Raw genomic sequence first — 72,089 nt, forward strand, 5'->3', positions numbered from 1 at the left:
TCAGCGTAGTTGAAGGCTAAATCTGCTCCATGCTGGGAGCCTCCTCCCATCATATGGCCCAATTAATCAGTAGTTCCCTGGTACAGAAAGGTCTGCCTGCATAGATAAGATCGCAAATGCATACTTGGTATTTTGTGTATATCAGTCAGAAAATGTAGGAACAGCATCGTGAATTTCAACCTCTCCAAACAACAAATGATCAAAATAACTTATTTTCCAGATAAATATGAGATTTTTTTATATTTTTTTTTTCCAAAGGGCCTGGTTTTACAGTCCTATGATTTGCTTTCCCAGCTGGAGACATCTGAAAGAGGCCCAATTTTCAATAAATGGTAAGAACCTACCCTTCTTTTTAAAATGTTGCTACCATTAGCCTCCCATACTACAACGCAGCATTCCAGTTGTGATTCATGAAACTGTCCATTGTCAGGATGGACTATGCTTAAATCCACTGAAATAATGATGTGCTTAATATTTTCCTGGTGGGACTTCCTGACTAGTGAGATTCAGAGCACCTGGAATAAGCCAAAATTATTTGCTCCATTTTTTTTTTTAATATGAGCAAATTTGATTTGTTCAGGGTGACAAAACATCCTGACTCTTATGCCTGGCTCTTAGTCATAGTTTCTTCTTTCTTTCATTTAATTATCTAATACATGAAATAGGATCTATAACCAGCAATAAAAAACTGGGTTTGTTTTTTTTTCTTTAAACCAAGCATCTCATAATGAACTGATGCACCCATTGGCAAGCATCTCTCTTCCTCTCCAAATACAGATACATACTTGTCTGTCTATTTGTACTTAGCCATTTCTCATATACACATAAATATTTGTACTCTTTATGAATATGTATCAATTTCTGCATGCATTATTCAGAAGGATAACATACAACCCCTAGTATATTGAGGTTGTCATTCTACAATATCTTTAAATTTGTAATGGAAAAAGTCAGATCCAAAGGGAAATCTAAGAGGTTGATTAATACCAGAAAAGGAATAAATAAGATTGGAAACAGAGTAGATGCCTGAAAATCTTACTTGTTTCTACCTAAGGTCACTAATTTAATTTTCTCCTACCGTCCATGTGGTTTTTGTTTTTTAATTTCCAGGAATTCCTGACTGTTTATTCTATAGCAAACCAATGGGATTTTGAGGCCACAGTATGTTGTGGGAAATGTCTCAGTAGTATGTGTTCTTTGTTAAAAGTTGCTGTGGAGCTGCCTTGGTGTAATTGAATAAACACTAACTATCCCACTTTTAAAAGGCAGTGTAATCGCTACATCAATTAAAGCCAAATGTCTGCTTAATGGTTAAGACAGAGCTATGTGTCATCCTCCCAATATTCAGCAAAGAAGTATTCCATAAGTGCCTTGTAATCAAATTGCCAGCTTAAAAAAAAAAAAAAAAGAAAAGAAAAAAAACACTTCAAATAGATGTGTGAAAGCAGATGGCTTGTTTATACGCGATTTTAATAGAAACAATGTTTTTCTAATAAAATCTTGTGTGATTCATCCAACATGTACAGCACAACAAAGGAAAACAAGGAGCAGGCTATACACACACACACATACCAGGCTCTGATTATGCTAAGTGCTCCAACTCCTGCCCCATGCCCGGCCAGAAATGCTCTCCCTCCCACCAGCCCAATGCCCCAGCTGTCTGGGTCAGGGTGCTGAGCTGGGGTTCAGCCTCGCACTGATGACTGGGACCCTCCTCGGTTTTGCCCTGACCACATCGCTCCCCACCTCAAAGAAACCCTTAATTATAAATGCAGATGAAAGACATAACAGAGGTGCTGCCATTGACACTTTGTAAATATCTGTCCCTGATCTAGGTCCAACTTCATTTGTCCCTCCTCACCTCCTCCCATTGCTGATACTCTTCCTAGTGCTTCACAGATGTTTTCTTATCATGCTACTGAGTGGTTATTTTTCAAGTGGCTTCTTATAGCAGATGTTCTACAGGCACGTGCTCTTTAGCCTTCTGTTGACATTATTTCTCTTACAAAAGAAGCACAGTGCTGTGCTACTTTTAAAAGGAGGAAAAATAAAACCCAGAACTTCAAATAAACAAACAAATCATTGGGGATTTTAAATACCTACTGGTAATATTATGACATCCCTAATCAGTTTGGATGTTATTATTATTGCATACTTTACAAAGCAGCTCTTTCAAAATGTCTCTTGCTCAAAGGCTGTAGTCATCATATCTAGTTGCAAGACAATTCTTTTAACACTTAGCAATAAAAGCTACATGATAAATAAAATATGCCATGCATACATTTACTCTTTAAACACACTGTTTCACTACCATATTTTGACTAGTTGCTTTATCAAAAGAAGTATGAAAATGAAACAATCTATGCTTGCTTTATTGCTAGCATGTGAATTAATGCACACTTCATATACTGGGGCTTGTTCTATTACTTATTTGATCTGAGCATCTTTCTAGTATTTCATTTTGGTTGCTAAAGCAGATAAACTTGTGAGGAACAATTCATTGCAGAGAAATACCATTGGAGGCTGGATTTCAAAGAGAAATGTGCAGCAAAGTAGTCATGTGGAAATAAAGCTGGGTTGGAGGCACTACCTGGGTGGAGAAAATAAACAAATATCATACAAGTTTGGGAGCTACAGCCAGTGGTCTGGTTTCCTGGCGGGTATAACCTGGAATTGCTCCATGAATTAAAACTTGGCTTCACAGGAGCTCTGCCAGTTAAAACCAGCTGAAGAGTTAGCCCACAGCCCACAGCTTTTGGCTTTGACGAAATTGCACAACCCAGTACATGCCCTTGATGTGGAAGCATGGCCTTGAAGAATGAGCACAAGAGTAGAAAATCTTGACTCAAGCCACCTCATGCCTCTGCTCCAGTTGGCCTTTCTATACAACCAGTTTATTAAACAATGCTTAAAGTGCCTGATTCATCCTCTTTTATGCCAGTGAAATTGTTGGACCCAAACCAACGTAAAACTGGAGCCACACACGGCTCAATTAAGCCCAAGGATTTTGAAAGGGTTGAATTAGCTAATGTTTTTTCAGTTTTTGTTCATTTAAAGCAGAAAATTCATCTCCCTCTCAGAGACTTTGACTTCAGGAAACTTGGACTGTGGGGCTGACAGGGAGCTGTGGTGTGACAATGACAAGGGAACAAGGCAGCCCATCCACCAGGTAGCTTTCTGTAACTCTGAGACTTCTGCTCTGAGGCTCAGTTTTAGCCCTGAACTCATCAGTTTAGGGAAAATGAATCCAACTTTTTCTGTTCACAGTCTCTCTGTCCTCAGCCTAACATCACTCCTTTCTCACTGTCCTACGTACCACCAAAACATCTGGGCTGGAGACCTGTGCCAGAACTCACACCACGATGTCCAATCAGTCAGATGTCCCCAAGGACAGGACATATGCCTCCTATCTGACTACTCTCTATCCCACTACTAGTTTTGCTACACAAGGAAAATCTCAGTGCAGTGGTTGGAGGAAAGAGTAGGATGTAAGCAAAAAAAAATACAGTTCTGTGTGTGCATGCACATGTATGTTTACACACACTCATATATATAAGTTTGCCTCAAAATATAGAAGATGGATGAGAAATTTCAAGGGTGAGCACAAAATATTACCAGAAAGCATAAGAGAAATAAAGTAGCTGACTTTGAATAAGTGGAAAGTACTTTTGATTGGATTTCTACTAACTGTGGGAAAGCTACTAGGGGAAAAGTGGGAAATGTTTAAGCAACTGTTGGAAAGAGTGCAGTTGAAATTCTTCCCACTTCAATCTAAACAGGGAAAAGTGCAACATAGGCCATTGTGGTTAGGTAAGGAATGAAATGCAAAGAGTTTTACAAGCAGAGAGCTGAAAGCTTTTAAAAAAGATAAACAAATCTGGTGCAGAGGATTTGGAGGCACTGTATGTAAAAATAAGCAGAAGTAAGTTAAAGGATCAAATTAAAGGAGCAAATGGAATTACTGAATGCTAAACTACATAAATATTTCAACTGACAACAATGAGCTCTTTAGACATACTCACATTAAAGAAAAAGGAAAATATAATAATGGTCTCCTAAAAATGCACCAGAAAAAAATGAGAAACAGGGACAAAGGAAATGGTCTAATAATAGTATAGAGAAGCAAGGGAAAAAACAAGGATTATATTACTGTTCCTGATTTCGAGCCCAGTCCTACAGGAATTGAAATGCATCTCTTTACTCCTTTAGGGACAGACCTTCAACTGTGCCAGGTGGAGGCGAAAACAGAAAAGGCAGGAAAAAGTGGACATTTTGTCCACCTTTTCCCCCCATTCCCCCACCTTGGGGTGACTAGGAGGGTAGTTCAGGTTGTAGGGGATGGAGGGGAGGCATGAAATTCTTTCACATTTCACCTCGCTGCAGTGATCCTGGAGACACCTTTCCAATATTTGTGAGTCACCGTGATCAGCTGTTTCCTAATCACTTACTAAATAAAGCCCTAAGCTGTTGCCAGAGAGCAGGGTGATATAAAGCCATTACGCTTTAGCACACTCTTCTTTAGAGAAATCCCAAGGTAGCCCAGTAACACTTAGATTAACCTCCTACCTATTTTGTTTATACCTTGTGCCTATGAAATGGAAAATTATTATTTCAAGACAATATAAAATCTCAGTATAATGGAACAGATTGTGAAATGCTATGAATGCCGATGAGATGGTCAGTGGCCTGGGATTTTTGGACCTCAAAGACTTGCTTTTCTTTGCTCTCAGTCCCATGGACATTCAAAGCAAGGCAGTCATGCAGAAGAGAGGCAGTGGACTAAGAAGACTATACCCCCCTTGGCATTACTGCATGCTCATGCTGTTTGATGGAGAGAGCCCTCTGCGCTGCACTGCAGTGGATATACTAGTATTTTTCGTTCAAGTTTTCTCTCCCCATCTGGCTCCACACCTGGTATGTGTTAGACTTATTTTCAATGATGATGAAAAACATTTAGGATGACCTAATGGATGTGTACAAAATAATGAAGGAAGTGATAATGATGCACATGGCAAAACATCCTCCCATCCAAGAGGCTCAACAGCCATGAAATGTGGCAGAAGCACTCTAAACATAAACATGAATAAAACCCAGTAAGAGCCTTTTTCACTAAGAGATATAAACACCTGGAATAAGTGGTCACCCTGGGCAATAAAAACAAATTGCAACAGTGATTTAAGTATTTTCATGCTGCTGCAAACAAAAATATGAAACACTGGAAAGCAGGAATGAGATAAAGAGAATGAAAATAGAAAGAAGACACTTGGACACATCCATATACAGGCTGCAGATGAAATAAAAGTGACTGTAAAAGAGCAACTGTTTATTATTATTAGTTATTATTTGTTTGTATGAAGCCAAATGTATACGAAACCAAAGCCAGATACTTACAGTAGAATTGTAAGTATGTATTTACTTACCAGCCTCACAAGAACAAATTCTATTTTCTTACTTTGAGCTATCACTGTTGAGGATGTTGACACTGATATATTATGCCTGACCACTCATGAAAAATGACAACCTTTCAGAGGTTATGACCATTGTTACCAAGAGTATGTGCTTTGGAAAACACCCTCCCAGCCTCTCAAACTTATTTGCTCCATTTCAAGCTAAGTTTGAATCCAAAATCCAAACCTAAAACCTCAAAGGTGTAGTTTTTCCCCTAAATCTGAAATTTGGACCCTTCCCTGGTCCTCCTTCTCAATAGCTTTACTAGTGCCACAACAATTTACACTTGCTGAGTGTGTAGTTGTGTTCATTTCCTAAAGACTGAGGTGAAAAAAATACATCATATACCCTATGCCTATATATGTTTTGGCACAGCTTTTGAAGTAGTGTTAAATCAGTAATAATATTAAAAATATGGAAGTAAATTCAATTTATTCTTCAACAGCTCTACTCTCTCTCAGTTCTACTAATTTTTGCCCTGAGGTGGAATGCTCACATGCCCAGATAATACTACCCAAACACGTTGGATGACAACCCTCTGTTTATACACAGGACAACGCTCGGTCCAAGTTTCTCAGTCCTCACAAGCTGCTTTTTGTGTTGTTCTTGACAGATGGTGCCTCGGGGCCAGAAGCAACATGGTTTCGTTACTATGTTGCTTGGATGACTGCTAATTACTGCTCGCTCTGGATGTAGGCTTTTGTGATGTCTCAGCCTCAGTATGTTGCAGCTCCCGCCCCACATCCCACAGCCAGAGCAGCAGAAGATGGAGAAGGCTGTCACTCCTCATGGCCCTCTGCTGCCTTGAGAGCCAGCCACTGAGAAGCTGCATCTCATTACTGCCTCTGGACAGTGCCGAGCCACATTCATGGATGATGATTAATTCAATGAATTTGGCATGCAGAAATGTATTGAAATTGCATTATTCCAGTGAAAACACCTGGATGCCCTTAGGAAACAAATATAACAACACTAGTATTGAGAGAAAAAAGAATTACTAGGAATTTCAAAAGGGGGAAATAATTCGAAGCCATAGCTTTTTTATATCAGAACCAGCTTGGTAAGCCAGAACCTTTTGTAATGTTAGCAAATGCTGACACATGGATGACATGCAGAGTACATGTTTCCTTTTCTGCTAAGATATTAGGGCAGAACTTCCTTTGTTAAACCAACAAGTTCTACTTCAAAATTAAGTTTTGGCAGATGTTTTCTACATCATCACAAAACAAACAACAAAAAATATCAAAAGGAGTTATACTTGTAAGCCCCTTAAATTAGATCAAAATCTACAATTCTGACTCACTCCTTCATCCTCCTGCTTTTTGTTAAGACAAGGCACTGGACAATTTGTGTGTCACTCAGTTTTCTTGCTTCTCCCTTAATAAAATAGAGTAATATTGGAAGATGCAATAGATTTATGAACCCCATCCTCATCTAGCAGAAGTGAAAGGTCCTGGTAAAACTCAGAAGGCAAGGTGTCTAAGCCCGTAATTCTTCTACATTATCACTACAAAGGCTCTACTATTAAATCACCTCAGATAAGTCAAAAGTCTCATGGTGGCTCAGATTTATGGAGCTTTTCTAAAGCTGAGATTCAGAATTACAAATGGTCATACAATGCAAAGAATCAGCAAAAAAAAAAAAAAAAAAGCTTTACCTGAACAACCCCATTTAGTATTTCAAACAGGCCATATGGAATGGCAGTCAACAGGTCAGACAGGGGTAGGAAAGAATTTCACCCCAAAATATCTGTTCTATAGGATTTTATTTGTTGTTTTAATTAGAAAGAATAAAACTATGTATTCCTAAGCATTGGCACCAGATACAGAACAATTTCATGTACTTTGAGATTCCAGTCATGTATCTTTCAGTAATCCATTTCAGGACAATACAATCTTATTCCAGTACTCTGAACTAATCAAATGAAGGCCGGCACTTTTTTTCAGATATCTCTCATGGTCGATTCTATTAGCAAAAATGTGAGATTCCTTTTAAATCTACAATTTCTGCATTCAGTCAGCAGAGCTAAGCTCATATATGATCTTATGGAATGAAAGAAAAGGAATACCATATTTTGACAAGGGTATTTATTTTTCATTTTGCACTGCTATGCAAGTGCATCTTCTCAATCTCCCTGCTTGTAACATCAACTTAAATGAGATAGAACAATTCATTCTTTTTCTGTAACCTAGACCTGGTTTGCAAAATCTTTTCAGTATATACAATTTCTTGTGTACCTTTCTGAAAGAGTTTTTTAATTCAATGTTGTGGTAAGAACATTTTATACTTCAAGGACAATCATCTTTGATAAAAATATAAGGCTTCAAAACCTGAAACATTTTGAAACGTAAAATACAGGAATGTTTTTCACTGATAATCACTGTAAGAAGATACACAAAGGTATTATGCTTACATAAAAAATACACCAGAAACTGAGTTGTACCAGTCTTGCCTACACAACTACACCTACATGTGGTATATGACAAATACTTGCATCACATTATGGACCTCAGTAGCTTTTCATTCTCTGTATCTGAATAGCAAAATACATGATACAAAAGCCATAGCTTCATTAGTAACTAAAGCTAAACTCAACTACTTGCATATTTAAACTGCTGTTGGTGTACTTGCAAATTGGCATTTGCTTGTTCAAGATCTTAACACAACAATTTTGGATGAGAACCTTCAGTAAGAATACTTATTTTGTTCATTATAAAAACTAACCATGACAGAAACCTCTTACCTGAATCTGAACTGAATTTTGGCTTAACTTGAACAAAACTTAGATAGCACTGACTCTTGCTTCCAGAGTATCTCTAATTAATAATACATTAATTTGAAAAAACTTCAACCAAAGTTCCTTTTGGTTCTCCTCTTAAAAAAGGCCTATATTCTCTTCCTGACCTTTTTCCTAGCAAAGACACATAGATTGTGTGCAGAGTTTATTACGAGATCGATCAGGATAATTGAGGTATAATTTTCTCAGCGATTTCTGTCATCATTTTTAAAGGCAGAGATGATTATGTTTCTCTTTCACCCATCTGGGAAAACACACTGTGTTCTCATGTAATTTGAATGTTTCAGCAAGGATGTGAGACCATCTTTTTGGATGTAACTAATAACTCTGCCATTAGGCCATCCTCTCCTGAGACTTTATTTTTTCTTATTAAGAATTGTCAACACTATCTCTTTTTCAGAAAGAACCAACCACACCTAAGTCCTCTCTCTGGCATAAAAACAGCCAATTTAAAATCTAAAATGTGGCTTACAGTTAGAAAGATCCTTTAAGATTCACTTGCTCCTTATGAAAATCTTCATGGAGAATCCCTTTTCTATAGCGCATACTTTTTAAAGAATGATTATTGAACAATTACGTGAAAACAAGCTCTGTTTTCTTCAAGGTCAATTCAAATTTAAACTCCTGAGTCCCCTCATCTTGCTTGAGTGACCATATGAAAAGTTCTCTTCTCATTTATGACAGTCATTCTGGGCCATAATTTCAGTGAATAGCTCTTAATTGCACCTAACCTTTCAGAAGAACAAGATCCTGACTGTCTGCTTTATTTTTTACTCAGACTTTTTTTTTTTTCTTTTTTTTCTCCTCTGCACTATTCTGTGTTTGTAACTTGTAATCTTCCACCACAAGAAGCATTCCTTTCCTGAAATACAATTTCTTTGGTCCAGTATTAGATAATTCTCTGGATCTGTGATGACAATGCTCTGTTTTACTGTGATCACCTATAGTGCAATCTACTTTACTCAGGAACTATGTATTGATCACTTTCAGTCCTTAAAAAAGACACTTAAAGATCCACACTTGAAAAGGTTAAGGCTTCAAGTCAAAGCTTTACCTCAGCTTACTATTGAGGTAAAACCAAGACATCAAATAGCTTAACACAAGCTTGAGTGTACATTATTGTGTATGTATGTAGTTTGTTTTAGTGGTTTGGCCCTTGACTTTGTTATTTTTCTGTTTCTGACAGAGATAAAACATTCCTACTGGATATAAGACCAGTGATTCCCAGTGATGTTCGTGACACAAGCATATTTAAGCTTCAGTGCCCACATCATTTCTAAGTGTCGATGTCCACATTAAACATTCTTTGCATTGCATATGTACAGAATCTTTGATGTACCCTGTGCATCAAATCCAGTCACTTTATAAACATAAGCAAATATAACTGCTTGCTCTCATTTGGCTTAGGGTAATAATAATGATAAACATAGTGTTACAGCTTACCCTTTGGCAAGATTTTTTCTCTACTACCAAAATAATGTATTTGACCTAAGCTGATTTCTGAAAAGAATTACAAAACTTAAAAATAAAATTAAATTACATCATAAACTTTGAAAATTTGGATCATAATGGTTGCTTTTAGTTAATTAAGCAGGACTTTCTTCAGGACTGTCAAAATCTCTTTTAAAATGAACTGTAAATTGCTCAGCATCTATCTGGAAAGTTCAAAGCACTTCAACATTTTACCCAAGAGTTTGCCTGATCTGACTGGCAGCAAAATAAATATGATGGGTGGTCTGTTTAAGGCACCTGTCCAAGTCCAATCACATTACATTTCTATAGTATCAACATTTGAAAACACTATAGCTGTTGCATCAACAAAAGTGCATGGGAATATCTCCAAAGCAGATGGCAACTAGCACATCACAAAAACATGCAGATTCCTGAGCCAATTTATATAGCAAAACAGCATCTACCACAGAGCAAAGAAAAGAATAATTAGCATATTCAAACGTTCAGAACTCCCAAGCATCACATGGTTTATGCTAGGGACCATGAAAAGTAATTGCTCTCACGTAATACTGGCTTTCATTTGGATGGGCCCTACTTCAAGCAGGGTTCAGTCAACTAAGTAATTCCCTTTGAATCTGAAAGAATATACAATTCATTTGAAAATTGTGGCTAAATGTTGCGTAATGGAAAGCACAGAAATGCAGGCAAGGATTTTCATAATCCAAACGCTTAAATATTTTGGTGTCAGCTCTTTTAAAAAGATGTTTCTGATGTCATAAACTTATCATATTTCATTCTAACTCACAGGCATCTAATAAAGGTCACACTTCAAGACAACAGTGAGCAATTTGCACCTATATAATGCATAACTCTTCAGGCCAGATTTGTTCACATACCATGTGCAAAGGCCTCTCTACAAGTGTTTCAAAAACCACTGATTATGTTTGTCTGAAAATCTAATTAATCTACGTAATTCTCTCTGTGTTAATTGACTCAGAACGGAGTCATCCAGTTTTTCAGTTTTCACAAGCATGAGAATTCATCCAGGTATATAACAAAAGACTGCTCTACAGCTAGACTTAGAGCAGATACAACACCCCAGCGGGTAACTTTTTTACAGTGATCTGTTCATAATTTCCATAGTCTAATTCCATAGTTCCTCTGTTGCAGAAAACAAAACAAATCCTTGCTAGCGTGATGGAGCTGATTTTAAAAATGTAGGTACATTTTAGATATGGCATAACTGGATAATAGCCACAGCCGTCATCTTCCAACTATGAGAGTTTAGAGATCCAAACTGGGATTGACTTAGACTGCTGAGAGGCATGATTTTCGGTTATCTGCTAACCTAGGAATAAAATTTAGTATCTTTGAGTGTACTCTCTTCCTATTCTGCACAAGGGATTTAAATGTCAGCAACTGGAGGCAGTGGAGTATGGGAGCATGTAATCTCTGTGCTAACACCTGGAGAGACAATGATATGTGAGAAGTCTGTATGCTAACAGCTGGAGAAGGGGATCAAAAATTATAGGGGCCCCTCAGTCTGGGTGCCAGTACCTGAGGAGATGTGGGTGTATGTGTTTGACTCCATTGTTGAAATAGTTTGAGTCTTGTGTGTGCCTGTACATGTACATGTAACTTGCTAATGACCTTCAAGCTGGACTGGCTGTTAAGAAGGGGGGAAGATTTACTTCTGGAAATACCCAGAACATCAGCCAGTGACTGGGTGTGTCTGGGTATGTGTATTAGGCAAAGATTAGGCATGGCATTGATCTGGAATCCAAAAACACAAAACCAAAGTAGAAACTTAGGATGTGTTAAATCTCACTTTAGACATCCAGACTTCAGGTGGCCATAACTGTGCTAATTGCCATAGGCACCTGCTGCCATCCATAAATAGACCAATGTCTCTCTTGACTACAGAAAAAAGCATTACTGACACAGAAAAGGATACATACGCCCTTAAACTCCAATTATTTGTGAACAGTAAGGAACAACCATAGTTTTTATTATTCTTAGCACACTGAAAAAAATGGTACATCCAGGATTTATTAGCAGAGATTACAGATCAACTCTTTTGGGATATAATCCCTTTAAACAGAAAACAAAACCCATAACTTAATAAATGTGTATATGATACTCACTCTACATATTGTCTTTATATTCAATAATAAATTTCTCTGTAAGAAAAATTTATAGAGGTATCGTATGCACTTATACCATATCTGGTCTACAATGAAAAAGATACACCACATAGTTTTATATTCAGCCTTTACAGGTGTTATCTTAAAAGCTCAGACACATGAGCTTTTAAGAGCTTACATGACACAATTTACCTCAGTGTTAATATTATACATGTTATTATACATGTATGTACGTACATGTTGGACACTCTTAGAAGAATTTGGAGCACTGACATTAAAATAATTTAAAATAAAAATATGACACATTCCATTTAAATTAAATTGGGTTTCCATTAATTAGTTCCATTGTCTGAAAGTGGAACTATATGTCTTTAGGATTCTTTCTGATTTCCAGTGTTCCAGAGGTCTTGGTGGTTGGTCCTGTCAAATAGTCACAAAGTTGTGCTGGAACTGTGAACAAGATACTTTTTCCCAAATGAAATGCTATAAATTTAAGCCAATATAAACCTGTCAGAATTATGCCTCTATAAGTCTCACACCAGGGTGTGGTGCTGCACAGCTGAGAAGCTGAGCTAATAAGTGTTGAAAAATGCAAAATGCTGCTTTATGGCATCACGTAAATTGGCACAAAAAAAATAAAAAATAAAATAAAAAATGTTTGCACCTACGCCCCAGTTTTGACAAATAAATGCCAAAACATGGAAGCCATAGGAATGAAGTCCCACTGGTATGAAAGTGGGAGCAAAAAACAAATAGGTCTGACAGACTGTTCCATATGATACATTTCCTGAGTTAATAAAAATGTGTATATTTTACCTGCTGAGGCTCAGAATGGGTAAATTAATCAAAAACAATAAAAATGTGAACAAAGTTTCCACTTGTAGATTTAAAAAGTGATTTCTGCTATTTCCATGTTCCAATGTCATGACAAGGTTGGGAGTCCAAAAGACTCTTTAGTTGGGTCCAACATATCTTTGGGTCAACCAGAGGAGTTACTCCAGATTGACAGTAATGTAACCAAAACCAGATTTTAGCATTAAGAAAGCAAGTTTAGATATTGTTGTGACTGTATAAAGACTTGCCAATATATTTATGAGTAAAGCCTTCTTTTAGACTTCCAATTTATACTGGCAAAAGTACTTCACATCAACACGAGATACTTTGGTTGGATAGATTACATTTCTGTGGAGAAAACGAGAGAGCTTGCTAGCACAGCTATGTTATTTGATAGTGTGATGTGTTTAACACTCCCAATTCCCATACCTGTGAACACAGAACAGGGCAGCATAGAGCTGAGTACACCCATTTACAAACTCCAGCGCAGTAATCTCACTAGAAAGCTCCCATTAATATCCAGAATTCCTAGTTCATAAACCAGAACTCAAAAAAATGGAGTCAAAATTATGAGAGTTTAAAAACAAGAATTTGGGGGATTTTTTTTTTCTTGTGTGTCTGCATTTTAGGTTCATGTTTTCAAAGCTTTTTCCTGGATTCAGGAATGCTTATGTCCTTTTAAACTAAAAAGAACCTGAGGTTCATATTCAGTAACATTATGTACAAGAAGTGGTCTTCAAGAGAAAAATACCAAAAAAAAAAAAAAATGCAAGGAAATCAGGAGTAACAAAGTTAAATGGACAAAGGATCCTTCTTTCTGAGATCTGAAATTTTTCCAAAGATTAGGATAATGTGCTCCCAGGACAGCCATACTTCCACAGTCAATCCTCCAATGGAGTCAAACCCTCCCAGACCACTTCAGCCTTCTCCAAAACATCCTGAACTCACATCTCCCTTGGCTGAGGTGAATATGGTGATACTTACCCAGGGTAAGGGGATGCTTACCCACAGTAAGCATCTCTGAAATACTGTTTGCAATTTAAAGCAGCTCGGCCAGCAGCTGTCAAGTCAATGTAAAACCAGCCATACCAGTTAGCAGCCATAACTCTAATTAGTAACGTATTAAAGAAAAGGCAGACAGCACCAGTCCCTGCATTAATAGAAAGCAGCTTCGCTATTTGCTGAGAACACTGTTAACGTGGTTTTGGTAAGCCCTGAGCATGTCTGTGGGATTCCTTGGGGAATTCTGCATGAGGAACATCCCTCCAGGCTCCAGCAGGCTCTAAGCTGAACAAGATGGGCCAAGGAGCTTGCCTGGGAGATGACTGCAGATGCAGCAGCTGAGTGGACGTCCAAATGACTCAGAAGCAGCAAACCCGCTGCAAAGAACAAGCAGAAGAAACACACAGGCCCTGGTAACGTAGCCAAGACTGGATTTGTTTTGGCAGGGTGTTGGCTAGCTGCAGACTCAGATTTCTAAAGAAGGGAACTGCCTCCTGTTGTCCCTGGGACTGTGCCCTCATTTGTTTTTAAACTAATTGGATGGCATGCAGTAAATATCTGGCTTCTGCTAGCAAAATTATCTCACAAGACCCTAAATACTAATTATACGTTGGGCCAAAAAGAACACGATTTGTTTATTTATTACTTGTTTACCTTGCTGTGGTAACAAGAAACATTGGGTCAAGATCCCGTTGTGCCAGACTGTATTAAGATGCAGAACATAACTTGATTTTCTCTTTACGGACTAATTTTGCCCACCAAACTACATGGTAAATAATATCTGTAATGCACAATATGTGGGATGTAGCCTAAGAGCAACAGAGGAGCTTTTTTTCCTAGTAAGGAACAGACAAACCAGGGACCAAAATACATTTCTCACAGAAAAACAACTTTTCAAAATCCACATATTTTGAATGTTGATCATTTGCTAAAAACTAAAACTTTTTTATTAAAAATATCAATGTAAATACATTTTTTGTTTGGCTTGGTGAGAGCATGAATGGTTTAGCATGATAAATGGGGCACTAAATCCTGCATTTGAATAGCAACCACTACAGCACTTCCTACCTCCACTGTGGCAGTTTAGCAGAGAACTATTTGGAAGACTTTTTTTTTTAGAATTAGCTATGCCAAGGTAGACACTCAAAGAGGAGATCTAAAAATAAAATATGCCAGATAAATTTTGTCAAATTGCTGTAATTCATCTCCTGTGAGCGAAACTACCTGCAACCTGTTCTAAGGAACTAAGTTATTTTTACCATATCACAGTAACTGGCATGATGGTCTTAACAGACAGAGGGGACAGATCTTTCAGCATGCAAAAAAATGGGAGAAAGATATAAGAGGAAGTATAAGATGGATGGAATGTACAAAAAAAAGTCAAAGAAATTCAGCATATAAATTTAATGCCTTAATAATGAAGAAAGGAAGTGTATGATGGCTGTCACTCAAGTAATAAAGACTAAATATAAATGCAATCTTCTGACACAGTGATAATGCCATGTTATTAAGAAAGAAATATAGAGCATGTGTGGAAAGATCCAAATACTTGATATTATTATTTTCTGTTTCTGTCAAAATCACCTAAATTCAAGTAGGATTCAGATATACTTCTTTGTAATCTTCTATGATGATTCAACTCATCACAACTTTAAAAAACAAAAAACAAGGGGAAAAAAAAAAAAAAGACCACCACAGTAACAATACAATACCTACAAACCATTTTTCAGTGTGGGATTCAAAGGTATTAATTCTGCATATACAATTATAACAGTATTTCTTGATGTTGCCTATGTAGACATGCATAAACATTACTCTGCAACATACTGTTCTCAGCTAAAATTAATTTTTAAGTTTAAAGCCATTTTAAATTAGAAAAAATATCAAAAGAGTTGCAAGTAAATTGAACTCTTCTGGTTTCTTCTGAATTTAGTCAGTATGAGAGGACACAGTCCAGAGAGCCCTGTGAACAACAGCCTATCATACGGAACAAAACACAGTTCACACTTCACATTTAAATTTGTTAGAAAATTTAAATGTGTGGACACATATTTCAATTTTTTATGCAGTGTTTAAGTCAAAATTGAATCAATTTATTTAAGGCCAGGAAAATTTTAAAAAGAGAAGCAATTGCAACACAATAGGCTTTTAAGGGTGTGAGAAGACATTTTATTGAGGTTGTGAAATGTAATAAATTCCTTTTAGAGATGTTACATGTCAGCAGTGAAAGACTAGTAAAAAAACAAGCATGGTAAAAAAAAAAATTAAGTAAAAAACTGAAGCATATGCTGGTTTAACAAAAATAAATTAAAAAAAAATGCAAGCTATTTTCATACTGTCTATAATTTTCTAGAGCTATTAATGTACTGTTAATTCATTCAGGATAGTCCTTCCAGTTTTAGCAGCAGCCACGGTTTTCACGGGTTTTCTGTCTGCTTCATAGCCCAGTGAAATAACTATAATCCTTTTCTACTTCTTATACCAAGCATATTCCCTCATTCCCCTCCTTCTTAGGATAGAAGGCAAAACTGGCAATGCAGGTGACATTATCTAGCAACAGAAAACTCCCAGAATTGAAAAAAAATATATATCTCCTGACCATTTCTGAGCACTTGTTTTGGCTCTTGCATTTTGCTAGTTCATATTTTGCAATTCTTACTGTATCACAGTTAGAAAGTGTTGTTTGTTTTTGTTTTTGTTTTTAAAGCATTTAAAGTATTTTCAAATATCATTAAAATTTAATATAATTAATGCAATTTAAAAATCCTAAACAATGGATTTTCCTCTGGTCTGTAATAACAAGTTATTACAGTAAGTTTGTTGTCATCAGAACTGTAATTCAGCTCTTTTCCTTTTTTTTTTTTTTTTTTTTTTCACAGCTCTTATCCTCTCCCAAGTTTCTACACTGTTGGCTAACTTGTGTTTAATTTTTGAAAATTAGTGGTCTTTTCCCTGAAGCCCTCTTCATTCAGTGAAAGACAAAGATAGCTCTTTGCTTGTTTTTCAAGGGAAAAGAAACTAAATTTTAGAACTTGACTGTTTCTCTTTAAAAACAACAACACACAAAATCCTCTAATCCTAGCATACTATTTTTGCATGGTCTGATATTTTATCCTTTGTTTTGTTCCTGGCATCAAGCTTTATTTACTGGCACAAAGAAATGTTGTACCTCCAAGCTTCTAACTCATCAAGGCAGAGAATGAAAAACCATAGTTTTAAAAAGGCTTGATGATGGTTTGTTGCCATAACTGCATAGAAGAGTTTGTCCAAAGCCACCCATCACTGTCGTACTTTGTTCAGTCATCCTTGACATACAAGAGCCCTCACAAAACTACAATGCCCATGAAAGACAACATGATGTATTAAATTACTGTAAATAAGTATGAAGTGAATAGCTACATCCTATAATCATGATTTTAAAACTTTCCTGCTAAACTGTTTTTTTTTTTGTTTTTTGTTTTTTTTTAATAGAACCTTGATGTCTCAAATATAATTATTTTTGTGTTTTGAAAGTCAAACAAAAAGTAAAGCATGTCTCAGCTATCAAGCACTAACAATACTGACTGACTGCCTGGGTGATACCACTTTGTTGAGATTTCATTCTTGAATTGAGACTGTAAAATGAGACTGTAGAAAATCTTGGATATATCAAGAGGGATATTTCATCCTTCCCCAACATGCAATTTTCTCATTTTCCACAACTATCAGATTTTTTCCTTCTTCTATTTACTTCATGGACCAGCTGCAGAATGCTCCTAGCTATACTAAAAAGACAGCTGGTCACATTCTTATAGGGACATCATAACATGTTGGTGTGCCACTTCAGTTTTAACTGGTGCCCTAAGATTTCACGGCCTAAATATTTAGGAAAATAGTAGGCAGGACAGTAATACCAAAATACAAGTACAGCATGCTCTTCATATTACACACACACACACCAATGTTTCATCTACTTAACCCACAAGCCATTCTTAAGGTAATAACATGCTACCTCAAGAGGCTAGGGTTTCATTACATTTTTAAGGACTAACAGGTGTGCCCCTGTGGCTTGCCAAAATACTTCATGATGAACTGCAAAACTAATCTGTAAACTTGCTGCTCACCCCCTGGATCACACTGCACCTGGCTAGTGAAATGGCAGTAACGGAGTTTATGCTTGGTCATCTTTATTCCAGTGCTGCAAGCCTCAAAGCATCAAGGCAGGTGGTTAATCTACACATTACTAGAGAGAAATCTTATGACCCCGATGAAAGTGTATATCAACATATTTAAATAAATAAATAATAATTAAAAAAAAAAAAGAAGTAAACATGCAAAAACATACTCCTACTTTTTATTCCCATATAGCAGCACAGTACAACCTACCAAGAACATTGGGGCCACTATGCTCAGAAATGAATTAAGGTCAGATAAGCTTGCAAACGGCCATTGGACCTTTTTTAATCTGGCCCTTGCAGACCTTTCACTTTCTGAAATGGGGTCTGAAAGAGCCATCAAAGAGCCCTTTGCCACCTGCCTCTCAGTTCATTTGCCAATGGGGCCTTTATTCTCGCACATGTGCACCTGGTGCGACTGAAGCCTAATCGCATTTCCAAACATCTAAGCTACATAAAAGGGACACCCTCCACCCCCCTCCCTTTGCTGTTTGATCCCTGGTTTGCTCACCATATGGCACTTCTAAATATAGGGTCTGTACAGATATAGTGTTTTCTATAAATAGATGGCAGTAACAGAGTATGGAATTAAAAGCGAGAACTTCAGAGCCAGGCCTAACTCAGAGAGCATGGCAAGATTTTTACTTGGCCCAGTAAAAAATAAATAAATAAAAATGATTTATAGGTACCTATGGAAGCCTTATTTTAAGTCTAAGGCAACGCCGTTTGAAAGGTTGAAGAAGCGCAAGTGAAGATGAAAAAAACAGTGAGCTCAACCCAGTACCGCTGGACAAGAACCAGTAACAACGCCGCTTCCCCTGGAGCCACGGTGCCTGGAGCTGGGGGCTCTGGGCACAGCTGCGGTGAGGCAAACCCCTCGTATGTATGTATGTATGTATGTATTTATTTATGTATTTATTTATTTCTTCTCAATGTAAAGCCTCCAGCCTTTCAGACCCGGCTGCAGCGACTGAGAAGCGTGAGCGCTGTCGCTCCGCAACCCGGCTGTGCCAGAAGGCCGAGGGATGCTCCCTTGCCGGCCAGGCGCTACGAGGAGCCGGCAGGGGCAGGCAGCAGCTGCTGGGCAGGGCCAGGGCCAGCCCGGGGCCGCCTCTGGGCCGGGCCGAGCCGGGCTGAGGGAGGGAGAAGGAGGCGGAGAGCTGCGGGCATGGCGGCGCCCGGCGCGCTGCAGCGGAGCGTGGTGCTCCCCGCGGGCCGGCACAGCGCCTCCCTCATCTTCCTGCACGGCTCAGGTGGCTGCCTCCTTCCCTCTCCCCTCCCTCCTTCCCTCTGCGGCCGGGCAGGGGCTCGGCGGGCCCCGCTGCCTGCTCCGCGGGCTCCTGGGCACGGCGGGGCCGAAGGGCGAGGAGGATCCGCTCCGGGCGCTCGTGTCCCCGCGGAGCTGGCGTGCCCCCCGCGCCTGGTCCTGAGGCCTGGTGCGGAGGATGGGGGCTCAGGTTGCTGGCAGGGTATCGCTGCTTTCTTTTAATGTGTGCTTGTCCGAACACACTGCCTTAACAGCAGGGTGCTGGCCGGTGCCCACTGGCAACCCCCTGCCTCAGCCGTATGGGTGAGCAGCCTGTGGGCAGGACCGTGAGATAGAGAAAAAAAGTCTACATAACAACAACAAAAAAGTGGTCATAGGTTACAGATTGGTAGATTCAAGGCCGTGGAAATTTGTTCTGTTGGCCTTTGCGCAGATGTCGAAGTGCTTAATTCTTTCAGCCTATCTCTAACCTTTGCTTTTCGCTAGTGATTACATTTAGCTTAACCACGATGTAGGTGCTTATTAAATTAATTTCATTTCTCTAATATCGTTTAATTATGCTTTTCTCAAATCTTGCACGTTACAAAGTGAAAGTGAAAGGCTTGGTAAGATGTGTTCAGCACTCTTGTTAACGCTAATGCTTTCATGCTTGAGGAAATAATTTCCTCTCGTGTTGGAGGAGTAAGGAAAGATTATGGTTAGAGGTCAATGCCACATGTGGTTAAAGCACTCTACAGTTCTTCATTTTTGATACGATTTCAGTCATAGTGCTTGCGAGGGAGAAGTAGAAGGGTGCTTTTATTTGGTTTAGTTTAGCAATGCCGCAGAATAGAATTTAAAGCAGAGGTGGCCACAGTGCTGTTGCTGTGGGCTGGCACGTGAAGCAGAATTGGTGCTTTCTGTACAGCACTTGTGATGGAAAGTGGCAGTCAGATGGCATGAATCCATAATGCTTGCTGCAGACAAACTGTAAAAAGTGGAGAACAGAGATGCCAAGTGGTAGAGAAAGACACCAGAAAATTACCAGTGCTGTACATCTGATTTTAAATAAAGGATCCATCCGTTTCATAGCTCACCAAGGAAGGTAAATGGACACAAATCAAACTTCAGATGTACAGTAACTTCATAGACTTCAGTGTATAACTTTGCATGTTGTAACATGCACTTACATGTAAGTTTACAACTTTACTTGACAAATGCAGGGACAAAATTTGAAAATTCAAGCTTTATTTTGAAGGGAAATAATTCATGTTTTACTTCAGAGGGGAGAAAAAGACAGTGTTACCATCGGTTTATTTCAGGTCTGTAACAGATCTGACTGTGTTAATTGCCTCTTACCAGTAACAGTCAGAAGAACATAATGTTGAAATCTACGAACAGCTTGAAAGACAAACCCTTTGGAAGTCTGTTGGTGTCTCCTCTCCCTCTCCTCAAAATCCTGTTCTTACCAAATCGAAATATTTTATCTCTGCATACAAGTGCTTGCAGATTGCAGAGCCCTTGGGCTATGGGGACTCCTGCCACACACATTGCCATCGTCAATTTTTCTATCACTTACTGAGTTTTCTGTTGATTTTTCATTGACAAACTGGCTCAAGAACTGTAGATCCTTGTGCTGAAGTTGGCAAAGCTTAAGAAATGTGAGTAAATAATAAAAGATGTGTTCTGCATCATTAAGGAGTTTACAAAGGCCTAAGTACTAATCCTGCAACCGTTTATATAGTTGCTTAGGTTTACTTTGACGAGGGTTGGTCCTGTGCAAGTACTTGAAATGTGTAATTTGCTTTGTAGTTGGAGAGGGGAAAGAAAAAGTGGAGGAAAAAAAAAAGCTTATTGATGAAAGCATTTCTCTTTCTTAAGAGAAACATTTGGGTTTCAACAGTGTCTTCTGAGAGGTTGCATTTGGACTTCAGACCTTAAGATTTGTGTAAAGAAAGTGCTTGTGTTCAGGAGCATCCAGTTAAAGATTTAAATTCAATTTTTGCCATTTCAAATAGCATAGAATAAGATCTGTGTTGGTTTGGGGACCCTATTGTTTAATTACCACTTTGAATATTTAGGTCAAACAGAATTTCATAGGCCATTTGTGCTAAACAAAAAAAAATAAATGCTTGGATCCTTCTTGCTTTCCTTTTTTTGTTTCTGAGAACATATTAAATAAGTCTCTGAATTTTCTGTGAATGGTAAAGCAAGAGAAAACCTTCACTGGGAAATTATAATCACTTTAGGAATAAATTGGTATATTCACGTGTCATTGTTGGGAATAAACCATCAGTAAGCCTGGATTAGGACAGTACTTTTTCTTGTGCCTTGGGTGTTTTTATGGAATAGAGTGAGCTGTAAAGTCAACCTGACCAATCTGAGATAAAGTAATGGAGCAGACTAACTCAGATTGATATATATTTGTTTGCAAGGAACACATGCTGCATTTGAGTTCTTGTATATCTGTTCATTGCCCTTCAGTCAGTAGAGGGTTTTTCTACAGTCTTGAGAAGACTAGGAAAAAATCACACTGAGAATCAGATCTCAACTAATCTTCAGATGGAACTGTTGGATTAATATTTTTGAGCGGCCTGCAAGATACTTGAATTCAAACTCATATCTTGAATATTTTTATGAAAAGTTGGAGGTGTTTGCCTGATACTTTGCTTAAAGCTTATGTATAATACTAGCATAATTAAATGTGAAGGTCTTCTTTATTGCTTTATTGATCCATTTTTTTTCTAATGGAAGCAGCAGGTTTTCTAACTCACTTTTTAAAATGCTCACTGGTATGTGTTTTGTTTGTTTGTTACCAGCAACTAAGGTAAGTTGCAAGTAAGACATAAAGCCTTGTGGCCTGACTAGGAGATACTTTAGCCACTGAATGTAGTAAAGTATTTATTAAGCTTAAGCTGTTGAGACTCCTAAAGGGTCTGTTTCTGGGAATCTGAGTCCATATTCATTGTGAAAGCAATTTAGGTTATTAAAGAATATATATATATATATATATATATATATATAAAATACATATATAAATATAACAATTTAAAGAATTAACCTTGTAATTTCTAACTCAGATCTAATTTAGAAATCTAGTTTAAATGTATTTGACATCGTATAATTTTTCTTCTAAATGCAGAGGGTAATTCTTGTATGCTTCATTGTGGTACAGGTGATACTGGCCAAGGAGCAAGAACATGGATAAAACAAATTTTGAATCAAGACATGGCTTTCCAGCATATAAAAGTAATTTATCCAACAGCTCCTGCCAGGTATTGCACGGTATATTTTAACAGTATGATTAAATTACTGTAGTCCAGTACTGTAAAGTATGCTTGTGAATATTGGTACAGACTGTGATAACATTTCCTTCTTCTTTCTTAGTGTATATGCTTTTTGACAAAAATCAGAGCTCAACAGCGCATTGCTGTCCTGCACCTGTATGGCTATATCTGAATGATTATGACTTCACATAAGTCAGTTTCTAATTCACTTTCAAGTATTGTCCTTGTGGCCTCTTTCTGCATCCTCGGTGCAAGTAGAAGATACTCCAGTGTGTGTTGTAATGGTGTTGTAAATAGCTTTATTCTGGGTCACTGTTATACCTATTTTAACTTCCATAAGTTAACCACTAAAATACTTTGTTGAATTCGATGCTAAGCTTCTGTGCTTATTGGTGGTTGATCTTTGTGACAAGTAGGATGTGAAAGATCTTCAGCTACTGGAGGAAGGACTGGGAATTTAAAATTACAGGTTTCCTTTACTTTATGTCAGGCGCAACTTTTTAAAAGAGAATTGTGTTCAATGGTTGCTGTAGGTAAAATCTTGTTATTAAATGACATTTGTCATAGTGGTATACTAGAAATAGAGATGAAATATATACTCCTGTCAATTTGGAAGTTGAGGTTAACCAGAAAAGGCCAGAATTTGGGTACCTACCTTCATATTTAGCAACCTAAAGACTCACCTTTATATTTCAAAGATGTTTAATTTTTCTCAGTCCATTTTTTAAGGTGTCTTTGGGCCAAGGTTAGTAAAATGTCTCCTTTAAAGATAACAGGACTTAAGTTTCAATCTGAATTTGTTCTGAAGTGTGGTTGAATGCTGAAAGGGAAAGGAAATTGTGACATTCTACATGAACTTGCAAGGTACAGAGGTTTGAAAGAAAAAAATTCTTGGAGGGTATAAACAAGTATAATAGTAGATTTTGTCTGGTGCTCACTAATATGTGAAAAGACTTTCCTTGACCATGTATTTTTATGATCTACTTAAACAGGAAAAGCCATTGAGAGATTGTGTGCATATATTCACTGTTACAGAAAAATCAAGCCATGAGAAGTCTTTGAAGCAGTGTATTTGGAGTTAGTAGGTAGTGGGTATGACTGTCTGTAAATATTGTGATCATTACCTCATCAATGACAGGCTAAAGTGATGGCTAGAGTTTTCAGTATTGTTTCAAACGTGTTGATGGGCTCCACTTCTTCCCAATCAACAGCAAGTACTGGAGAAATGCTGAGGCTTTGCTTACCTATGAAATTCTTTCTTCACATGACATGCAGCCAAAGCACTTCAGACTGTGTCTGTTAGGCCAGTGCTTCACTTTTCCATCCCACTGCAATTTTGAGGTCCAGTATTTTTCTTTTTTTGGATAACTACATATATAAAGTATGTATGTATTAATAACTGGTAAGATCAGAGTCTCAAATGAATGGCATTTTGGGAAATCTGTTTTTATCGGAAGGCTTTGGTTTTATTTAATTTGGTAAAGGGATGAGAAGAAATATATGGTTGTAATTGCAAGATCTGAATAATAGTTAACTTCTTTCTTTTTTTAAGCTGAGGTCATTCTTACTCTTTTCTAGAGTGGATTGAAGTTTAGGATTTGATTCAGAAGTGTTTCTTAGCAAAACTGTGAGCAGTTTTGTATTCAAAGGAAAAAAAGTACCCATACTGTTTGTGTTTGGCAATATGAGGTATGCTTAGGAATATTGATGTAGAACTCTGTTGCTGATAAGCACCATTAGCTGACAGTGAAATAAAACAGAAACCCTTAATACAGTAATGTTTGCCACTGTTTGCAGAAATGAGAAGTGAAGTTTGTGAAGACATGGATTACTGGTGGAAACAGAAGTAGCAGAAGCTTTTGCAGACCTTTTCAATATTGTTTTAGTATTCAAGTTCAAAACAGACTATGCATTTTAGAATGTTTGCAATGTTTGCTCTCTTTCTGTCCACAGAAAAGAAAAACAAGTCCTACAACATCCAGAATTAAATAACAAACATTAAAATAATTTTATCTGCATTAGCCACTTGAATATATGCTCTGATTTTGTGTGTATGTATAAGTATATATACACACATGCACATATATAAAACATATATATGTTTTGACAAGAATGCTAAATGCTTCTGGTACCACAGGAGAATTAAGTGTCCTTGATAATGATACCCACAGGTGTACAGATAATGCTGAAGAAAGTCTAATCCAGCCTTTGAATATGCGGAAATAAAGAGGGGTGCTGGTTTAAAAAAAAAAAAAAAAGGTTACAGGGATGAGAGGGATGGCATAACCTGCCACTGCATTGTCAGTTTTAGGAGCAGAGAGTGAAGCTTGCCAGTAGGTTTTTACATTGATGATGAAATCAAAGAGAAGCTTGAAGGCGTAGGCTTGCTTGGCTAGTAGGTTCTTCTGGCAAAATACTGCTTATGTGGATATACATGTAGTTCATAGTCTGTAAGCTCCTGTCTTTTCCAGCATAGCTTACCACATACACGTTGAACACCCTCAAAGTAGCTATGCCAGTAAAAGCAGGCTTGATGATACAACTACAGTGTTAGAGGCTTTTGTAGGATAAAGTGCAGGTCAGAAATACCTCTTCACAATTCTGACTGATACAATTCTGCTGATAGGTACATCTATAGATTTGGCCGTATATGCTCTTCAGCACATAAAGAGTTCTGAAAAGCAGTGGAATTCAAATTTTTCAATGAAACATTATGGTTTTTTGTTCTTTGTGGAGGGTGGATTGATTTTGTGTTTCAGTTTATATAGATCTTATCCCCAGCACTGATAAATGTGTTTTTCATTTATTACTACAGCATCAGATGTTCAGACATGTTTTGATTCAAGAGTCAATACATTTGAAATTTATTTTGGAAAAGCCTCCCAGCATGTAATCTAGAAGAATTCTAAAACATGTTTTCTGCTTGATTAGCATTGATTTCAGCAAACACTATAGAGGGTACTTTCCTTATATGGGTACAAGCAATAGAACAGTTCTGAACTACGTTTTATAAGAAGTATTTTGTACTGTTCTCTGTAGGTCTCTGTAAAATGCTCTAGACTTCTTTTACAAAGGCTTATTTTTATTTGATCACTCACTTATATAATATACAGGGTCTATGTAGAGAATAAACACTGGATGTCCCCCAAACAGGAAAATGTGTGCAGCATTTTCACACTTTCTCTATCACTGTGGGGTGTCTTAAGTGTCTCAAATTTGCCTTTTTTTCTGACCAAAAATAACGATGTAGATAGAAACTGTGCAGCTGTTTTAATAGCAAATCACAGTAAAATTCTTGCATGCATAAATAATACATAGAATAATACACAGATCTGAAGACTCAATGGGATGCAGCAAGAGTCACTTGAAAGTGTGATATGTTTGGAAATTAAATACCTGAAGGTGGTATATACAGATTTTGTTCAAATGTCTTGCTTTACAAACTTGGATTTTAAGATTATTCTTCTTAGAGAAGGTTTTTACTTTCTCTGTAACATAGGTAACTGGGATACTGAAAATGAGAAGTTTTTATTTTAGTAGATTGCTCTTTCAGCTTTAGCTTTCTTTCAAGACCAGTGCTAACTTGCTAAAGACAACAGAATTGGTATTTCCTCTCCCTTGTAATGCTAGTGCATATCTTCTAATTAAAAAGCAGAATCTCAACTTGTAGATCTAGTATCTGATGCAATCCCTAAAGCCACGTCTACAGTAATAGTTTTAAAGGAAAGGGTTTCCTTTTTCCTTTTTTTTTTTTATTTGGGTCAGAATGGTTACAGCTTTAAATACTGTTTCAGCTGCTATGCCTGTGACTTAAACATTAGGTTTCTATTGAGTTTCTAAATCAGAACTGAATACCACCCAATTTAACCTTTTTTTTTTTTTTTTAATAGAAAGTGATAGTTTAAATTGGCATTGCAGGAGCTAACGTGGTAAAGTTAAAACCATTTAGGCTTCACTTGTTTTAATAAGTATACCTTACCTTCTATAATTCCCTTTAAAAATCTAGGTCAAAGATTCTTTGCGTTGTCTAGCATTCCATTCTGACAGTCCTCCTCTTTTGCAAGTCAGAAAGTAAACTATAAATACTGCTCAGGCTATTTTGTGGATCTTTTTGACATTCACTCAACATACCTTTCTATGGCCAATATGTCTCTGCAGAGTTTGTCTATTTCTTTCAATATATTCTAATTTCCGTTGTCTGTAACTATGTGGCTGCTCTGAGCTTCTCAGTATTGTATGCATTGGTCTCCATCCTTTTACCTAGGTTCGCATCTTTGCTCTGCTCACGGGTGGAAATGAGTTTCATCTCATCACAGTCCCCATTTGGCTATGTTGCAAAACCACCAGACAGTTTGGCACCATTCAGCTACATTGGCAGTCTCTCCTTGTGAGAGGCCTAGGATTGGAAAAGCAGCAGGGGTACTGCAGGTCAGACTTGAGATGGATTGGCGGAGCCGCGCTGGGGAGTGTGCACGGTGCCTATCATACTATGTTTGGCTCAAGCAAATGTTATTAATCCTTCACTTTTGTGAGCCCTAACCTCATTCATAAATTTAACACAAAGACGTCTTTTTAGAAGTGGAATTTTGAGGGACAAGTGAAAAAGGGTTTTGGTTTGTATTACGGGGTAGTTTTTTCTCTTCCTCCTAAGCAGAAATTTATCATATTCTGAATAATGATGATGAAAGCACATATGGACAAACTTCATATTTTCCTTTTATTGCTTCTCTTCCATTAGGTGAGGAAAACATGGATATATACTAAACACTACATGGAATGCAATAAGCTCTTGTAAGAGATGCTTTAATAGTGCTTGAGGGAGACAAGGGAGAGCCAACTGGCAATAATCTAGGATTATTAATCCTTTTAACTACATCACACTCTTAAACATCCTTCCTTTTGCTTTTCATCCTTCAACCACTTTCCAACGCTGAAGAATTGGAGATAGTCTCTTACATACAGGCCCTCCATCAAGCAGTTGTGGGATTCTAAGTTGTGTCATTCTGTACTGTTGCCTGACAGTCTTCGTCGAGTTTTAAGAATACTTTTGTGTTTAACTAATATAATTCATCCATCTTCAGTGTTCTTTGCCACCAGCTTGTGAAGGGATACCGTTCTGAAAACTTAAGTATCTTTCAAACCCCTTAATGGAAAACTGATTCAGATCAGAGCCTTGGTTTGCCTCTTGCAATTTTCTTTTAGTGAATTTATGAAGCAGCCACAGGTAATGTGGGAAAGGTAATTTGTAGCGTACTCAACCACAACATTACTGCTGTTTCTCTGATATGTACAAATCCACAAGTGACCACCCCTACACCTGGGGGAAAAAAAAAACTGATATGTATGCTGTATTACCATACCACAAAGTTTCACTGGTAGGCTGTGCCGAGCCTCAGATTTAGCATAAAGTATAACTTGGATTAGATCTTTGCATAATGCTTCTGATTTGAGTAAGTGGATTCTCTGCCTTCCCCCTACCTTTATCTAATTCATTTTTTGCTTCAAGTAGACAGTGAGAATCAAAAGCAGAATTATGAACCAGGTTTTCTGTTGCAGACTGGGGAGTAAACTTGTTTTCATTGGAAAAACTGCCATCAGTTTTAACAGAGTCAAGACTTGCTTCTAGAACTTGAGTAACCTGGCAATGTGCTCTGTAGATTTTCTTGAAGGGATGTGTAGACTTCTAAAAGACAGCATTACAAAGTCTTATGTGACTCTGTGCTTCTTAACTGAAAGGAGATGGATTTGGGAAGGAAGCAAAATTAAAGATTTCAGAAATTCTAATGTGTCTTCCTTTATGTGAATCTTGAAGCCTAACTTCACGATAAATTCCCAATTCTGTCTGACATCTCAGGAAGTTCTGTCTGGAACTTCAAGAAAGTTATAAGCCAGCACCAGTGGCTTGGGGTTTATGTCTGTATTAGCAGGGTAAGTAGTGCTGAATGTAAAGGCAGTGATACAATTTTTCATTAGGAGGATGAGTTGGAGGAAGAATGCTTACTGTTTATCAAGGTGCTGTCTCATGTTTCTTATTTAAAGCAGCTAGTTGTCTTGCTGTTGTATCTTTTTAGTTCTTAAAATGTTTGACAGGGACAGTGATTTATTGGTTAACAAACAAAACACATTTAGTTTTGTTTGAATTGTTATGTTAATAACATTTTGGAGATGGAGTTTTATATGTCTTTAGATCTGCATTTGAACCTTGTGTGGCCTTATTTGGTTCCTCTCCACTTTTGTTAAGATTACTTCAAATTATGTGACACAATTCAAACATGGATAGGCCTCCATGCTTCAGGTAGGTGGAAGAAGATGGAGGTATTAATGCTTGCATTCATTACATTTTCATCATTGGTACATAACTTACATTAGCAGAAGCTTACCTATCTTTAATTTGTAAAAGCACGAATGATCTGTGTTACTTAAGAACTTTGCAGTGAAACCAACAGTGAAGAAAGATTACCTCTGTATTTGAATATATGTTTAAAAGATTAAAAGGTTGACAAATACAGAGTTTTAGAGCATATATTTTCCTTTTAAGACATTCAGATGTTTGGTATGTAGTATCTTCCTGAAACTGCAGTCTCATGTTCAGTCCTTCAAGAAGTGAACTCATGAGGCAATCATTATAGATGCTTACCCACCCTTGAAAATGCTTACACACCCTTAAAAAAGATGACCTGTGAAGTAATAAAAAAATATGGCCTGGAGCAATGCGAGAATGTTAGGAAGCATTTTAAAGATCCTTTTCCTGAGGGAACCTGCCTGTAGTTTCTTAAACGCTGTTAGCCATGTCTCCCTTAGATCTTCTTATCTCTGTTAGAGTTGGTGCAACTTCTAGGAAGTTGTTTTAAACATCTCTTAAAATTGGGGACAAATTGGGAAGTTGGACATATCTGGAAGAAGGACTTGTGATCTTTATTTTCTGATATGATCTTGAACCTTTTATGTGCTCCAGGGGCCTAATAAGCAAGGGAAAAACATCCTTCAAAAAAAAAAAATAAAATAAAAATAAAAACAAAGTCTGGGGTGTGGGCAGGGCTATATGTTTGTATTCAGAGTTTCCAAAGCATGTGGTCTAGGGACAGAGAGCTTTATTTTTCGATACCATTTAAGAAGCGAATAAGCGAGGCACACAGAAAAATGCATTTGGACTAACTTTTCAAGTTTTGATTGAATTTAGGAAACTTAAAAGAAAAATCCAAACTTGAAGTGACCATTTGGCCTGATACTGTCATACTGTCTATAACTGACATAGCTGACCATGCTGCGCTTAATTGGAGACTTCATTCCAGGCTTATTTCTTTGCTTTAGTGTGTTTTAGTCCAGCCTCTTGTGTCAGTGTAACATAGGGAATTTTTTTCTTTTGTGGTTTAATTGTATGAAGAAATTTTGTGCTGTATTCTTGGAGCTGTACAGATGGTTCCATGCCAAACATATTTGTTTACCGTGGTAATGTCTGAGTTGTAGTGTGCCAACTAATAAAGGGATTTATTTAAGGAACAAGGTGAATGACTAAAACAGATGTGCCAGTTTGGTGAACCATTAAAAGAATCTTACTTTTCAGCTTTATGTAAAAGTTATTTTTAATGCATTTCTGAGAAATCAAGAGTGGTTGCAAGGATGTTTTTGAGACAGCTGAAAGAGTCTTGCCTGTTTGCTTGGGGGTCTTTTCCTGTGGGATTAAGACACATTAGTCTTTGAAGAATTTGCAAAGACAGAAAGGTAAAAGTCCTGAGTTTTGATCAAGTATTATAATCTCATCATGGACTTTGTACTGATTCTAAATTGTCTTTCAGTTATAGGGAAGTATTTTTGTAGTATGTTTTGTTTATTTATGGCAAAATATGTATATTCATTACATGAAAATCATGGGCTGTCATACTGTACTAATACTAAAACCTTACACATCTTTTCTAACATATATGTAAGTTACTCTGGTTTTACTAGAAAATAAAGCATTCTTGTTCTAGCTGCTAAGTGTTTTTACCAGGACTGATGTACAAGTGTTTGAGAAATCTAAACCATGAATTAAATGCTGTTTGCTGAAGTGCTTAGTCTGTTGTACATCAAATCATTCAAGTGACTTTCAGAAACTCCATTGAATCCACTGTTGTTTTTTTTAACTGGAACGGCTCTTTTTAGAAACTGATAAACTTAGGTAAATTAGAAACTTGTAATCTTGTTTCTTAGGTGTTGATGAATTCATTTGGGAAGAGTCCTGGATGGTCTTAATGCTAGGAAAGTAAAACAATTTTTTTCAATTATTTTCAGTTGTTGGGTGTATGAAATATTTCCACTGAATTTTTCTTTACTTTAATAGTTACCTTTTTAATGGAGAAGTAAGGGCTAATTTAAAAAGTACATGTTAATTCTAGTGCTTAAGTAAATGTTTAGTTTTGTATTGAGTGAATGAGGGGCAACTTAAGGTGTGCTCAGTACTGAAGTTGACCACATACATGTGTGCCATTTTGAGTAACAGCAGATTGTTTCAGTTTTTACGTACTTTTCACTGAGGCTATGTTCAAACAGATGAAACGGTGTAGTGTGTGTGTACTTGTCTGTTGCTGTTCATTGTCTGTTTCTTTATGCTTGGTTCATCAGCTTTTGTCATGAGTCTTGCATATTTCATCTTTATAGCACCTGGCAGAAGAAAATCTGCATTCTCATTTTTGACCTGTGTGACTGAGTAATGCAAAAAAGTCATCAGCATCTTGTACGCTTCTGCTTGTGGAAGCATTCATGTGTTTGAAATAGACATTTACATACATGAAACCTCTGGTATTAATAAAAGCAGAATTTGTTCCTTCATTAAGAATAATTGAAATAGTGGCTTTCTCATTTTAGTCTAGTTGTGGTTTTGTTTAATCCTAGTACTGAAAAAAGTCAAGAGCACAGAAGTCAATGTGTTAGCTTTTCAGTGGGTTCTCATCCAGACAAATTTATCAAAGGCTGTCTGTTTTTAGGCAAATCTGATCTGTAATCTGATCTGAACTCATCTGAGCTTAAGTAAAAATGAAATATGTGCCAGCTGATTAAACATTGCAATTAAGGATTTTAGAGGATTTGGTTTTGAGCTGAAGCATCGATCTCAAAGCACTGTGTTTGGTATGTTATTTGTGAAACTGTTGCAAGGCAATTAGATCACCTTTCCTGGGATTTCAGAGCTCAGTTTATCTTCTTTATTTAAAAACAAAGATAAAGCTGCTTTAAATTGTACCTTTCATGGTTACCTGAGGTTTGGGCAGCAAGTTAAAGAATTTGAAATACTGATCTGACAACACAGTATTATGGAAGGAAAAAGTATTATGCCTTTAATTTGTCTACAAACTAAGCAGTACCTCCATGGCATTTATTTCAGTTACTTTTGAGATAGTTGCCTCATGAAGGTGAGGATGGCTGTATTTAATTATGAAAAGAATTAACAGAAGAAAGAAATTTTCTGTAAATACATGGAGGTTTGTAATACCCCTCTCCTGTTAATTTCAACAAAAATAAGACAACTGGATCACATAAAACTAGATCATTCAAAGTTGTCTTGTTGAGCAGTTACTTCAGTCTGTCCTGTTCCCAGGTAGACTTCAACCCCAGCTTTGTTTAGGATTGGGAACCTCTTGACAGGATTATGATTGAAAGTGTTTAGCTCAGCTAATGAACCTTGACATTGAACTGACTGAAACTTGCATCTTACACAGTTGCCAAATGCCTTCTTCCATCTTGAAGGATGATGGTGTTTTGAGTGCAAGAAAATAAAGTGATTGAATTAGAGCTGAAAGAGGTTTCTTCTTGCCTTCGTTGGGCAGATAGTGAATTGTTTTTATTTTTCAGTTATGTGGACCACTTTGATCTTATGCTTCATTAATCATTTGTTTCTTTTCCTTCTCTAGGCCATATACACCCATGAAAGGAGCGTTTTCCACTGTGTGGTTTGACAGATACAAGATCTCTAATGAGTGTCCAGAACACATTGAAAGCATTGACTCTATGTGTCGGGGACTTACAGACTTGATCAATGATGAGGTTAAAAATGGTATCGCAAAGAATAGAATACTAATAGGTAAGACTCTTTAAGTGTTTATTTTAATCCTTCTAATTGAGATCTACTTTGAAATTACTCCACCCTGAACTCACATGAGCATGCCTTGCTTCTGTTAAACAACCCCTTCAGCAGCCAGTCCTTAAGGATAATAAATAGTTATTTAAACTTGTATCAGATGGTGAATGAGGCTAACTGCAAGCAGTGTCCTCAAAAGTGTAACTTAAAACTGTTTTTATTGTAAATTATAACTTGTAATCGTGATTTAAAACATAGAGCAAGCAGTGCTTTACTTGAAACAGTGAAAATATATATACCTCTTACTTTTTGCCCTTTTCAAGGATGGAAAAGCATACTTCCCCAAAGCAGCTTGTATTTTGGAGAATGCAGAGGTAGCATATAAGTAATCAGACTTTCTTACTGCTCTAAACATTTTGGTTTAAGTTAATTCATGGGGAAACAAGTCTCATGTTACACCACTAAAGATTAACACTTGATAACAAATGATGTGTTAGCTGTCATATTTCATATGTCTGTCTTCCTGTCCCTCTTAATTTCTACGGGTTTCCAGTGGCCTTCACAGTAGTTCTGTGAAATAGGTAATGGGATGTTGAGGCCAAAGAAGTAGCGTGCGTGAGAGAGGGAATGAGAATTCAGGAGTCCTTGGCTCAGTATTCCATTCCTAGACCACAAACTATTTCAGGTTAGGGAAAAAACTCTTAATGTGGGAACTTTTAAATTTATGGCCAACTGAGTCATGCCATCAAGCTCCTGCGTGGTGGAGCCACTACCATTCAGCCTACATGTTTTCTTGGTCCAGCCCTATGTTGCTCTTTGAAGGCCTCTGTTTACTTTCCCTTTCTGGCTTGCTGCCCTGGCTGCTGAATGCATTGTTTTGGATGGCTGTCAGCACACTCTTTGATCTGTCTTTCCTGTATTATACCTGATGACTTGGAAACAGCTGAAGAAGCACAGGTGCTTTTCTGTAGGGTGAGCTGGGAGATGTTCTGTTTACAGATCCAATTTGCTAGTAGGCTTTTTGCCTTTCTCTGTAGCCTTCAAAATTAGTAGTATTGAGACTACAGAGTATGGAAGGTTGTTTTTTTTTTGTTTGTTTGTTTTTTTGCAAGTTGTAAACAGAGTAAGGAAGTTGATACGCACCAGTTATTCCAGCATGTCTTTGGAAGTCCCTCTCTTTGCATACTTGCATTCCTCCTTTGTAAGGAAAAAAAGTATTGATACTTACTTTCTTTGTTCTTAAGAACATTGGTTTCAGGCTTCTAGAGTAAGGTACTGTTTCCTTGACTCTGTTACAGTTATTGCTTCTGTAGAGTTGAATCTTATTTTTATGTAACAAACCAAATAAGGCAACCCTGGAATAGATCCAGCCAAAGTGCAGAAGGGAATCTGTTTAAAAAATAAAAATTGTCTAGTGGAAAATGAGTTGTCACATGTGGCTGCACAAGCTTGTGCTCTTCAGTGGGAACTTTGTGCCTTCTTTGTGCTGGTTTTAATGATTAGCCATCATGGGGTCCAATGGAGAATGAAGCTGAACAGATCCTGTGATGTTTCTGTGCATAAAGGCTGGTTTAAATAGCAGTCAGAGTCAACATAATGTGACATCCTTGGTTGTTTTAGGTGGGACTTCATGTAAATAGTTTCCCAGATTCTGGCATTGTTTCTTAGAGAAAATCAATTCCTGTAAAGGCACTTGGCAGCTTTAAAGCATTTTTCATCAACAGAGAATGTGAGGCCACTATTTATGAAGATGTATTCAGTCCCTCAGCACCAAATTATAAAGCCCATAATGATACATGTCTTAGAGAAGGTACAGGTAAAATAGCTGAGAAGGGGACTGGAGGGCAGGGACAAAAGTCTGTGCAGAGCAGTGGGGGACCTTTTCAGGTAAGTAACAAAAGCTGAGAGCAGTTGCGTAAGCAGGGAGTCACAGGGAATGAGATGGTTGATTAAGGGTTAAGGAGAACTGGGTTGTAGGACAGTCTATTTTGCAATATGTGGGAGGTTTTAATGAGTGGAAAGAAAACAAAGTAAGTATGAGGAGGGTAACAAGATTGAAGGTTATGGTTTTATATGGAATAGCGAACTACAAATTACAGGCTGAGGATGAGTGTAAGATATTGTTAGGTGAGGGTGAGCTAGGTGTTGGGCAAGCAGGAAGGTGGGCAGCTGCTGACAGCTCTGAGGTGTGGGATAAGAAGGCAAGATCTTAGGGAGCACTGCATAAAGGAGATCAAGTGGGATGAGAGGGGAAGCAGGGGTAGGCAGTTGAGCAGTGGAAAATGAGAAGCCCAGCACCTGGTATTCTGGGGGATGATTGTCCTTCTGGAGTCATTCAAACTTTCCACCAGGCTGAAGATTATGGGTACAGTAAGATCATGTGTTCTGAGAAAAATTACAGCCTGTGCTGTTTGTTTGGGTAGCACAGTTAGCTCTGAAGTCCAGAAGCAGCTGCCTGTAGAGCTGAACCCTAAACCTGAGGATGGAGTCTGGTTGTGCCATGCCCCTCATTTTCTATATCAATAAAAACATCACAGCAACCTTGTTTTTAACAGCTGCACTGTGAATCTGCTTCTAAAGAATTACTTAATGCACTGGAGATGAAGTATTATTAAAAACCGCAAGTAAATTCACTGTACCAACCAGCTTATAGTGGCACGTGGCTCATCTACCCCTTCTTTTTTCCTGATAATTTGATGTGTTGCTTTCCCCCTCATACAGAGATCTTTTGATAGAAGTGGACTTCTGGTTCGTTGAGGTTTTTATTTCCCTGACCTTGTAGGGGGAAGGAAGAAAAACTTACTGAAGTATTAAATATTCAAAAATATCTTTCTCTGAATTTGATAACGGAAGTCACTTCCTTTGATGTTACTCTTACTGGTCTTCCTGGCTAAAGCACTTGCAAATAACCTTGTAAGTAGTTTGTATTGATTTTGGGGATAAGAATATGATAAAATTAATCAAATTATGACACTTGGACCTTTGATAGTACCTGTTATTAAAAATTGAATGTAGTCCTATATAAATGTCTCTGAATTCATTACTAAATTAGTTGAGCAAATAAACACATTTTGAAATGTGGGATAATCATTTCATTTTCTACTTGAAGTTGACTTGTTTTTTTGGGGGGTGGTGGGTCTTTTTCGTCAGTTTCTTTTTTACCACTTCTGTTGTGATAGTGTGTAAAAACACAGAATTAGCCACTTCTCATTTGGAGCATACTCATTCTGCTCACTTCAGTCTACGTTTCACTGAAAGGCCGTCCTTTTGTTCTCTGTTGTTCTTGTTTTTGTACTTTCCTTCTTTTACAGGTCACTTTTTGTATAGTGTAGAAATGCTGATCCAAGCACATTGGGCTTTGCCACCTGTAGTCACTTGTGTAAGCAGCCAGTGAAAATAAACTTTCAGCAACAGTCCTGTAGATTTGACTGTATGCCAAAAAACACATGCATGATTCCTAACCCCTTGTACTGTAACAATAACACAAGACACACAACCACTTTTGTTTATTGCTAGACTTCTTACATAGCTACTGAACCATGGTGGAAGTAACATGAAAGTTCTGTGCCTCTGTGTGTGTAAATATTAGCGTTTCCATCTCTGTGTGCGTGTGAGAATGGGATGGGGAGGAAATAACTTGGCTTTGACATCGCAGAGAAAGAGGATACTGTAAATATGGGAAGATGAAAAATCAACAATGAATCATTAAAACACTGGGCAAACTACTTCACCTACAACCTTGGTATTTTATGATTTTGGCCTTGAAAGCTTTGGCTGTCATCTCATTTTCTGTATCTTCTGTCTTTATTAGGGAAATGTTGCCTTTCATTTAGAGGGACTTAATACCTTGCTCTGAAAGAATAAATTTATGGTTTCGCATTGCCATTTGTCACTACAATTCAAATGAGACTTTGTTCTGTACTACCTATTGCATGGCTTTGTGGCTTATCTAAATTATGCCGATGAGGTCCTGGGCTCAATGCAGTACTGTTAGTCCATCTCCCCCATAATATCAGAAAAGTTTACATTAATTTTCATTGCTTCAGAGTAAAGCACTATTTTTCCTACCTATCCCCAGACCTGCTACCTTGCTGTAGGAAGCAATAGGTTATCTTGATGAAGATTGCTCTGAGATCTATGCTTCCAAAATGTTCATGTGGTTTAATGTTTTCATTTACAGTTCCTCTGTTTTACGAAAGATAAACATTTTAGCTGCAAGCAGTGTAGCGAATAGTTTCTAGAGATTTGTTTGAGTCATAGGTGGTACTTTCTGCAAAGAAACAGAAAATGTTATATTTTTCAAGGAAGGGGTTGAAAAGAGGGAGGATTAGTATTCAGAATGAGTTTCAGTGTATCAGATTGCATGGAAGAAGCAAAGGTATGAGATAAACAAAGGTATGAGATAAAGAATATGGAGGGAAATAGTGAGCAAAGCTGAGGCATAAATGACAGGAGGTGTTGCAAAGGAAGTTTTCTAAATTTACTTTTTAATGTAAGTTTAACAATGGGGAAACATTTCTTTAACAGAATGGCTTGTTTGATCTTCTTACTAGAATTTCTCTTTGGTGCCTGGCATCGATGTTAGACCATGTCTATACTTAAAAGGTGGTGAATGTCTTTTCCTTCTTGCAGAATTTTTCCTCCCTTGTTTCATTTTGACTTGCCATCAGATGTACTCTTCTTCTGTACCTCATGCATACTAAGTTAGGACTAATCTTGTTGGGAGCAAACTTGGAGCATTGTCATGCATCTTTTTCCATCCTGATGATTATAGGCTGACTGCCTGAAGAGGTACTCACATCTGAGCAGAGCACCACAAAATCACATGAGGGCTATGGGGGTCTGCACTTGTAGATATTTCAGAACTCATGCTCAATATTAAGAGTGAACTGCCCATAAAAATGTCAGGTAAGTATTGCAGCAGGACTGTGTTGTTATGCTTAGAAACAGTCATGAACACACACGAGGTGTAGATAGAGCAATAAGAGCAATACTTTGATAGAGTAATAATATGTGTAAAAATTGTTTTGAGTCTTTTCATGATTCCTATTTTTTTCTATTGCTTAAAAAAAAATATCATTGCTTACATACACATATTGAGTTCCCCTCTACCACCTGTTTCAGTTGAAAAAATGCATAACTGGATTGTAATTTTATTGTGAAATTATGCATTAGAAACTATTGTGTACTTTTTCCAAGAAAGCAGTAAAACTTGTGCCACTTAAATTACACATGTAAAAGCTTGTTTTGTTTTCTGGGGAGAAGGCTGAATAGTAAATTTATTCATGTTCCTAACAAGAGGAAGTATCTGATGCAGTCAAGGGAAGTTGTCTTTCTTGTTGTAAAGACAGTTACAAACAGAGTAACACACTTCTAGCAAGGGTTAAACCATTCATTTCAGTTCTGCTAGTGAGTAAGGTTAGTGTTTGGTAAAGTTTCACAGATAGGTTAAAAGGAGAAAATTGCTGCTCTGAGGAAATTCACCGGAGACAAAGTACATGTTGAAGCACTTACACAGGAGCAGTGTTCTGGGAGTTCTGTAGAGACGGGAATTTGCTGTTCCACTAGCATTTTTGTACTCTTCTCTGATATACATATATGAGCACTGTTAAATGTATATAATGCTTCTATTCATGTATGAAAAAGGAAGGTCAGAACAGAAAGTCAGCTTCTTTGCAGATGATGTGTAGAACAAGGTTTTGCTGTTACCATTAATAGAAGGTAAATCACAGAAAGTCCCTAGGGAGAGTAGAAAGTAAACTGAAATGTAGCTTTAGGGAAAAAATCATGATAATAAACTGATTAAAGGAATTCTAAGTTAAAATCTCAAAAAGAAATGAGAAATTAAGAATGAAAAATGCTGGGAAAATTGAAAGAAAAAGGAGTATGTAATGTATTGTGATGATAACAGAATGGGCAAAGGCAATTTCTAATTGCTGGTGTAGCCTTATAGAACAAAAGGGTAACTGTCTCTGCTTGGACTGTGCTGGCACAGGCTCTGTGACATCCATCTCTTGCCACTTTGTTACTGAAGCTGTACTGACAAATTTGAAGGAATTCAGGGAAGATGAAAGATAACTATTAGAGAGAAACAAGGGAAGAAATATTGCTTAAAATAAGCACTCCAAGATGAACCCACTACACCCAAGCCTGTATCCTTTATCTTATAAAAGCCTGGGGCATAGCTATTTCTCTTCCTCTTGATGTTGTGCTGTGCAATGTGCTCTAGGTGATCCTGCTTGACAGTGGGTTACATCTCTTCAGAATAACAATTCTGTGATGCTGTGCTGTAACAAAGCAGTTTCTGCCTTTGCAAAAGTAACTCCTACAAGATCTCAAGTTTTGTCTCTGCAAGCAGCAGATCTGTATCCTATGAAGGTAGCACAATTCATGCACTAAATATGAATAATGAAGATTGCTTCCTGCCACTGTGATTTCTACTCTTGAAAAACAGCTGTGATTACTTTAAAAAAATATATTCTGGAAAGACCTGAAAAGTGACATGGTTTGGTGTTTCGTAAATCTATAATCATTATTTGTACTAAAGCGATTAAGGCATCCTGGAAGGTATTGATGATAGCTTCCTTCTCCAAATGATAGCACCTCTCTTTATTGGCTCCTCTATCTTGGACCTCATTATCACCAACAAGAAGGGGCTGGTGGGGAATGTGAATCACAGAATTGTCTAGGTTGGAAGAGACCTCAAGATCATACAGTCCAACCTCTGACCTAACACTCCACTAAACTGTATCCCTAAGTTCAACATCTAAATGTCTTTTAAAGACCTCCAGGGATGGTGACTCCACCACTTCCCTGGGCAGCCCATTCCACTGCCTCACAGGCCTCTCAGTAAAGAAGTTCTTCCTAACATCCAACCTAAAACACCCCTGGTGCAACTTTAGCCCATTCCCCCTCGTCCTGTCACCAGGCACATGGGAGAATAGACCATCCCCCACCTCGCTACAGCCTCCTTTAATGTATTTATAAAGAGCGATAAGGTTGCCCCTGAGCCTTCTCTTCTCCAGGCTGAACAAGCCCAGCTCCCTCAGCCGCTCCTCACAGGACTTGTGCTCCAGACCCCTCACCAGCTTCATCGCCCTTCTCTGGACTTGTTCGAGCACCTCGATGTCCTTCTTGTAGCGAGGGGCCCAAAACTGAACACAGTACTCGAGGTGCGGCCTCACCAGAGTCGAGTACAGGGGGACGATCACTTCCCTAGCCCTGCTGGTCACGCTGCTTCTTGTACAAGCCAGGATGCCGTTGGCCTTCTTGGCCACCTGAGCACACTGCTGGCTCATATTCAGCCAACTATCCACCAATACTCCCAGGTCCTTCTCCACCAGGCAGCTTTCCAACCACTCATCTCCCAGCCTGTAGCTCTGCTTGGGGTTATTGTACCCCAGGTGCAGGACCTGGCACTTGGCCTTGTTGAACTTCATGCAGTTGGCCTCAGCCCATCGGTGCAGCCTACCCAGATCCTTCTGCAGAGCCTTCCTACCTTCGAGCAGATTGACACACGCACCTAATTCTGTGAATTTACTGAGGGTGCACTTAATCCCCTCATCCAGATCATCGATAAAGATATTAAAGAGGACTGGCCCCAGGACTGAGCCCTGGGGAATGCCACTAGTGAGTGGCCTCCAACTGGATTTGACTCCATTCACCACGACTCTTTGGGCCTGGCTATCCAGCCAGCTTTTAACCCAACAAGGCGTATGCCAGTCCAAGCCAAGAGCAGCCAATTTTTTGAGGAGAATGCTGTGGGAAACGGTGTCAAAAGCCTTGCTGAAGTCAAGGTAGACCACATCCACAGCCTTTCCCTCATCCACCAAGCACGTAAAGCATGAATGTGAAGCTCAAAGGCAGCTTTGGCTGCAGTAACCATGAAATGATTTTACTGAATTGAGTCCATTTTGTATACATTTATGTTTTAGCCTGTGCATAAACCTCCTTTGTAATTCAGGAAAGTTAATGCAAATGGCTAATTGCTTTCCTGAAATGGAAGGAGAAATAATACTATTAGGTCACTGCTCCTGCACATTACAAACCTAATCTGTATTTTAACTCTTAAGCATTAATCACAGACCTCTTTAAAATAGATAAGGGGCGGAAAAATGGAAAATAAACACAGTTATTGTGTGAAACATTGGTGAATTCTGAACTTTGTGTACAGCCTTTGTTCTCTTAGCATATAGGTTTGTCTTGAAGCGTTTTGCTGCATTTTGCCAATTCACGTTTGAAATGTAGTGATATTTTTCATCTTAACTTATTACAGTCTGCATAGCAATGCTGTAAGGTTTCAGTATTTATTATATTGAAACCGTCAATGTACATGAGTATATTTGTACTTTTCTGTGTTGCTTAAGTTCTGTCACTTCATTCATTATTTCATGTAGTATCTGTACTGTCCCTTTTATTTTTTGAATCTGAAATTTGAATTCTATAAAGGGAACTGAATGAACATGCCTTTTTTGTGTTATGTCAAACTCACTCTGTAATGTTTCTTGTAAGCGAAAAATTTTGCCTCCAACTGCAAATGCATATCCAAATTGTTGTTTCTGAAGTATTTACTATATGGCGTTTGCTCAGAGATGATTGTGGTGTCAAGTGGTAAAATTCAGGTTTTCCCCTGGAAAACCAAATTCAAAGAACTAGTCCTATGTATTACATTTTCTCATAGTAGTATGAGCCACATGAAAGCACCATTACCTAATATTCTTCTAAACAGCAGGTGACTGCATTGTCAAAGACTGCTGGTGAGTAATTGCACATAGAGTTGCCAGATTGTGACTAACTGGGTACAAAATTTTAGATTAAATCATTTACAAACTAGTAATGAGTTTTCAATACAAACTTTTTCTTTATTGTATTCTGAAACACTTAAAATAGGTTTTATTTATGTATGGGCAATATTTGTAAATAAACGCAGAAGGATCTCTTACAGTGTAAGTGGCTGGTTGGAAGGGTACAGCATTATTCAGAATGATCAAAAGGAAATGAACAAAGTAAAAGATTGGATTCCACAGCAGAGAATAAAGAAAAATTCAGCTTGAGACAGGTTATTTCTGTAATAAATGTGTAACTTGCTTTGTTTTTATATACTTTCTCAGAAAGCTGTGTTTTTCTCTTTGAACAGGGTCAATAGCGTTGTAATTTTTGCAGTTACTCTGAGAGTCTTGTGCAGTTGTTTTTTCACTGTCAAATTCTCATACATGTGACAAAGAACATATCTGGTAGGAAATGATGATGCAGGTGAAAGGCTTTGTAGTGGTATATTTGAAATTTTTGTGAAGACGGTTTTCTCAAAAATTTCAGGTGAGGGCTGTGTGAGGTTTAAGTGTGCTTTGAATTTGTTTACTCACACTTGTTCCTTCTTTTCGTTAACTATCCATGTTTCTGAACTGCCATTGGGCACTTTGGCATATTTCTTTTAACTTTAAACTAAAGGCTAATTCAAAGAATAAATATCAGGTCCTGTCTTTATTTACCAAACATAAATATCAGGGTGTTACTAGCTCTACAGTGCATAGCTAAAGGTATGTCACCTGGTTTGATGATACAACTCTCTGAATCAATTTGAGGACTATTTGCAAAGGAAGTCCAAACTCCAGTTTTCCCAGCTGTGTACTCTTTCCCTAAGATTCAGGTTCTGTAAGTCATGAAAATTCAGTTACAGTTGAGGCAATACTCATTTTGAAGATTACAAGGTGACAGTAAGTAGAAACAAAAATTCAATAGAAATTCTGATAACAAAATGATCAGAAATAAAAAAAAAAAATGTTGTGTGAGAGAAAGAAAACACTTTGGATTAGTCTAATGTTTGCAGGAAAAATTCTTATGTAAATCTTCTGGTCATGGTGCAGGATGGACTGTGGGCTTGAAGGGTCTCAGACCTGGTGGGACCTGCAGTTAAACATGCTGGAAGATTTCCCATTAGGGACTGTCTTGCCTTGACCAAACTAGTAATTGTAGAATGCAGCAGTTTGTCTCTGAATTTGTGTGCCCCAGGGACTTCCCGTGTAATCCCAGGATCTAGTGAAGTGTCCAAGCTGCTTGGTTTCATTGTGCTCAGTTTCAGTGCTGCATAGGCACTGCTGCTTCTGGTTGGGCTTTTGTCTTGCAACTGTGTGAAACTTCTGCATAGGACAGCACTAAGTCAACCCATAGGAGTTTGCACTGTCCTTGCAAATGAGCTGTGCTCATTTTGGAGTCTCCTTTTGATCACTCCAAAAGCATAACGAGCTAAAATGGTTGGATATTTTGTCTGCTACTTTTGTATTTCTCTTTCAATCTCTAATTTCATGTCTTTTGTGTGAAAAGGTCTGTGTGCAGAATTTTGCAGCTAATTAACACCAGTTAACAGCCTGCCACAAACCAATTATATCACCAGTACTTGTATGTTAAAGCTGCTCTGAGTAGAATTGCAGTCACAGCCTTCCTGCCAATTGTCATCTCTATTCTGAGGATGTTTTAGCAAGCCAGTCATTCTTCCTGCTAGTAATTATCTGGATATAGTCAATATAATATCCTACGTACTGTGTCCTTGTGAAGTAATGCACTGGTCTGGATTTCTTTCGTAATGAGTAAACGTTTGTCATGTTAAAAACATCCCTGAGAAATTTTTGCATGAGGAATTGGTGCTGTTTAAGAGACCTAGGGAACAGAGAAGGCCATTAATTCAGAGATCTTGTTAGAACTCGGGTGGGGTATGTTGCTGGTTTTCCCTATTATCTATCCGAAGGAGTAACAATAAAAAAAAAATACTTCAAACTCTGTGTGGTAGTCTAATGATGCAAATGTTTATCAGTTACATACAATAGTAAAACAGATCTTTCATGCATTAATGATATTAGCCTAAGGGGAAAATAAGTCGCATTACAAAAATAGGGAAAATTCTCTGTTTAAAGATTTTGCTTTGTTAACAACACAGAATATGTAGCCACCGCATTCAAGTACCTGGGGGGACTATACACAAAACAGCTTCTAAAATAGTGTTTTGGCTGATTTTTTTCTTTCCCAGCAATGACTTCTTAGCAGTTCTTTAGCTGCCCACTCAATTCTTAATTGAATCGTTTTGATTTAAGATTATAATAATCTTCCTGTTATTCAAAGTGGTTCTCAGTTGCATTGTGTATAAAAGATAAAAGTCTGAAGATAAAAATAATCAAACTGGACACTGGGTTATAAATACATAGTAAAATCTAATCTTTGTTTCTTTTGTTGCATTGTAGGAGGCTTTTCAATGGGAGGTGGAATGGCAATGCATTTAGCATATAGGTTTCATCAAGATCTGGCAGGAGTCTTTGCGCTGTCTAGTTTTCTCAATAAAGACTCTGCTGTTTATCAGGTGAGTATGTGAAAAGCTTTTACAGAAATATTGCTTAGTTAAAAGAAAAGCATGATAATTAAAATCAAATATAGTGTTTCTTCATCTGAGGCAATAGATTAATATTCTAAACTTAAAACATTTCCTGGAAATAGATAAGAAGTGTATTAGGGAGACAAGGCATTAAAATTATCCTTGATGTTATGTTGCTTTTTGCACAGACAGAACAACTACTGCGTTCAAAGTAAGTCAGTGTAGAAGACAGATTAACAAATGAAATGCTTTGCAAGTTGCCATTAGGTATTCGAGTCCCTGTAGATGTAAATATACTTTGAAAATTTGTAGTGAATTATAACACTCATGGGCTCCACCTGCTGTCTTGAATTTCTTCTGTTTCTCTTATTTGGAGAGGGACATAGCCCTAAATATAAACCTTATAATTTGTCAAGAGGTAGCACATGGGAATTTGAAGTGCAGTTTTTTTCAATTATATCTCCTTGTGTGCTTTTGTAGAGACACTATGATATGCACACTAAAAGGCAGATAAGTAAATGAAATGCTATGTAAATTGTCACCGTGTAATTCTAACTACTCTTTGAAAAATTGTAGTGATGTGTCTAACAGTGTTTCTTCTCCATCTAGACTTTGAAAAAAAACAAAAGCATCCTTCCAGAATTATTTCAGTGTCATGGAACTGCAGATGAATTAGTTCTCTACTCTTGGGGTGAAGAAACCAACAAGATGTTAAAGTCACTGGGAGTGTCAACATCCCTTCATACTTTTCCAAACCTTAATCATGAGTTAAACAGAACTGAAATAGAAAAACTAAAAACCTGGATTCTAAATAAATTGCCCATTGAAGCAGCAGAGACAAATGAATAAAAGATGCAGCTTTCATATACTTTCTGATGTTTCTGGTTTTAAGATCATATATACGCTGTATAAGCACACCTTCAGGTAAACACTTATGTTCCATACACTTCACTTAAGCACTGACATGATGGTGTTGACTATTAAAACTCACTCTATCATATGGGTTTCTTTTTGTGTTTTGCTCAGTTTTTGAAGATGTGTCCATGCCAGTCCATGGAACATAATGACTGATAATATTAAAAACATTCTTAAATAATAAAACGATATTCAGGAGATAACCCTCTGCATTTCTGCAGTTCTTTTTTTGTGTGTAATGAAGTGGAAAAATGTGCAGTAGTATGGTTGTCTCCACTGGCAGCAGACCAAAGGGCAGTCATTAAAATAATGGACCTTTACCTGTCAAAATACAATTTGCATTAGTTAACTTAGAATGGTATGTGCTTGTGTTGTATTTTTAAAAGTCACAGGTAGAAGTGTATAGCTATACCACTGACTCGGTATTACCTGCTATCGTCATGGTGTTATTTAGAGATCAAGTTTTATGTGAGCTGCTTGAGGTCTGTATGGTTTACCATGTAGGTTAAAAAAAAAAAAAAAAAGCCATAAAAAGCCATGATGATGGTTAAGATACTCTGTTTTTGAAGAAATCATTGTTTGGGCACTGTTCCTGTAGAAACTTATTTTTGCCAATAGTTTTACTTTGGCTTTCAAGATCACATTTTAAATTAAAAGATGAGGATACTTGACTCCTCCATGAACATTCAAAATGGTTGTAAATAATGATTGTGATATAAAGAAATCTTGTATCCATTTTAATCGTGGATGATTCATCTCTTGTCAGTTTGATAAATTAACTTAGAGTATAAATATCTATTTTTCTGTAATTTTTATGCTTTGCTTTTATTTCCCCGTCCTCTGCCCAATTTTCTCCTCCCCAAATTCAGTAATTTTATTAGCATGACAAGGTATACAGCCTTTTGCCAAAGTCCACAGATCCAAGTCTCTTGCTTAATCTTCTCTTTCCCCCTTTTCTGAAGAGTGGATCTAGGACACTGTTGTTTGCTCTGTCACAGCAGATTGTTGCCAGTATTGGCTATGACTCCAGAAGTGTCGGCCAGCTCCAGGGGACTGAGTTTTGTTCAAATTCTCATGCAGGGAGACCTAAGCCAGCTCTTACCTATCTTGAAGAATAAGCAAAGGGGAAAAAATGTCACTGTTCAAGTACAAGGCATGTAATTGGCAGTAGCAAGTAACAACTTCCTGCTGCTAAAAATATTTTGCTTTATTTCATTTTGCTAGCATTAGCAAGTCAGCAGTCTGTTCTGAAAAACAGGACTTTAAATGGCACATGAAAACCCTGCTATTTGAAACAGTAACTGAAAAGCATTTTTCCTGGTTCCCTAGGCATCCTAATTGTTACAAATTAAATTGAAACAGGTGTGTTCAGAGGCAGCTGAGCTAACATTGCTTTGGTCCAGCTCTAATTACAGTCTTTGACAAGTAGAGTTTTAACATTTGAGTGATAATACATCATTTTGAGTTTTGCACTATTTTCTGCTCTTCCTGCAGTTCCTATCAGGAGGCCGTTTGAACCACTAGTGCAAGGTAGTAATTCATTTTGGTGGCAAGTGCAGCTGGATGGTAAAGTGGCAGGCTCCTGGCAAGGTGGCTTTTAACAAGGTTGGAGAATAACACTAAACAGTTGAGAGATTATTACCAAGTCAAGCCCTGTTCTTTTGGCAGTTTTTTTTGTTTTGTTTTTGTGTTTTTTGTTTGTTTGTTTTCATTCTCAATAATTGCGAATACAGTGGATACAGAGTTTGGTTTTGTTCTCTTGCTGTAGTCTGAGAGCAATTACAAAGGCCTGTGTACATTCATGACATTCTTAGAATACAGTGAGGTTCCTATTTCATGTCAGCTTTCTTCCATCTTCCTTGGTCTGTGAGTGAAACTCCAGCAACGCAGGAGATGCATCATGACACAAGACTCGAGATTTGTTAGGCCTATGCTATAAGGGGATCCCAAATCTCAGAGTCTGGGTTCAACATTTTTGGAAGGTAGAGAATAATTATGTTTTCCTTCAGTGTGCAGATAGCTAGAGTGAGGACAGTGCAATTTGTCTAGCCCATTTGCTGAGGATGGTGTGGTTCTGTGTTCCAGATGGTGCCTTGCTAAGATCGGACAAACAGATTAAAACTTAGCCCAGAAAAAGTTGGACTGTCAGTTGGTATTGAGAAGCAGCCAGAGGCAATATTAGTTCTTGAAGACAGTGGGCCTGCTGTTAAATCTCTAGTCAAATGAAAACTTTACTAGTCAATTTATTAGCCAATGTTAGCCCAGCTGCTTGACAGAATGTTACAGAAGTAATCCGGATAGTTTTTTTTACTGTCCGGGCATTTCTTTTTGGCCTGGCCCTTTTTTAATACAGTTTTAAAATTTCATTTTCAGATTGATACTGGAGCACAAGGCAGTGGTTCATTACCCAAATGGGCACCTCAACAAAGCTTATGGCACCACAGCTGTGGGGTGTACCTGTTGATTGCTGGGCAGACTTTGAGATACTTGGTAGAATGCTTAAAGATTGGAAAGTGTTTCCTTTTGACTAACTGGAACTGGTTGTATGTTAGGCAGGAATGCCACCCACTAGATCAGGTTGCTCAAAGCCCCATCCAACCTGGTCTTAAACACTTCCAGGGATGGGGCATCCACAGCCTCTCTGGACAACTTATTCCAGAGTCTGACCACGCTGAGTAAAGATTTTTTTCCTTACTATCTAATCTAAATCTACCTCACTTTAGTTTAAAACAATTATACCTTGCCCTATTGCTATACTTCATGACGAAGAGACTCCCCATCTTTCTTGTAGGCCCTCTTTAAGTACTGGAAGGCTGCTACAAGGTCTCCCTGGAACCTTCTCTTGGCTGAAGAACCCCAACTCTCTCAGCCTCTCTTCACAGGCAGCTCCAGCCCCTTGATCATCTTTGTTACCCTCTTCTGCACCCACTCCAACAGGTCCACATCTTTCTTGTATTGGGGGTTCCAGGGCTGCCTCCAGTGCTCCAGGCCAGGTCTTACAAGTGGAGCAGAGTGGGAGAATCGCTTCCCTTGACCTGCTGGACATACTTTTGAGGCAGGCCATGATACAACTGGCTTTGTGGGCTGCAAGCACAGCTCATGTTCAGTTTATCATTCTTGAACACCCCCAAGTCCTTGTCCCTTCTCCCATTTCTTTCTTTCAGACTGAAGGAGAAGAAACATTTTTAGTGATATGGTCCTGTACATTATTTTGAGGAATAAATGGAAAATTTCTGTGCCAAACATGGATCTCTATCACTTGAACTACTAGAGATACAAGAACATTAACTAGGAAGACGATGGCTCTGTGCTGATCTGGAAAAGGCAGGAACAATTAGTTGGCATGCTGTTCATGGCCATAGGGGAACTCGTCCAAGGCCATTTTTTAAAAAACTTAGAATAGAATTTGGCATTTTCGCATGAACACTTAATTTAAAAATATAACTGAAATAACTGACTGAGTAAAACTATTCAGATTGATACTATCTTGTTGGATCTTGGTACTGTTTTGTTGAAAAGTAATTTAGTGAGCTAAAGAGAACTAGTTTAAATGAAAATTTAACTCTCTTGGGCTCAGTGAGGGTGTTCTGTACTGCTTCAGAAACAAAGCCCCGGTATTTGGACTCTTAATTTTCTGATATAACACAGTTGTATTTCAGATGTTTGAAATCTGTGTCTTGATTGTGAGTACCTTTTGAGTAATTAATGTGCTAGAACAAGCATACGGAGCCAGAGAACAAATGTAAAGGAGGGCAGCAATCAGCTGATCAATGCGGGAAGCCAAAAGTCATTGGTAACTTAACTTTGACGTTAAAGTAAGAAGTTCTCTACTTAATCTCTTCTCCTGTTAAATCTTTAGCTCTAGTTTTTTTAGTAAATCATCTTTAAAGCTATTTAACAAGTTTCTACAGATGAAGTGAGCCAAGTGGGTGAATGTAACTTGTATTTATAAAGATGAGATCCAGATGGCAAAACATGGAAATGGGAACCTAGTGGGCTATGACAGAATAAAATTTGTTAAGACATAGATGGAGGAAAGCACTGGGAGTTTACTTTCCAGTTAGCACACATACTACAACAGCTAAGAAGGTTATTTGAGAGAACTTAGAAGACAAACCTATTCCGTGACTTTCCTGACTTGAGTCAATCTTTATTTGTGATGCAGATAGTTAAAGATACTCCAGAGAAAGGAAGTAACGCTATTACCAATTCATTCCGTTTCCTACTTTCTTAATATTTTTTTTACCCCTTTCCATTGGGGGAATATGATATCACTACGTAGAAGAAACAGCTGGCAGTTCTATTTTCAGTATCAGATTGCATGCTCAAATGTGTCTCTGTGCTCTGCCGTGGGACTTCACTGCATCCTGTTCATGTCTTAGTTACCGGCTGATCAGTAGCACTCACCCAGAATGTGGGAGACAAGTGTTTTTCCTGTACAGAGCTGTGAGTGAGAATATTTGTCTTTACAAATGAGAGCCAGAAGGAGAAGTCAGTGGGTCTCCACCCCCATTCTGTATTACTATGGCTAGTTTTAACTAGAGATGTGATATGCCTGGATTTAATTCCCATGCCAATCTGTACACGTTCACCTGTGTGCCAGGCCTTAAAATGTTACCTATATAGTCAGTTTGTCAAACATCTGTTTAGTAGTGATTGTATTCACTGGAAGAGAGAAGGTATCACAGATTTTCTTTGCTTAGGTAAGTAGCTGGGAATGAGTTATGCTTATTCTTCATCTCTCTTTTAAGAGAGTAGTTAACTGTTGCAGTTGAAGTAGAGGAGACAGTTTCCTGCATCAGATAACTGGTTTGAATAAACTCCTATGCGTGTGAGATACTGAGTTGCACCCTCTCAGGCAGATTTAAAAAAAAAAAAATCCTGTCTGGATTTAATAAATAAATAAATAAATGTTAGCAGTGCCTGCGGTTTGGATCTAGTAAGGCCCCTTACTCCCCATAGCATAGCTGACTGACTACCTTAGCTTACCTAAGGGTGATTAAGATGGCTTTTGAGGGTTTGATTTAAACTACAGAAACTGCACTCTTCTGTTATGTATGTGAGGGCTGTAGATGCTGCCTTGGTGTGGCAGCACCTGATTTTATTTTATTTTATTTTTGGTGGCTTCTTTCTGTAAATCCATAGGTTCCTTTGAAAATGTAAGCAAAAGTTGCTTGTTCCTTATTAACTTAGGTTCTCAAAAAAAGTTGTCTGTTGAGTGTTACACGTTATTGTTGGATCGTGAATTGCTAGCAAGAGGAAGTTAGATGCCTGAGAACAAAGCCAATGAGACTTTGTAACCTAGGCCTTAAAACATAGTGAAGACAGTCAAAATAGGCCAGAGTACACTTACAACTTTTCCACTACTTCATGGGGCCGGTATTTTGTGGTTGGAGGATGTGTTGCACAGGGTTCTGCAAAGCGCTTATTGTTTTAAATTAAACACAACACGAAGGAGTAATAATCTAATACTCTGATACTGCTACTCAGTAGAAAACTGCAGAAGATTCATTAATAGATTGCTTGTGCTCTCTTGATGTAGTTGAAGGTGTTTGTCAGAACATATACGACAGACATCAAGCATCGTATTGTAGTTTGAATTAAATAGGCCATCAAGTCCATCCAGGAGTTGGACTTGATGATCCTTATGGGTCCCTTCCAACTCGGCATATTCTATGATTCTATGAGATGCTACTGTCATGTATACAGTAAAGAATTTATAAAATACAACTTCCACTGGTTCATGACCTTTAAACTATGCAGAAATAAATCAGACTGCAAGGCTTACCTGCTGTCATAGTTGATCTTAAATTAAAAAATCCTCTCTGTAGTGTGTTTCAGCCAAATACTAGTATTCTAGCATGTGAACAACCTCTGCTTCCTTAGAGCCTATGGTTCCCACTGATGGATCTAAGTAGCAAGTCTGACTTCAAAGATGGAGCTTGTTTTGTTTTAGCTTGGAAGGTTTAGGGTGAAGTTCTTAATGTAGCCAAGGTCTTGTGGGGGGCAGCCAAAATAATTATGAATCTTGGTCATGGTATTATGCCAAAAATGCAAAGGCAGTGATTTAATACTTCCAGAGTAGTAAGAATAGTTGAATGTTCGAGCATCCATCCCTTTCATGGCTTTGATTTTAATTGCTAATCTTCAGCCCAGTTAAGGTAAGCCCATATCTGAGAAAGGTCTCTCCTTTAGGTTTACTTTTTCCTGAAGATTAAGGTAGACCAATTTGAAGGTTAATGTAATGCACCATTCTGGCAGCAAACTTAATTTATACTTAAAATTAGCTTCCCTTCCTTATGTTTACAGTGCAGAAATAGTAATGGCTGACTGATGACCTTCTGGGTGAGAACAACTGCATTGCCATCAATAATTTTTTTTCCAAATATGCAGAAATTAAATCAGGTTTTATCCATAGACCTACCTTGACTTAAGCCTTGGTCCTGCACCTTTGAGAGGAATGAATGGTTTCTAGTATTGAAAAGTTTACAGTCTAAATAAACACCCAAATGGCTCAGGGTATGGAAATGGGGGGTATCCTTTCTTGTTATGCATCAGAGTATTTTTTTAGTTAGGTTTTACAAGCGCCCATTAGACTGTCGTCTTTCCTTCCCCATTGGTTTGGGAAGGAAGACAAAGCTTGTTTAGAAGTACATTCCCTGTCCTGTTGACCAGTCAGCCTGTGGAGGAATAAATGGTCCCATGACACAGTACGTCAGATTCACATTTAGAAAACCATGCAGATTTTTCTTTACAGGGAAAGGTTTTTATACTGAGACGTCACTTGCAGCACATAAGATGATGTGGAATGCCATGTACTAATTTTAAATATTTTTTTCAGTAATGAACCAGATCACAAATGAAGGATGGTGCTGCCTGTATTTTTAATAATATGTTGACATATTATTTGGAAACAATGTGGTCCATGCTTCTGTTTGTATTTATAATTTAGCATGACTCATAACCAGAAGCCAGAACTGTCCCGGTGAAGAGAAAAGAATGTGATATTAAGATTACAAGTGCCAAGGCAGATTTTGTATATCGAAAGCTGACAAAAAAGACAATTTGCAGGGGTTTCAGTAAGTGCATCATTAAATCATCCTTGGCTCCTTCTCAATTGTTTTCTTTAAATGATGCTTCTCTAAGCAAAAATATAAACATGTGAAACACTGAAGGTGACTTTCTTGGAAGAACTGTTTTTTTCCCACTAAGGAAATATATTTTTTCTGAAGATGTCCAATTGATTAATGCCAGACCGCATGGAATTATTAAGTGAAATCCTCAAGATGTTCTGTTGTTTTTATAGCACAACTCCATCGCCAGTGTTTTTCTGTATGTGAAAATATTTGGCAGCTTTGTTGACCAGATAGGAAACAGTATGTGAATTCTGTGTTTTCATGTAAAGGCCTTTGTTTCACGTTTAAAATTTAGGATGTTGATGATCAGCTAAAACAGTGCCTTCGTAATTCTGTCTAAGACATACCTGTTTGGTATTTCTGTATGTTGTTACGGCAAGCTCTTGAATTTGGCGTTAGCAGCTATCCCCATCATCAGCATGCAAATCACGTCTACTCTGCTGGTATTAAAAGGTTCCCTCTTCATAACAGAACCCCATACTACATTTGGCGTGAGCAGCACTGAGAAACATACGTATTGTATAAATTCCCTTCTTGAAGCACTACCAGTACTTTGGTTAAGCCACTGTAAAACTACTGGTATGCATTTGTTCATAGTTTGGAAAATACTGTTTTCATTACAGTAAACCAATATAAACATCAGCAATATTCCTATCAAACAAATTAGTTCTCATGTGAAATGTATGGTAAGTAAATTTGTTGTGTAGCCGAATACAGTGTTATTTAATGGAACTTGATTTGGTGCCAACCAAACATATGGATCTTTAAATGCATTCCCCTTGTGGCTATGTTGAAATCATCCACCAATAATGTGCTGAATTCCCTTCCAGACTCGCAGGCTGGCTGCCCTTATTGTATGAGGTTTTGAAATGCTACAAATAGTATTGATGGAAAAAAAAAAAAAAGAAAAGAAAAAAAAAAAAAGAGAGAAAAAAAGAAAAAAAAAAGCTTTTTTTTCAGTGCAACTTTTTTTTTTTTCTTAATTATTTTTTATAAAAATTTTACTCAACTAAAGCTTTTATTCTCTCATTTCTCGGCACTTTCCATCTGGAAAAGAGTTCTGCTTTATCTTCAAAATCCATGAAGTTTTTTTCATTCCTTTGAGGATTTTGTCTCCATTTCCCTTCTACTTCTTTCCTTTTTACCAGTGGAAACTGATTGAAAAGGAGGGAGAAAAACTGAAGAAAAGGCAAGGATTTTTTTTTCCCAATGTTTAAATTATTACTGTAGGAATTAATATTTCTGAAAAAATACTTTAAATACTTTTTCAGAAAACACTGTTTGTTTGTTTGTTTGTTTGTTTTTAATTATGACAATCTGTGTTCTTTGAAAGGAAGCAATATTGAGAAAGTTTTGCTTCCCAATCACATTGTTTCAGCCATCACCTTTTCAACCACAGAATTTTAATGGGATAACACAGTAGATTACATTACACATACAGACAAAGTAATAGCATAGATCCTTTCCTACCAGACATTTCTGTGCATACATACACATATTACTTGTGTAGCAATGTTTGGAATTGGTGTTGTTCCCTTCTTGTAATGATACAGATACACGTCAGAGTTTTGCATATTGTTCCTCCATAGCAGTCAGTGCTTTAAGGTGGGCTTTAGAAATCACTGTACTGTAATTAACTTTAGTCACTTAACTATAACTTACCTCACTGCAATTTCTTTAAAACCTTCCCTTTGTACTTAAATGTTGAAGTGGTGCTAAGAGTGATGGGCCTCATTTTACTACGTCAACTCCCTCCTGTGCTATAACCACAAGTGAGTATGGAATAATGCTTTACATGTATAACATCTGTGTACGCTGATGTCTTGTGTAGCCGAAATTGTGTTTTGGTTTACTGAGACCGTTAAATGGTGCAAGTCGTGTTCCCGTATTTGTGCTCAGCATCACATTCAGAACTTTGAACGTGTTTTAACTTCTGGCCGGCTAGCCAAACCTGGTAACACTACCTGACTGTGGCACGCAGGACTTACAAGCATTCAAAAATAGCTCAGCATCCAGCTCCAGGCTCTGGACTGAGACCACCTGGGAAGGACTTGGCGTTAGAGCACAGCAGGAAAATAAAATGTTCTTTCAATAAATAATTAGAGGACCTGTTAATGCTATACGGAGTAGAGCAGCATTATCTGTGCCAGTTCCTTCTGTAAACTGGTGTAGCTCCTTTGGGATCAGCTGAACTGTGCAAATGTGCATCAGCCAAGGAGCTGGCATTAATGGAGCTGCTGGGGGCTTAACACCGAGCTGGCTGAGGGGCCAGCTCTCCTGCATTGTACAGCACGTAGAAGAGAATGTCGAAGAGGCAATTCAGTGGGGTGATTTCTAAGTCCTGAGAAATTGTAGGTGAAATGGTAGCATGATGCTGGCAGACAGAGAGGGGCGCTTGTGTTGTAATTAATGTAGCAGCCAGTGGCAAGCTGGAAGATGATCTTGTTCTCTCAAAAACAAAAACTAGGGGCTAATTATAGAGACACTGATGTAACGGGAACATTCTGACCCACCATTATTGTCATAACCGTAGCTGTAAGTCCAGTAAATTAAAAGGTCTGTTTTCCTTGCTTTCTGTGTACAAGTTCCATTTCATAACATTTGGGGCTATTTCAGGGAGGTTACTGCATTCTGTAGGTGATTAAACTTACTTAACCATCAGCAGCTTGATTTGTAACCCACCCAAGGACTGCGTATCTGGACTGAAAATCTCTTAGCTAAAGGTGAGATGTGGTCTATGGAACCTCAAGTGCCAAAAAATTAAGAGTTCTGTACAGCTAAAGGAATTAGGTGTTTTGCTAAAATCTTTGTGAGGAGGTAAAGCAGTCTGGAGACTGAGTCTCGTGTGCTGTACTTCTACCATGCAGTGCCAAGAGCAGGGCATTCCTTCTCCAGGAAGCCAGCACAAGGGTGAGAGGTGACACGTGTGTTGGCAAAAGGCTCTGTTGTGAAGGGGTTTGGGGCTACCTTGGAGGTTGCCTGCTCCTCGCAGTGGTGCAAGGTGTTACTTCTGACCCACAAGAACCAACAGGTCATATCAGTAGTACATATCTTTGTGGTTCTTTGTAAATCCAAATTCCGTCCTCGCATGTTTGGTGACACAGAAATTTAGGGCATGTTTTTGCCAGATGAGTTCGCCAAGTACTTGGGTCTTCGATTCCACAAGGAAATCATGGCTTGTGCCTAGAGAGACAAAAGCTAGATGGAGAGACAAAACATCACAGTCTTGAGGATGTTTAGATCCCATGTTGCAAACAGAGGTGTACTGAGTGAGTTGCTGTCATAGCAACGTGCATGGGAAGGGAAAAAAAAATGACATTATCCTTCTTTTTTCATCATTAATGAAAATGCAGGGATTTATACTTTTTGTTTGTTTGCTTGTTTTGTTTTGTTTTAAATCAAAAGCAGTCTGAATGTTTTGAGCAAGGATAGTGTTCAGTTTTGACAGTCAATACTTGGTGAGCAAGTATCAGAGGTATGTGTATGATTCACTTCAATAAGACATGGTTGGAGAGGGTGAGAGAGGACAGAAAAGACTGTGAATAACCTGCAGAGGAAAGACCCTGGGACCCGTAACCTCAGTTAAGAGAAGACGTAATACTCACAAGGGCCAAAGGGGGATTAGACGATGTCACAAGCCTTTGCGAAGGGCAAAAGGTTATGATATGTTCCCCAACCACCAGTTGGAGATAAGCTTCTGCTTAGGAAAGAATCAGCAATATTTAAAATTTATGTGATGTGCATAAAATAAAATGCTTTGTCAGCTGATCCTTCTGCCAAATATAAAACCTATTCAGAAGCTTTTCAAAGCTTCATAATCTTTTAAATTGTAAATCAAAGTGTTTACGCTGTATTGAGATTGCCATTAACTACACAGACTTTGTGATAAGCTACCACAGAAAGGACTAGTAGCCAGCAAATATTTCTTATTAATAATCTGAGAATAAACTCCTAATTCTCTAGCAAGACTGGAAAAACGTTTCCCAAATTATGTTCAAACCAGTGTAGATTACTCTGGAAGGAGTCTGTAGTTTTGGTTATATAGCAAATAATTCTTTATGTCAAGATTGGAAGATTACTAGCTGAAAGATCTTTGAAATCATATTAATTTAACATAACAGAGTGAAATAAAAGTCAAGTTCTAAAAAAAAAAAAAAAGAGAGAGAGAAACTGCTCTGTCGCTCTGTCTAGTTTCTCTGTACTAAATAAATTGGTAAAACAACTGTATAATGGGATACATGCAGAGCTAGAAACTTGCTTGTTTGTTTGTTTTTCAAGTTTTATGGTTTTATGATTTCATAAAGTTATAACTACGATAAAGTTGTGATTATGCAAGAATTTTGCTTATTAGTATGTCCAGTTTTAGTCCTTACAGTTGTAGGGAAACTTTGAGCATGTTCTCTAAAAACTCTAGAAATACAAAGGAAAGGGGAAAAAATACTGAATGATACATATTTAAGCTGGTCTTACAGTTTAGGAGCCTATATTTGAGTGAACTATATATGAGTGCTATGTTTCACCACCAGCTTCAAAATGATTATCCAGCCTCAAGAGAAGTATTTGCTAAATAATATGACCAAGTCAAGATGAGGCTGATTCCACTGTATGACTTCACTACCATGTATTTAGAAAAAATAAAAAATAAAAAAAAATAAAAAAAAGAGAGAGAAAAAAATGCAGACGTAACTTAAAACTTCTTTCTTGCAGATAAACTTACATTTTTATTACTGTATATGAAATGAACCTGGAAAGCATGTGATCACCATCCTCCTTAGTACATTTTTGTGTGTATTGGGAAACTGTTACCAGTTATTCCTTGCTATTCTGTTTCTAGATGAAATGTAAGTTCTTTGGTCTTTCCTCATATGTCATGTTTTGTAGGTCTGTATCATTTTTATTGTTCTTCGGCAGCTTATTTCTTTTTAACAAATGATGCTCAAATTGGGCAGAGCACTCTGGATGAGGTCTTGCCATTGCAAAATTTCATAGAGTAACTACTGCCTGTCCCTTAGGAATGATGCTCAGTTTTTTAACACAAACTGAAAAGACTTTTATCTTCTTGCAGTGCAGTGGTATTGACATGTGTTTGGTTTGTCATCTATTATAACCCCAGATCCTTCTAAATTAATCTGTTTTGACTTAGTACAAAACCTGTCAACGTTATTATTGTTATTATTTTAAACTGAATGGGCTTAAAAATAAATTCTATTTAACTGTCTTCTTTAAAAAAAAAAGGGGGGGGGGGGGAGGTAGAGGAGGAGGGATTAGTTTTTGGCTGGAAAGCTTTTATTTCTAGTTTCATCCCAAAGCAAATTTTTATGGCTGAGTTATAAACCCCTGAAAATTGCAGTTCATAATGGAAACATTGGCAGACCCTGAACGGCGCCGCTGTAAAGTAGAATGAAGCTTTAAGTTTTTCCACTTTTAGACCTGGAATAAAACTAAATTACAACACTTTCCGTACGTGCATTTGATTTTCCCCCCAGTAATTTTTGCTGGATCTGCCCAGTGTTTCCTGACTTCCTATGTTGCCATTGGACTTTTTCCTATTGACTAGGCAGTTCATTTAATTCAGAAAATAGATTTACTAATGAAGATACTCAAAGTGTTGTTTGCCAGGGTAGAGGATGATAGAAATGTTATGCTGGCTTGAGGAAAGTTACAGTTTTGCTGTATGGATGAAACATTCATCCAATGGGGCCGTAACATAGGCTATTGGACAGACAAATTGTGAAATGATAAGGGTCCCTACAATGTTAGTCTGCAGAATGGACACGTTCTTCCACACTCCATCCAAACCCACTGAAAAGGCATATGCAAAGGTACTCTAAGAAGAAAATATTACAATTGTTTTCCTTTCCTAAGGCAGAAGAAATTAGAGCAGCAGTGCGATTTTTTGTAGCATTTCAGTACACTCGGATATTCCGACCAGGAGCTATTTTATCTCAAAGCGGATGTGAAAGCAAAAGGCAGAATGAATGTCAGCAAGTGGACAGGGCTTTTTTCTGGAATTATTCCTGGAGTCATTTCTCATACTGCCACTGGCTACAGGAAGCCAAAGACCAACATGTGGGTTATTTATAATCATTTTCTAAATTACTTCAATGTAAAAGATGTATTCAGTTGGTTCAGCCCTTAGTCCGCAAGACTTTCAGTGTGACTCATTGTCACCAGTCCCCATGGTGTTCTTAAAGACTATGAAAGGGCATAACCAAAGCGATGTACCCTTCCTTTTTTGTTTTTGGTGCCTCCTTGAAGATGTTTTTTTATTTGTTTGTTATTGTTGTTGTTATTACATCCTCATGCACCTGTGGAGATTCTTGGTATGAACAACCAAGGGCTATGATATTTTCCTTGCTGTTTTTTATTTAACCACTTTGTCCAGACTTTTGTTCCTCAGCTCTGTGAGAACTCTTCAGGTTGTCAAGGAAGCTGAGACTTTGGCAGTGCTACATGGCCAGCAGGTACATTTCCCTGGGCTGTGACTGGGAGAAGAACTCACTGAAAGCAGCCCTGCAAACAAGGACTTGGGGGTTCTGGTGGACAAAAAGCTTGGCATGAGCCAGGAGCGTGCACCTGCATCCCAGAAGGCCAACTGCTTCCTGAGCTGCATACAGAGGGGTGGCCAGCAGGTCAAGGGAGGTGATTGTTCACCACTGCTCTGCCACTTGGAGTCCTGCATCCAGGTCTGGGGCCTGCACCACAAGAAGGATGTGAACCTGTTAGAGCAGATCCTGAGGAGAGCCACAAAGATGATCAGAGGGCTGGAGCACCTGTGCTATGAAGAAAGGCTGAGAGATCTGGGGCTGTTCGTCTTGGGGAAGAGAAGGCTCTGGGGAGACCTCATTGCAGCTTTTCAGTACTCTCAAGGGGCCTATAAAAAGATGGAGAATGACTTTTTACTTGGACAGATAATAACAGGACAAGGGGAATGGTTTTAAACTAAAAGAGGGGGAGAGTTAGATTAGATATATGGAAGAAATCCTTCACTCAGAGGGTGGTGAGGCACTGGCACAGGCTGCCCAGAGAAGCTGTGGATGCCCCATCCCTGGAGGTACTCAAGGCCAGGTTGGATGAGGCCTTGCGCAACCTGATCTAGTGGGTGGCATCCCTGCCCATGGCAGTGGGGTTGGAACCAGATGAACTTTAAGGTCCCTTCCAACCCAAGCCATTCTATGATTCTAACACAAGATATGGGTCCTTGAAAATTACCCTTGGGATCTACATCTGCTAGGTATGTAATGTAACCGTTTCTGAGCTCTGATAGGTTTGTTTGGATTAGCATTCCCATAGAAAGCTTTATCTGTGTCCCTACTGTTTCTGTACACGTCTTTTGCATGCACAAGCATTCCTGAGGCCTGTTGTTGTGAAAAGAAAAAAAAAAAGAAAAAAAAAAAAAAACAACAATTGTTCTTTGGTAGTCAACTGGAAAACTTTGTCTTATGAGGTAATACAGTAATAACACTGAAAAGCTACAAACCCAGGCAGCTCTTCTTTTCCCTTCTTTCTCTACTGAAAAGTGGATTTAAACATAAAGCATCTTCAAAACAGACCCTTCTAAAAGGAGTTTAATTCCAGACAGCAGGCAAATAACCTCCTTCAGATGTGACTGAAGATTTTTCCCGTCATTGGCCAGAAGGTGCGGTACCTGTAGCTTGGTCCTGGATGGAATCATAATGTGAACTCCATAATCTACTGTAGAAAAAAATAGTCTATAGCTTTCACTAAGAAGCTGAGCTATTCCACTTGATTTAGTAGGTTAATTCCAGCAGCTGTATATAAAAACCTGTATGTAGTGTTGAGTTCTCAATAAAGACAGTGATAAACAGGAGAAAGTCCCAAGAAGAGTACCATGATGGTTAGGAAGCTTGAGCATGAGAAGTGCTAGGAGCTGCAGAGGGAATAGAGTTTGCTTGGTCTGGAGAAGGCTATGAATAGGTGATCCAGTCTTCCACTATCCAAAGGGATCTTTGGAGAAGATGGGATCAGACTCTCTCTTGCAGACCATGGCAAAGGAACAAGAAGTAATGATAACAAGTCGCAGTGCAAGCAATTAAGTTTGGGCATGAGAAACATATTCTTCATCATAAGAGCGGCTAAGCACCAGGAAAAGTCCCTACTTGGAGGTTTTCTAGCCTCAGCTGGAGCAGACCTCAAACAACCCAGTCTTACTCTGAAGCTGGCACTACTCTGAAGAGTTTGGACCAGGTGGCCTCCTGAGGTCCCTTCCAACCTAATTTGTTCTTTGAATCTGAATTCATTTTAACAGAATTACAATCCAAGATGTATAAAAAATAAAAAACCCTGGTAATAGAGAAACAGGTATATCTATGTAACCAAGTGAGAATAGCAGATTTCCAGCTATTTACTTCTAGTAGTTGAGCTTTCCTTTGGAAAATAAAATTGGAATAGTATAGACTCTAAAAGTGAGAAATCCATATACAATCAGTAAAGCTTAATATTTTAGTTCCTGTTTTTCAAAAGAAAAAACACCATTAACAAAGAGATTATTTCCATTGCAAAGCAGTAAGTGATTGCAATATTCCTTAATATGCACCTGAAAGTATCAGTCACGTCCTCCAAGTATGTTTGTGCATGTATATGAATCTGTATATATAAATATGTAGAACTCATTCATACATTTTCATTCACTTAATGTACATAATTTTGCATTTTAAAAATAGTGATCTTGGAGTTGCACAAATGATGTACATTTTAGAAAACAGTGCTCTCAAAACACTGCATAATGTTATGAAAAGGTGATTTACACTTATTGTTGATTTTTTTTCTCTTTCTTTCTCTCTTTCTTTTTCTTTCTCTCTTTATTTCTTTTTATCTCTTTTTTTTTCATCTGAAGCACAATTGTAGAAGGTAAGAAATGTGAAGAACTGGCCTTTTGCTAATGTATCACCAGTACAACAATCAAAGTCTTGTTACTTTGCATTAGCTTTACTGTGAAGCTTACCAAAAAGTTTGCCTGCTGTTTAGAACTTGTAGTCTAACTCGACAAGATGAATAAACAACCAGAAGACAGAATAATCCATGCTCCACAGCATGGCACGGCACTTTTGTTGTGGAGGCTATGTGTGCGGGGGGAATGTTTGGGGTGAGAAAACAGTTCTGTATTCTGGGCAAATCCAGCTCACTTTTCCCTATTCTGCTCAGTGCATTGGTTGTCAATACAAGAACCAAAATCAACCAAGAACAGATAACCCTGTGTTATAAGATCCTGATTGTTTTTAAACACTGATAAGGGCACTTTGTAAGACCAGTTTTTGATTTGTAAGTGTTTACATTTGGAGGAGACTGAGAGATGCTAATGTCTCTTCTGGCATGTGCAGCTATTTTGCTTTCTGACGATTTGTGGATTTTACATGGCATAAGATCAAGCAATAACAAAGCTGTGACAGACAGGAGTGCTGGTGAGGTACAGAATGAATCTTTCAGCTCCAAACATGCTGCTTACTTTGCAAGTCAGTGTCTGCTTATTCCAGTGACTCCTTTTGTGAAAAGGTCATCGCTTCAGATACAAGATTTAAAAATAAATAAATAAAACGCCAGTTGGATTGCATCTGTGAGTGGATGAAAGAGGGATCTGAGCTGGGGTTTCTTCTCTGCTCAGGTAGTGTTTTTTCCTGCACCCCACATGTCCTCTCAAGACAAGCAAACGCACTCTCTGTTATTAAGCCAAAAGGAGCAGATAAATCTGACAAAATTTGTTTTTCTGCTGTTTTTCTCTTCTTGGTTTATAAAAGGTCACAGTGTGAACCACTTCAATGCCTTCCACTGTTTTCTTTTACATTTTATAGTGCTTGCATGATCTCAGTGAGGGAGCATATTTATTGTGCATGCCATTCAATTTAGATTCAACTGCAGCAAATGATTACAACAACTTAGAGGAAAAAACTGGAAAATAAGTCCCTGATGTAAAACTGGTAACTGAGCCAAAACAGTAGTGCCAGTTATTTCAATGCCTCACACAGTGATTTACGAATTCACTGCAAACACATTTAACGATTTATTGGGACAACTGTGCATACTAACCAGCTCTCTCAAAACCTTAGATGCAAATTTCTTTTGATGATATTTTTCCTTTTAATATTTTACAGAGAGGCATTTGAAGGTGGCAGTAGGGAAAACTTGTCTTTCCATCATACTTTTCAGAGCCACCCATGAGTTTATCCCTTCAGCCTCCACTGTACTATTTTATTTGGGAAAATGTATGCAATGTCTCATGGAACATAATCATTTTTTTCACATACACGTATTGCTCGTGCATGTGCCTTCATGGCTTTTTTAGGCTGCCAAAGAGTGTGAGAAGCAATTTGTAGTTGGCATCACTGGTGGTCTTTAAGCCTTTGCCCTTTTCTTTCCCAGTTGGAAAAGCTTCAACCTGCAGGACTTACAAGAAAGGACAATTGGATGGGGGACTGAAGTTTGCAAGCAAAGACAAAATTTTAGGTAATTTAATGTTTTCCAGTTTCTTGACCTTCTTGATTTTCTTGGTACATACAGAAACTCTGTCAAACCTTTTAAACAATGTACTAGACACCAAAGTATCTTTTGATTAGAGAATATTACAAATTCTGTCTTCTTGCTAAACTGGCAGTGAGGAACGACCAGATACAACCTACAAGTTTTTTGGTTTTTAAAACAAATGTTTTAAAGGTAAATGGAATTAATGAAAGATCTGGTTTATTTCTCTATGTTCAGTTTAGATGCTAAGAGAGAGCTTAGATTTTGTAGTTTGATTATGTCCCATCCCACAACCCTTGGCAACATCTGTGTGGTTAACGCAGAGCAAAGTGCCAGCACAATGTGGATAGTGAGAGCCATCTAAGGGTTGCAGCCAAAGGTTAGAATTATAGATTTGTATTTTACACAACGTGAAAGCTTGATCTTTGTCTGACTGACTACATGTAAATAAAGTAGATAGCATTATAAATACTTCAGAAGATATTCTTATCTCTGTAAATGCTCAGTAAAGCTTGGGTGGTAACAACAGTGGAAAAGATATCTTCAGTCTTGCTGCATGCATACTGCCTATGTCCAGGGCTCAGGTATTTCAGTCCTGTTCCATATCTATTTTTAAAAGCTGTATTTTTGTGACTTACATACAGAGTCTCCAATGCACATTTACGTGCTACAATGAGGTCATTTTTCTGGATAATTGGGAAAGTTAAGTAATTGCCTGAAAAAGTAAACATTTCTTTTCACATCCATGAAGCAAGTCTTAGAGCTGTTTGATACCTCTACTCCTGAAATTAAGCAGTGGTTTACGTCAACATGAAATCCATCTTGAACTATCCTATGATGTCATGTGGAACTGCCAGGGCATATGCAGGCTACTTCAATGCCCCTCATTCATGATGGGGAGCCTCATTGTGATTTCACTTTTCCCTTTGACAGTGAAAGGCAGCATATAAAACATGGTATCCACATGATTTGTGTGTATTTGTAGTGTACCTGTTGACAGCTTAAGACACCAGTGGGACAGACTGGGTTTCCCCAGAAACTGGCAGATTGGGTGTTCTCTCTATCTTTTATTGCTGTTATGCTCTCCAAAGCATGACCTTGTGGCTTTAAAAATTTGCTTCTTGGCATACTCATGCAGCATCAAGATACCTTTTCTTTTGATTGTTTTGTTTATTCAGCACCAAACAGAACAGTCTTAGTCTGTGTCTAGGTTTCCTTATTTTGTGTGGTTTAAGGTCATATTTTCCCCCCATTTCAACCCTGCTGGTGATTGCAGCTTGTATGCTGATATCTCCAACTTTCACTTGGGGCAATTCAGCACTTTCCTCAACAGAGTTTTTCATGAAAGTTTCTTAATTCATCGATCTTCAAGTAGTATTTAATTATAAGATTAAGATTTTTCTTTGCACTTTGGAGGGTATTTCTGATTACTGCTTTAATTTAACATCACACTCTAATTGCTTCCTTGCTTCCACCTACTCCCTTTAGTTTTTACTACGTTATCTCCTTTGCTGAACTCTTAGAATCAAGCTCCTTCAGACAAGACTTTTTGTCATATCTCACAGTTTGATGACCCAAACTCAGACCAAGGTGTCAGTTACTTCTACTGTTGCTATTCCCAGTAAATACTAGTATATACGTCACTGAGAAAGGAAATAATTTGGTTAGCTAAAAGACATTCTGACAAGAGAAGGGCAAAATTTATGTTCTAAAGGTGAAAAGAACGGAACAGATTTTAAATGTGTTGTTGCAATAAGAACTGGTGCTGGGTAGGAGAAAGGTAAATAATCTGGTCTGAGAGACTGAGATTCTGTGTGATAGAGTAGGCAGTAGAATAGTCACAGCTGCAAACACAGATGAAGAGCTGTTGCATTTTTTTGTGTGTTGTTCTGTTTTTTTGTTTGTTTGTTTGTTTTTGTTGTTGTTTTTTGACAGTGTGAAAAAATAAGAAATCCAGCATGAGTTCCCACAAAGACCAGTGAAGGGGAACCACAGCAGCTGAGCTTGAGTAGTCATTTATGACCACAAGGAGCAAAAACAGGAGGAGAAATAGAAAGCAAGTGCCAGAACTGGATTCTCAGCAGAAGTCACTGATAGGCTTAGCCCTCTGATGATTAGATATCTTGTAATATCAGAAGATGCTGACATGTCTGTCAGCTCCTTAGTTTCTTTGATTAGTTTTGAATACTCTTAGGCTTATATTTGGAAGCTTTGTCTTCATTTCAGTTCTGCTTGAAAAGCCTGTAATAGATAGTTTTAGAATTATATGCTGGATGCAGCTTCAGTTACTTTCTTCAAGGGAATCAGAACCTCCCAGGATTTCAACAAGTCTGAGTGGATCTGTCTGCTGGTAATAGAGATCAGTCACCTTGATTTTGTTTTTCTGAAATATCAGAAATATCTGCTCTAGACTAAATAAACTTTTGTTGCCCTTGGAAATAACTGATTGCACACACTGCTTTCCAACCCCTGCATGGGTTTATCTTTCAAATTGACACGTTCCCTCAAAACCATTATTTAGATTTGCCACTGTACCTTACCATGCTTCTGTAGCTATTTGTTATGATGGAAAAAAAATAGCTTCTAGCTTATTGCTTCAGGAATTAAATGCATAATAAGCTCACAGCTGTTAAACTATGGTTGGCTTCTTCTGACACTTAGTGATACTTTGCGCATTATTATAAATTGGAATGGGGCAGTACAGAAAATAAAATGGTTCAATTGCTAAGGGCTTCTATTTTTAAAGCAGATTTACACATATGTAGTGCAAGTTAACAAATAGCATCTTAACGAGAGCATAAGTTGACCAAAAGATATTTCTAATAAGAACATTAGACCAAATAATTATTGACCAAATAATGTACTAACATTTTTGGAGATTTGTAAAAGAGCAAAAAGTATAAATGCCCCAATTTTCCCAATCAGAGTTACGTAGTCTTTGAGGCCTCTGCAGTGAGTTGCCAAAGAATGACAATTAAGATTTATCCCATGTTCAGTCAGAGGTCAGGCTGTATAACAGCTATGAATCCTGCACCCTTCCACTTTCAGATGACAGCTAGATTGCTCAGTTTGCAATACGGGGGGTAGGGGAAATATAAATATCACACAGTTAGTGACCTGTTATTAGATAAACAGTGAAGTGTTCGAAGTGCTGCCAGCCCAGTGGTGTGAGTGCTGACTTTGGTGAGCATCGGTAAATGTGGGGTTATGCAAAGGAATTGAGTCATAATGCCTCAGGGGTTCTGAGGTTTTATTCATATGCTAAGACAGAGATAAATGGAACGTATTTTTCAGAGTTAATTGTGTAATGAGGGAAATCATTGAAATGAATATAACATTTAGGGGGTTATTGCACTGACAGCCTTGGAAAAGAAAGTCCTCCTGTCTATTGGTAAAGTAGGCACTGTAAATGCACCATGAATTTATTTATGCTCTCTCTATCTGCGTCATCTTGTTACTGCTGGGATCGTGCTCTTTTATAGATTGGAGTCAGCATGAAGCAATTTTTTGTTCTCTTTGACATCTGTCTTACCAATGGAAGCCAAAGGAGTGGTTTAAGTGTAGGATTTCTCTATCTAAGAAGGAAATCAGAATTAATTATAGTTAATTGCAACAGCCATGTCACCAAAAGATCTACAGGAGTGGAATCTTTTGCTAGTACTTAACATTAAAAGGGTAATTCTAGGAGTAGGATGGTTCCTTTGCGTGATCAAAGTCAATTTTAGTTTTGACCTGTTGAGTAGTTTTACTGAAGAACAATGTTTTTAAACTGAGGCACACTCACCCACTTAATAATAAAACTTCAAAGCAGTAAGATCAATGGGACTGGATCTTTTTCTTCTAGATTAACTATTCGTACTCCTTTCTGATGGACTTATTCTATCAGCAAGTTATAGTGCAATGTAAAAGTTTAAAAGAAACCATTGACGACCACAGAAGAATCACCATAGACCATATGATCATCATCATAATGAATGTGCATCTCATTACTTTCAGTCTCTTGTTCCAGGGTTGATTAGGGCTTGTATTTTGAAAGTGGCCAGCTAAAGCTTACAATGTGTCCTTTGCCCCATCAAGGGGCAAGTCCAAAATGGGCTTAGTCATATTTGATTTTGATTTTAGTTTCTCTATCATTTCAGTTCAGTAATGGTCTGTTTTGTGTTAAAGTTTATGATGGAAAATTTATGCTTTCTTGGAAGACAAATGGAAGTCACAAGGGAACCTTTAACAAGTATTTCAGTATCATGGTTGGAGATATGAAGTTTTAAACTTATGAAAAGTTTCCTGTGTTGCAATGCCTCTAGTAAAACAACAGAGGTCTAAACAGCAGACTAGAAATCCATGGCTCCTGAGGCTTTGATGCAGTACATAAGGAAAGAGGGGAAGAAAGTGCAAGAGGGTTTAAAAAGAAAAAATGTTACAAATGGTTGAGAAATACAGTTTGATTTATTTTCAAGCTTCATCTGATATGGATGACTCCATGAGAGTAAAGGATATACCAGAACAAATAATGTAGTTTTAAACCTCTTTTGAATAGTAATAACTGCAATTATATGTCATGTCTGGGTATGTTTTCTATTTTTACACCAAGTCTGTGTTCATAATCCATTCATTCAGATACCCATTGAACCTGACTTACACACTGACCAAGCAGTTTTCATAAAACCTGTGTTGATGAGCACCAAAGAGCCAAACAAACATCATTTTTTAACTTTTTTTTTTTTTTTTTTTTTCTCATAGGCATTGCAAGACTGTTAACAAAGTCTGGTGTTTTCTGTATTGTTGTAGTTGTTGTTCACTTTTTTTTTTTTTCCTGAAAGAAATACATAGAAAATAATCTTCCAGATAATATTCTAGCTGATTTCCAATCAGACCCCTTCAAATATTTTTATGGTTCATTGGTTCAATTAAAGACCACAAATTTACCAAAGTTTGAGAGAATCTCTGTTAGCTCTCTTAGCACATTAGAGTTTGTTCATTAATTATTACAGTCTTTAAAGAACATCTGTGTCCTTCAGAGAAATCATTTCACTTATGAAAATAAGATTTTTTTCCCATGCACACCAGGTGTGCCTCCACTGGGCAAAAAAAGCTGCCTCAGTGCTTCATAAGCACATGCACAAACACCTCCAGCTACAGAGATCCTGGTACAGCAGGATCCCAGAAGTTAGGTGCAGAAGAATCTCATTACCTTTGATTGCTTTACTCTGCCCTCATTAGAGGTGAGCAATTGATTACACACTTTTGATCCCAAAGAGAATGATTTAGAAAATATCCAAGATTTTCAATTTGAAAAATTTTAAATGCAGAATTTCCCTTCACAAATAGTTGTGGTTTTTTTTCACTTTTTGAAACAGGTTTTTTTGTTTTTTGTTTTTTGTTTGTTTTTGTTTTTTTTTTTGTTTGTTTGTTTGTTTGTTGTTTGTTTTTTTGTTTTTGTCATTCCTTTTAAAGTTGCTGCCCATTTAAAATGACTTTAAAATTCATTATCAAGGTCCAGTTAAAAATCTACCTAAAAATCTACTTCAGGTCTTAGGAGAAGAATGAGTGGAAAATAATATCTTAAAAACTTAGCCCAAGAATGAAGCAATAGAGGTTGCTTTTTGCATAAACAAAGTGTTCTGGATTCAACTAAGATTATTTTAATGAAACTTATCTTTTATTTAAACATAAATTGAAAAAGAAAATATGTTAATTTGGGATCTGTTTGTCTTTTTTCTTTTTTTGTTCCTTTTTCCCTTTTTTTTTTTTTTTTTTAAGCTTGGCTGCAAACCTAAAATTCATTCTTCATCTTGCTCTGTTCTTGACTGTTATTGTGCAACTACCTTAATTCAGCAGAGCTGCTGAATTCATTCCAGTTGCTGCTGCTGTTGGAGCACTGCAGAATCAGTAAGCAAAACTTGCCTCCCAACTGCTGGCACTGAATAAATGATGGGTAAAACTGAAAACAAAATAAATATTAAACTGCTTAGAATGGAAATGGTTCATCTGTTCACACAAGTCTGATCAGAACCATTCCTGTTTTATTTTATACAATTAATTTTCAGTAATGTAGAAATGTACGCTTCTACAATTCCTTAGAATGTAAGGAACTGGTTGATATCCTTTGAAAATGTTGGGTAATTTTCAACCTTTCTTTCTTTGCCAGATTTCAATGAGAGAGAAAGAGCAACAGCATTGTGAAGGTGCTGGTGAAATCGCATCAAAACTGCACTATATAGCTCTGGTCATGTGTGCTGTGGAGAGATTAACTAAATGAAAGCATGCATCCCCTGTGAAGGGAAGATAAACACTTGGTTTGTCCAGCACAGAAAAAGGAGAAAGAGGACTGATCTCTGTGAGCCAATTGTGGGGATTAAGGGGAAAGGAAAGAATTACTTAAATTAAAGGACAGTCTTGGCCCATGAGCAAATGAGCTTGAACAATTCATGAATAAACAAAGCTTTCAGAAAAAGCTTAAGTACGGGTTCTGGAACTGTCTTGTAGCCAGGAGAAATGGGTGAAACACTGACCTACTTTCAGATGGAGCATAATTAGTTCCTAAAGGAGCTTATAATGCAGTTATTGAGTGGCCTACGCAGCCAGTGCCATGGTCCCTCCCCAGGCTGTAGTCCCATCCTATGGAGCATTGCAGGGAACACAAGCACAATAACAGCACCCTAGTAGGGATGTGAATGACTGTCACTGTCCTCACTAATCTCGCACTCTTCATAAGAAGCTTTATTTTCCTTTGATCAATTAAAAATTACCAATCCCTGCAGTTAAAATATTTTGATTGTAAAAAATTGGAATGAGGAAGCAAGAAAAAATAACAAAAAAAAAGGTGAAAGAAAAAAAAAACGCAGTAGAGCTTTCTTCTTCCTTTTTTTTTCAAATTTTTCTGTTCCCTGTATGTATTTGTTGTCTCATCAAGATCCTACGATGTCGAGCAAATATTCTCCGTTCCTACTAAGGTGAAACCAGAGAAGAATGAGTCAGTGATATTTGCATGATCTACCTTTTTTTTTTTTTTTGATTTATTTTTTTCTGAGAATTACATGTAATATGAAATTAAAATTTGCTACTCTGATTATGATAATTCAAAGTAAATTTGCCTGGTGACTGATGATTATTTCCATCTACTGTTGCAGGTGCATTCTCTCTAATGAACTTAATCCGCCTTCTCATTGGATAAATGGCAGGATCACAAATTCAGTTCTCTGCATAATTAACACCCTTCAAAGCCATTCTAGCTGAAGCCAACTGTTATTTGGGCATAAGCAAGGATTAACAGGCACAAATAGTTGTCTATAGCAATAAAGTCATTCACTGGAGATCAGAAGTACAGTAGATTAGCATCTCCATTATGTGCATGCCTCCTTTCTGAAAAATAAACTTCAGTCAAGGCAATAAAGCAGGCTTCAGTCCCCATTGTCGTTCAGCTGAATGCCATGTCAGGGTGTATATATCAGCTTCCCCAAGCAGTAACAACACATTAGCTCATTAGTAGCTTCATACAAAACCGAGCCAGGGTCCTTCAGGGAACAGCCTATAGCCTTCTTTGTTTAAGCAAGATTTTGACAACACACTACAAAGTGTTTCTTAAGCTCTAAAAATGAGTGAGACAATGACAAAGAAGAGACAATGAAGCATGTGGTATATCCAGCTAGGTTATTCCAATGAACTTTCTTCACCAATTAAATCTCTAAAAATTCTGTAATATTGTAAGATATCTAATCAATGATTTGAAGGAAAAATTAAGAGCACCACATCTTACTTTCCTAATTCCTCTAGGCCCTAGGAGCTGAAATAATATTAAATTTCTGTGCGACTGAGTTTCCAAGTGTCTTAGTCCTTTTTAAAAACAAGGTTTTTAACACAGACTAGAATAAATAAAATAAGGATGAAAATAATTTTTGACTCAAAATTTCACTCTGCCATCCATAGATGGTAGGAAATTTTGAGACAGAGACACGGGGTCTTTTGCCTATTACAATATTTTGAGATCTTTTATGAAGAAAGACAGTCAATTCAGATTTTATGGATTATTATTTATTTATTTTATCACCCAAAGAAACAGAAATAGTGGGATCTCAATAGGAACTTTCTTTTAGAGAAATGATCATTGATACATGTCCAGACACTTTTAAAATCCTACTAAGGAATATCTGCATCTTTAGAAAAGCATCTAAAACCTTCAAAGTTTAACTCCAGTATATTAGAAACCTATCACTCATCAGACACTACTTATTTCCATGTAAATGTAGCATCATTTTTCTCTATGACCTGAAAACCAGGATGCATGACACTTTCTTCAGACAGCATACCTCCCCTGGGCATGTAGCATATTTGCTGCAAGCATGTATTCAATGCTGCAAACAAATATTACAGCTAGTGCAAAATCTGATTTTAAAAAATCAGCACAAATTGCACACAAATCTGACAGCCTTGGAAGGAGTTTAATTCTAATATTTTAATAATACATCCCTTGCCTTCCCTTGCCTTCCCTTGCCTTCCCTTGCCTTGCCTTGCCCTGCCTTCCCTTCTCTCCCCTCCCCTTCCCATTACTAGTATCATCAATATTCCATTCTGTCCATTCTAAATATTCTGTTTTAAAGAGAAAACTCTATTTAAGTATTATACATAATATTGGGAAGAACAACAGGGGAGACAAGGAGGGAGCATCGCCCTCCTATGTCTGTGAGCAGCCGGAGTGCCTGCAGCTCTGCCTGGGGAAGGATGAGCTGACAGACAGCTTATGGGTCAGGACAAAAGGGAGGGCAGGGACAGGTGATATTATAGTGAGGCTCTGCTACAGGCCACCTGATCAGGAAGACCAAGCAGATGAAGTCCTCTACAGACAGATTAGAGCAGCCTCACGTTCACAAGCCCTAGTCCTCACAGGGGACTTCAACCACCCCAAAACATACCCCACACCAGTGACATGTCTCTCCTGCCCAGCCATGGATGAAAGGACAAGCCATTCTCTTTCTGGGAGTACAAGGAGTCCCTACCAGGGGACTCACAAACCAAGAAATTACTTACAAAGCCTTTCTTTAGAGGGAGAGCATCTGGAAAGTCTCAGCAGATCCACTCTCTCTGAAATCTTTGGCATTATGACTGTCTGAGCTCTGGTAGTGGTAGGCAGGTGCTGCTGAAAAGTTTTGTTCCCATCAGCTTTGGCTTACCTATTTAATGCCCATGAACATTTAAGGTATATTTCTTCCCCATAACTGTATTTTGTTTATCAATCTTCATCACTGCAATTATATTCTCATAAAGAAAATATGAGGTAATAGTTACATTGCCATATATTTTGATGATGATGATTGCCATATATTTTGATGATGGGTACAGTTAGAGAGCTGGGAATGAAGAAATCACTGTGTGAGGAAGCCTCCCTGCATTTTATTTTATTTTTTTGGATAGTTATGGGTTATTTGATTTGATTAGCAGGAGTTAAATAATCTGTTTATTTGACAGCATATTTTAAAAGACCTTTGAGAGCAGATCACTGAATGAGTTGGATGGAGGCCACCCCTTGTTTCCAAGGCAGATGGATGGATGGGAGGAAATGCATTTAAGACAAGTTTCCTGTGCTTCCACTTGGGAGGAAGGAAGTAGGCCCCCAATGGACACAGCTTTCAACCCCATAAGCATACTTTTGCCTAAACAGGACAAATCTGAGCATGAATCAAGAGGTAACATGACACTAAGGTTTCTGAAACATAAATGCATGAATAACTTTTCTTATTCATTGGCCTATTCATTTTATCCATTCTTTCAAACTCTCAAATTTTGATTTAACT

General features: G+C 37.8%; 1 protein-coding gene across 4 annotated transcripts; it reads left to right on the forward strand.

The window, feature by feature from the left end:
• Positions 1 to 13,936: 13,936 nt before the first annotated feature.
• LYPLAL1 (lysophospholipase like 1) lies at positions 13,937 to 44,642 on the forward strand. 4 transcript variants are annotated; one of them, XM_068676022.1, is made up of 6 exons: positions 13,937 to 14,090; positions 18,517 to 18,718; positions 22,253 to 22,352; positions 32,249 to 32,418; positions 43,647 to 43,762; positions 44,384 to 44,642. In XM_068676022.1, the coding sequence occupies exons 2-6, from the start codon at positions 18,586 to 18,588 to the stop codon at positions 44,621 to 44,623; spliced, it is 759 nt and encodes a 252-aa protein (XP_068532123.1). In that variant the 5' UTR covers positions 13,937 to 14,090; positions 18,517 to 18,585; the 3' UTR covers positions 44,624 to 44,642. The 4 variants fall into 4 exon arrangements, with proteins under 4 accessions (XP_068532123.1, XP_068532124.1, XP_068532126.1 ...); XM_068676023.1 differs by having other exon boundaries at positions 13,938 to 14,090; positions 18,517 to 18,694; XM_068676025.1 differs by lacking the exon at positions 13,937 to 14,090 and having other exon boundaries at positions 18,685 to 18,722.
• Positions 44,643 to 72,089: the final 27,447 nt, after the last annotated feature.

This window comes from Anas acuta, chromosome 3 (genome assembly GCF_963932015.1).
Source record: "Anas acuta chromosome 3, bAnaAcu1.1, whole genome shotgun sequence".
NCBI classification, from domain to species: Eukaryota; Metazoa; Chordata; class Aves; order Anseriformes; family Anatidae; genus Anas; species Anas acuta.

Excerpts from the sequence above, each read along its gene's own strand:
- LYPLAL1 (XM_068676022.1), top strand. The coding sequence starts at position 18,586 with ATGAAAAAAACAGTGAGCTCAACCCAGTACCGCTGGACAAGAACCAGT. Across the intron at positions 18,719-22,252 it reads GGCAAACCCCTCGTATGTAT|GTGATACTGGCCAAGGAGCA; the intron begins GTATGTATGTAT and ends ATTGTGGTACAG. Across the intron at positions 32,419-43,646 it reads AAAGAATAGAATACTAATAG|GAGGCTTTTCAATGGGAGGT; the intron begins GTAAGACTCTTT and ends GTTGCATTGTAG.